A 72089-nucleotide genomic window follows, 5' to 3' on the forward strand; every position below is an offset into this window, starting at 1 on the left:
AATATCTTTATTAATGATCTGGAGGATGGTGTGGACTGCACTCTCAGCAAGTTTGCAGATGACACGAAACTAGGAGGCGTGGTAGATACACTAGAGGGTAGGGATCGGATACAGAGGGACCTAGACAAATTAGAGGATTGGGCAGAAAAAAACCTGATGAGGTTCAACAAGGACAAGTGCAGAGTCCTGCACTTAGGACGGAAGAATCCCATGCACTGCTACAGACTAGGGACCGAATGGCTAGGTAGCAGTTCTGCTGAAAAGGACCTAGGGGTCACAGTGGACGAGAAGCTGGATATGAGTCAACAGTGTGCTCTTGTTGCCAAGAAGGCTAACGGCATTTTGGGCTGTATAAGTAGGGGCATTGCCAGCAGATCGAGGAACGTGATCGTTCCCCTTTATTCGACATTGGTGAGGCCTCATCTGGAATACTGTGTCCAGTTTTGGTCCCCACACTACAAGAAGGATGTAGAAAAATTGGAAAGAGTCCAGCGGAGGGCAACAAAAATGATTAGGGGTCTGGAGCACATGACTTATGAGGAGAGGCTGAGAGAACTGGGATTGTTTAGTCTCCAGAAGAGAAGAATGAGGGGGGATTTGATAGCAGCCTTCAACTACCTGAAGGGGGGTTCCAAAGAGGATGGAGCTCGGCTGTTCTCAGTGGTGGCAGATGACAGAACAAGGAGCAATGGTCTCAAGTTGCAGTGGGGGAGGTCCAGGTTGGATATCAGGAAAAACTATTTCACTAGGAGGGTGGTGAAACACTGGAATGGGTTACCTAGGGAGGTGGTGGAGTCTCCTTCCTTGGAGGTTTTTAAGGCCCGGCTTGACAAAGCCCTGGCTGGGATGATTTAGCTGGGAATTGGTCCTGCTTTGAGCAGGGGGTTGGACTAGATGACCTCTTGAGGTCCCTTCCAACTCTGATATTCTATGATTCTATGATTCAATGAACAGCTCACACCCTTTTTTTATAGCTTTGCATCTACTGAAAATAGTTCTAATATATGTCAAAGATGCTTCCAACAGGATTCACACTGAACCAAACTTGAAAAGAAAGGAGACTCTGAAGCAAGGGTACACAGTATTTGTGATCCAGAGGGCCACATTGGCAACTTGCCAGGACCACAAAGGCTCCTCTTAATATCTATAGATATTTTTATACCAAAAGTAAATTCACATAGCCACACTATTTGCTCACACTTGTATCCTCCTTCACAGAATCCATCTAGTTACTTGTATGTCACTCATGTCCATAGTCTCATGTCCCCCCCACCCCATAGTAGTGTTAGCAAAGATGTAAAGGAATGAAAAGGCATGGCCAAATGAACTAATCTCCCCCCACTCTTTAGAAGGTCATTGTTGATGCACATCAGCTGGGCAGTGGAGGAAGCTTGCATTGCCACTACCTGTGCTATTGATAGAGGGAAGATCTTGGTCTACAGAACTATCAAGACAACATATCTACATTTCTTGTTGGATGTTTTGACCAGCATTAAACAGCTTCATCAACACACCTCAATTACAGGAAATGTGTAGCCACAGGCCTTATTTTAGGGGATTTGAGGACTCTGGAATTCCCTTACTACCAGCCCTTTGTATCTGAGGAACTTGAAGGCATGCTCCAAAGTCTATCATTTTGGACTAGCATTTGAGGAGGTTGAGGTGCATGGTTGGAGTGGTTATTGGGGTACTGAGTGTTGGATGGGGTTTTTGTTACAACCTCTGTGGAACAGTTCGGTTTTGTGGAGTTGCTGATATCTTATTATATCTTAATGTTACAGGCCCAGGGCTACATCTTAGCTGGGGTAGCTGCATAGCTCCACTGATGTCAATAGAGATACTTACAGAAGCTGTCAGGGGAAAGCAGGAGGGTTTGGCAGCAGGGGAAGGGATAGCTAGTGGTTTTGGGGAGGTGGGTTATTAGCTGAGGCTTTTGGTGTTAGGAAAGGGCTGTCTATATCTTTTCCACACTTTTCTGGGAAGGAGGAGGAGTAGAGGACAGTTTAAATCTGTAGAGAGGAAAGTTAAATTCCTCACTTCCCATCCCAGGAAGTCCCCCAACCTGGCAGTAATAGCATCTGCCCTAAGTCCCCGGGGGTGTCCCATTAATAAGACTTTTCACATAGTGGACATGAGAAATTGTGTCAAGGCTGGCATTCAGTATTAACAGCGGAAGCAGTACCAAAAGTCAGAGGAAGGGCACTGGGTTTGCCTCAACATTCACCTCTAGTACTTAAAGATTAAGGACTAATCAAAATCCAAAACGCTCTTGCCCTGCCCCTATTCAGAAACTTCCCTCAGCATCCCACTACCACAATCTCTCTTCATTCAAACCCCTTTCTCTTTCACAAGTCCTATGAGGAAGGAGTTTACATAAACATTGATGAAAATTTCCAAACCACATTCTCCCTGTTATCCAGATTTCCCAGTGCATCTACTCAAACTTTTAGACTATAAGCTCTGTAGGGTAGGACATTTCTAGTTATTTTTGTGTTGTACAGTACCCAGCATATTGACTGTACTTAAACACTAAGAATTGTCCATTAAATAGGGGAGATCAAGTTGGCTGTGGAATGATCTCCCCATGGGAACATCTGGAAGCCCCCTACCTGGGGACATTGAAATCTAGGATTCAGCAAAATGTATGGTAATAGACTGTGCTGCCCTAGACACCTCTGTGTGTGTGTGGGGGGGGAGGAGGATATGCACAATATGTGATAATGGGAGAAATAGAAATAGCTGTACAACACCAACAAGGTTGGTAGGTTTTACAGATTGCAGAATCCTAGGAAGTAGAAGTGAGGAAACACAACTACACCTTATCTAATTCATCCCCCTCACTTGGGCTAGTTAAGTGTCTTACAAAGCTAGCCTGCCTTAATTTTATAACAGTAAATTGATACTAAATTCAAAATGGCCACCTGGGCTTTAAATTCCATAACATAAAACAATAGCCCTTTGCTAGTTTAACTAAAAATGCATAGGTAGAGTTGGGCACCAGACCAAGCATTTGTGATCAAGAGAAAGAAAACCCATCCACCCTCTTCTCTCCCAGCTTTGCCCAGAATTAGCCCCTGAAAGTAACAACCAGCCCTTTTTATATTGCCTGCTGGACCCTGATTGGCTTCTGCCTTTCTAGTTACTGGAGGACCAATTCTCATTAGTTCTGCCAGCAGCTGATCCTGATTAGTCTCTGTAGGTAGCTCTGGGAGGTCTGAACTCAGGCCCAGATCCAAGAAGGTATTTAGGATCCTAAATTTCAATGGAAGTTAGCCTAAATACTTTCGTGGATCTGTGCCTCACTGTTTCCCCTCCAAATGATATCCTCTTTGGATGGGTTGCACCAAGGTGGCAGGGCCTTTTCCAAGAGGCATCAAATGCCTGGTACACCCCATAATACCCTCACACTTTGTGGGGCCAATGCACTATTGTTGAAATGCTGCAGATGAGATCACAATGCAGGCATTCCTATCTCCCCAGGTGAAATTGCAGAGCCAGACCTTCGCTGCTATTCAGGCCTTGAAGTGCCCACAGGGTAGGACCTTAAAGGAAGTCACTTCACAGAAACGCGTAAGCACAAGGCAAGCTGCTGGAGGATAGCTTGCCTCCTGGGATGCTGGAATGTATGTTCCAGAGAGAAATGGATACATCTATAGAATCTAGATCTCAAATATCACTCCCAGCTGTAACCAATCAAACACCCTCCTCTGCAAGATCAGGGAGTGTGGAACCAATGTCACCTGCTACCCAATCTATCTCTTCTAACCACTTGACCACACCCCCTTTCCAATGTCAGATATAAACACCTGGAACCACCTCTTGACTAAGATTAGCTTGAGAAACAGAGAAGTGGTATAGAGCAGAGCATGATACTGCAAGAGAAAAAGGTATATAAAGCTATGCTCTAAAGCCAACTAGAAGATTTAGTCTTATGACTTTCATTGATATTAATAGTTTGCAGGGATTTCAAGCTGGTACTTCAAAGGGGGAAGAGATGCCCAAGCTTCTTGAAATTCAGCATACTTGAGTTGCAGTGTTCTTGTTTCCTGGGATTGCTATTGTATACCCATATTCCTCTCCCTGGGTTTTGGACAGGAGACTCTGACTTTCAGGTATGCGCTCTCTCTCTCTCTCTCTCCAGCTTTTCCTAGTGATAGAGGACAGATGGGAGTAGGAGGAGAAAGTAGTCCCCAATCCAGTAGCACAAGGAGCTCAGCCTAAGCTGAGTGGGAGGGACTGGAGAAGGAAGAAGACTGAAGGGCTTGGAGGCATAGAGCAGAAGGGTTATGGAGGAGGTCTGTGCACTATGAGAAGGCAAGATAACCTTTTGTCTGCTTTCCCTGCAGGAGGAGGAATGCCATGTAACCCAATATCCCCAGAAACCGTAGATGAGGACAGTACATGAGTCTGGCCATAGAGATGCAATTTTCCTGTCCAGCAATCAGGGCCGGCTCCAGCATTTCTGCTGCCCCAACCAAAAAAAAAACAACCTGCAATCGCGACTGGCGGCAATTTGAGAGGGGAAAAAAAGCCACGATCGGCAGCAGCAGTTCGGCGGCAAGTCCTTCGCTCCTAGAGGGAGTGAGGGACCTGCTGCCCCTGAATTGCCGCACGTGCCGCCCTCTCCCTTGGCATCCCCAAGCACCTGCTTGTTAAGCTGGTGCCTGGAGCCGGCCCTGCCAGCAATGGTGCACAGATGAAGGCTATGTCTGAGCACCAGGAGTTCTTCCCCCCCCCCCCCCCCCGCCCGCCAGCAAACCCTTCAAGAGCCTCAGTCCCGGTCTCCAAACTCTGCCCCCTTCACATCCACTCTCTGTTATGCTCTCACATTAAGGAGAGGGGCTCAGGGGAAATGCACTGAAGTTTTTTCCCCAGAACCATCCCCTCATGTGAGGGAGACTGACCTGTATGTCCCCTTGTAAGGTGCATATCTGTTCCCTTGTGAGGTGGATATCTATTCCCTCCCCTGTCACTCCCCTACTCTAGCCATCCCACCAAACCAGAGCACCATCCCTTGACACCTCCACTCAAGATGAGACTGTGTGCCCCCAAATCAATTCTCTGCTAAGATGCAGCCCTTCCGGGGAACAGACTATGTCCCCTGTCCTTCTGAGGACCCCCTTCTTAGGACCTCAGTTTGCCCCCTCATGATATTCTTAGACAAAATGAATGTCATTGGAGGGCAGCCTCTTGGTGAAGGACCTTCCTCCATCCCCATATTCATCTTCTGTTTTCTGGTTTCTGGCTGCTTCCCAGTGCATAGGGGTGCCACCCAGCAGCATGTCCCTGAGCAAAAAGGACAGCATTTTCCCAGCCAATCAGTGCTCAGCTCCATATAGAGAAGGGGGAAAGGCCTGTAGGTGGAGGATGTGAGCATTACCTCATCACTATTTCCTGAAGTAGGAGATGATGGAAGGACCAGACTCCCTATCTTCTGGTGTAGGCAGGGGTTCTGGTAACTCACTAGAGGGCACCCCTTAACAATACTAGGAGACTTTGTTCTGTAGAGAGTGGGGTAGGTAACTCAGGACAGGGTGCTCTTGCCTATGCTTTCTGATCCTAGTATGCCAGTGTAATGGTAGGGGCTGCTACACTGATGAAGGTGACTCCTTTAGGAAGGCAGAAATCCAAGATCTTGACCCCCCCACCCAGGGGTGAAAGCATTCTTGTGCAGCATTGCTGTGTCCCACCCCACAGGAGCTGCGTTCCAGCAACAGGCAAGTGCTCCTTACTGCAGAACATAGCATCACGGATCACGTGCAATCATCCTTTTCGGTGAGGAGAAAGAACTTTGCCTGTTCCTACTGGAGAATCAGTTCCCAGGGACAGGAAACCTGGGTCTGTCTTTATTTTCTCTCTGAGGTTATAGAAAGGTTTGGGGTTGGTTCTTAGCATGTAGAATGAGTCCAGTGATCTATATTTAGGCCATTAGAGGCTATCTTCCTGCCAAACCCATCAGTCAGATCTCCTGTTCAGTAGGGTCAGGCCAGGTCAGTTCTTGGGTGGCAGATCTCCAAGGAACACCCAGCTGTTACAGGGAGTATTATGGTTGGCTCGGTCAGGGTTACTCCCACTTCACAACTTAGACCAATGTGTTGGTGGTATGGTCCAAGAGAGAGCTGTGCTGCTGCTGGAAGTGCTGTCCTTCATAAGAAACACCATCATTTATTCACTAACTCCTGTGTGCTAGTGCACAACACTTTACAACATTTTTGTAAACCTGGTGGCTTATTGAATACAGTAAATTCCTTTAAGTCTTTCCCCTCAGTGACAAGGCCTCAGGAAGAATCACTTGGACTAGAACTGAAAGATAAGCAAAGCGATGATGCCATTATTATTAGACATCTATTATTTGTATTAATGTTGCACCTGGAAATCCTACCTGAGAGGAGGAGCCACTTAGCCCTGGTCTATACTGGGACTAGAACTGAAAGTCGACGTACTTAGATGGACTTACTGTGGAGTCTTCACTGTGGTGAGTCGACTGCTACTGCTCCCCCGTTGACTCTGCCTGCACCTCTTGCGGCGCTGGAGTACAGGAGTTGATGGGAGAGGGCTCGGGGTTCAATTTATCGTGTCTAGACTAGATGCGATAAATCGATCCCTGCTGGATCGATTGCTGCCTGCCAGTCCGGTGGGTAGTGTAGACATACCTTTAGCCCCATGCTCCAAGCAGCTTACAACCCCAGTAAAGAAGACAAAGGGGAGGATAAATAGTTGGGGACAGTGGTCAGGAGAAGTGGGAAGCTTTTGCTAACAGTTCAAGTATTTGAATTCTAGTCTTACTAGTGGGTCAGGCATTCCCAGTGAGTGGCCCTCTACGCTGAAATTCATTTCCCCTGTTGGTCCAGCAAGCCCTGCATTGTTGACCTTCAGAGCAATATTCCAAGACTGATTATTCACTTAAGCTTCTCCTAAGTAAGCTGTTTGAGGGACTAAGCATTTTGTTGTTCCTTAAGTTAAATTTTGTGGTTTTAATGTACAGAAAGGAGCCCAGGCAGCATGACCCTTTGTGTACTCTGTCAATCCATTTAAACAGGCCTCAGAGCGCTTTTCCATGAGACTTCTTGCCCTGTGGTCCTGGCTGAATTCCTAAGTAGCCACATTCACCAGCCTGTCTAAATCCACTCTGCAGTTTCAATGGGATACGCCAACTCACGTCCTGCACGGACAATGAGTAACTGCCTTGTACAATCATCAAGGTGTGTGTGTTGGGGGCTGGGGGGGACAGCTGAAATGGGGACTGCCAGAGCTTTTGGGGAGGTGGTTTTGGCTTCAGGCATTCAAGCAGTTTCTGAGGTGTTTGGTATTAGGGTGGGGGGAGGGGTTTCTCTTTCCCTTCCAGTCAGGGGTTTAGGGGACTTTGTCTGTGGGAAAGAGAGTTGAATTCCTCAAACCACCCTCCCTGGAAGTTTCCTCCACCTGATTGTCCTATCCTCTTCCCATAACCCCTGCTCCTTATGTTGCACAGAGATGGGAGCTGTTCAAATTGAACCTTGCTGTGCTGCTGAGGAACCCCCCATTGCATGCCCAATAAGGCCTGCAGCACAAGGCTCAGCTGTTCCTTGTTCAAAGTCAGTGTGGATGGAGGAGCTGTGTATGCTCAGAACAGTCAGTCCCATTCTCTCCGCCCCCCTAACCCCACACCCCATTCCTCCCAATCCTGGGATCCTTGCAAGTAACAGGCTGTACAGCCAGCTAGAACTGGCCCTGAATTCAAGCATAAGTTTGCAGGGAGACATTTTTAGTCTCCACCTGCACCATTGCTAAGGCTCCTGCTGTCTGTAGGTCATTCTATGTTTCTCTGTTGGAGAAGTGTCCTCACATACCATTTAAAGCTTCTCAATTCAGACTTTACAGAAGATAATTCTCCTCTTAAAAAAACAATTCTAAACCCTGATCATATTAGCAGCCCAGCCAGACAGTGTAGTTCACTGTGCCTGTAAGTGTCCCTCCTCTGAAACACATTTAACATGTTTTCAATTCTATCTTAAATATTTATTTATAGGTACAAACGCAAGTGTCTTAGTGCTGCAGGCCATGACTTAGAATTTCATAGTCAATTCCTATTTTGCTCCCCAGCAGTAATTTGAGTAGTGCTTTTGGACTCTGCCAGACATTTGTGTAAGGTTCCTATTTGTCTTTACCTGACATTAATTCAACTTTAAAAAATTAATCAGAATAAATTGATAAAATATAGATCAGGGTGCTTGCTCTTCTTCTCCCCCCCCCGCCCCCCCCCCCCGTGATTCTTTTTCAGACTTCTCTGAACTACAAGGAAGGACATCATTTGTACTAGCTCAACAGTGTGGCTAAAAGGATAGAAAACAGTGGTGACATCTTGTGGCATTTATTCCTGATTCTATTATCAGGCCTGACTGTCTTTCCAGTGCAACCTGTCTCTTCTAGATCACCCTTTCTCTATAACAAAGACCTCATGTTCCAAATGTCCTGCAACAATTTACTACTCAGCAATTGCTTTGACTGTAAATTGACTGAGCACAGACTGGTAGGAACAATACTTCAATCATCAAGAACAGGACATCTAATTTACCTTTATTCCTGGCTTTTGCGATGTGAATCCCATTCCACTGCTAATTTTGCAGTGGATCTTGTAAAACTGTAGGTAAGTAGAATCTCAAAAATATAGCACTGGTAGAGAAAAGTAGTGATCCTTTCCCACTATCCAAGTCTCATTTCTGATAACAGCAGGTAGGGAAAAAGGTACATTAACAAAACTGATGTGGAAACAGGAGCGTCGCCAGCTTTTCTGCCGCCCTAGGCGGCGGAAGGTCCCGCCCCGAAATGCCGCCCCCCACAGAGGCAGCACAAGGTCCCACCGCCGAAATACCACCGCGGTCGCCACCCCCGAATTGTAGTGCCCTGGACGACCGTCTAAGTCGCCTAATGGGTTGCGCCGGCTCTCTGTGGAGAGAGATCCAGCCATGGGGCATCTATAACTAATTGGATTAGATCCACACTTTAAGAAACTTAAATCTACTTAAATGTCTGCAAACACACATTAAGATTTAAAATGGAATAAACCTGATAGAGAGAATGCTAATTCCTTTCACCTTTCCTCCTAGTCATTAGTTTTTTACTAATGGAAGATAGGTTCATCAATGGCTATTAACCAAGATGGTCAGAGATGCAACCCCATGCTCACGATGCCACTAAACCTCTGACTTTCAGAAACCAGGAGGGGAAGATAGGGATGGATCACTCCAACTGCCCTGTTTTGTACGCTCTCCCAGAAGCTCTGAGACAGGATACTGGGCTAGATAGACCATAGGCCTGACCCACTACGGCAGTTCTTATGTACTTCTTTAAAAACTACCCTAATGCAAAAGATTACCAAGCCAGGCCCGTGGGTACTGCTACGATTCTGTTACTAAACAGTGAACTGACAGAACTTTCTTCTTTTCCCCCTTGACACTTGGGATGATAAACACATATGGCATTTGCAAGAATATAGGAGATGCTATGCTTTTTAATGAAAGATAATGAATTCTATCAAATTCTTCCAGATGTCCACAAAATCACTAATTCAACAAAATGTTCCCCCAAATATTAGTGTATCCAGTTCTAACAGGTGCCTGTATTCCATAATTTAAAGACATGATCCAAGATTTTGAAGTGATTTTGGATTCTGCAATGACTGAGTATCCCACCTTAAGAAGACAACTTAAAGAAGTCTGTTTTTTCAGAGGGTGGGCACTCTTACATGTTCTAATTTTCATCAGGCAATCACCCTTTTATAATAGCATTGAGATAATTACACTCAGGACAAAATTTTCAAAAACACTTAAGTGACATCACTTAAGACCTTAAGTCCCATTTTCAAAAGTGACTGAGGACCAGATTATCAAAGGTGTTTAGGACTTAAAGATGCATAAAGGCACCTAGTGGAATTTTTAAAAGCTACATACAGAGATAGGTGCCCAGGCCCTTTTGAAAATTCTGCTAGGCACCTATCTTCACCTTTGGCACCATGTGACTTTAAAAATTTGGCCCTTTGTTTACTGGTAAATTGGCACTGCTGCAATCAATGCAGCGTATGTCAATTTGCCGGTCTGGTGAAGACACGCTAAATCAATGGGAGAGCACTCTCCCATCAATTTGTGTACTCCACCTCCCCAAGAAGCATTAGGGAAGTCGACGGGAGATGCTTTCCCATTGATAGTGCAGTGTAGCCACCACGGTAAGTGGCCCTAACTAAGTTGACTTCAGTTACGTTATTCACGTAACTGAAGTTGCATAAGTTAGATCGATTTACTGCAGTAGTGTACACTAGCCCTTAGAGTAAAATTCTGGCCCCACTGAAGTCAATGGGAGTTTTGCCACGGACTTAAATGGATCCAGGATTCCTTCTTAGGAGTCTAAGTCTCATTGAAATTCATCGATGATGTAACCTCCTAAATGCTGAAGTTCTTCCTTTCTGTGTAATCTACTAGGTAAAATGCACACCCCCTCCCCATTTTGTTTATCTTGTCTTTGCTGCGTTTGTTTCCCTTGGCATTGTGCACTCACAATTTACCTAACTGCAGGTGCAGCCTGAGACTTGCCATGAATGTACGCTGGAGCACTGTTATGAGATGATGCTTCCAGTACAAAATAGTTACCATATTGCATCAGTTATAACCCCGATAATCTCCTAGTTTTGCAACTATAGTTTGCAGTGCAATGAGTATGTACCCTAATGCCTGGGAGGAGAGATGACACAGGTGCCAATTCCACTTATATGGTAAACAAGCTAAAATTTACAAACACTGACACTTCCAAAAGTTTTACAAACTGATGATACGCAATATGGAGTCAGGCAAAAGAAGTATCTTCATTTATTAGGGGTCTTAACTTGACTAAAATACTTAACCTATTGATAACTGTTTTACACTAACTCCTAAATTAAGAGAAATTCTAGCCTTTTGAAATATTTTCTGTAGTGTAACCCAATTGTGTATTCCCTGTATATGCATTAGTACAGGGGTCGGCAACCTTTCAGAAACAGTGTGCCGAGTCTTCATTTATTCACTTTAATTTAAGGTTTCACGTGCTGGTAATACATTTTAATGTTTTTTAGAAGGTCTTTCTCTATAAGTCTATATATTATATAACTAAACTATTGTTGTATTGTCAAATAACATTTTCAAAATGTTTAAGAAGCTTCATTTAAAATTAAATTAAAATGTTGATCTTATGCCGTGGGCCCGCTCAGCCCGCTGCTGATCTGGGGTTCTGTTTACCTAGGCCGGCAGCGGGCTGAGCGGGGCCTGCAGCCAGGACCCCGGCTGGCAAGGGTCCAGCAGCCAGAACCCCAGATTGGCAGTGGTCTGTGCAGGGCCGGCAGCCGGGACCCCAGACCAGCAGTGGGCTGAGCGGCTCAGCCCGCTGTCACTCAAGGGTTCCATCCGCCAGCTCCTGCCAGCCGGGATCCCAGCTGCCGGACCCGCTCAGCCCGCTGACTGTCTGGGGTCCCGGCACTGCCCACATTCAGTGGGTACTCACCTTCTCCCTGGTTCTGGCCCATTCTCTTCCCCCTCTCTCTCTCTCTCTCTGCACTGAGCACAGGGCTGGGGGTGAAGGAGCAGGCTGGGGGTTGGGGTCTGGGGTCTGGCCAGGAGCTAGAATGAGAGGGGGGGCTCAGGGTTGGGGCAGGAGGTTTGGGTGTGGAGTGCTTACCTGGGCAGCTCCCATTTAGTGCGAGGGGTGCAGGTGGGAATGTCAGGGCCGGGGGATGCAGGAGCTCCCATTTGGTGCTCAGGGTCGGGGTGGGGATGTGGGGGGTGCAAGAGTCAGGGCAGAGGGCTGGGGGCATGTGAGGGGGGGTGCAGGTGTCAGGGCATGGAGTGGGGGGGGCCTGGGTATGTGTGCGGGGTACCAGAGTAAGGGCTGGGGGTGTGAAGGAGTCAAGCAGAGGGCTGGGTGTGTGTGAGGGGTGTGTGCAGGACTCAGGGCAGGGGCCTGGGGTGTGTGCAGGGCTCAGGGCAGAGGGTTGGAGGTGTGTGTGGGGGGGTCAGGGCAGAGGGCTGGGTGTGTGAGAGGGGGATACAGGGTTCAGGGCAGGGACCTGGGGGGTGTGCAGGGTTCAGGGCAGAGGGTTGGGTGTGTGTGTGTGTGCGGGGGGTCAGGGCAGAGGGCTGGGTGTGTGTGAGGGGGGTGCAGGACTCAGGTCAGGAGCCTGGGGGGTGTGCAGGGCGCAGGGCTCAGGGCAGAGGGCTGGGTGTGTGGGCTGGGGTCATGGGGTGCTCATGGCAGGGGGCTGGAGGGGACATGCCCCTATTCCACCACCACCCTTCCCCAAGGCCCTGCCCCCGCTTCTTCTCTGCCTCCACCAGGAGCAGCGAGCACGCTGACTCCACTCGTCCCCCAGCCCCTCCATCGCAAGGGCCATCAGCTGATCAGCCAGCAGGAAGGGAGTGACAGAGAGGAGGAGGAGGGGCAGGAACTCGGCACACTACAGGAAGAGGCAGGGGAGCCAGCAGGACCAAGCTTCTGCCCCTTGACCCTTTCCCCCACGGGGTGGGGGGGAGGGCTGGGCTGGGCAGGATTTTTAATGGCTGCCGGGACTCCAGCAGACAGCAGCAGCGTGCCATTAAAAATCGGCACGCGTGCCATAGGTTGCCAACCCCTGCATTAGTATCTTTGTATATGGTACCACCATCAAGAATGTATGGGGACTCCAATCCTTGCACTAATTTAACCATAAAAAAATCCCACTACACTAGGACAAGGTTCTTCGGAGGAGCAAATATTAGAAGAAAACTGGTTCAATGATTTTAAAGTTATGAACATTTGAAGTCATCAGGTTGAATGTTCAAAAAAAAATCTCTTCAAAGTTAGAACTGTGGACTCTCTCAATTTGGGATGATCTCAAAACATGAGCAGTCTCAAGCAAGGGATTGTTTCACACTTGACATCATCTAAGCCTCTGAACACCTTCAAACTCTGGGCCATTCAACTTAAAAATGATCATTGAACTTTGCTTGTTTTGTAGCACTCGTTGAGACAAAGATCAAGTCTGAAGGCTGTATGTGACATATGTTACTCTAACTTTCAGTAAGGCAAATTGTATAAGAAATTCTATTTTTATTCTACTGTATTTTGGATTAATTGACAGCAATATCACATAAAAAGATATATTTTAAGGCAATGTTGGACCAACTGAGGATCTGTTAATATATATTCAATCAAAGCACCTAGAGAGTGGAATATATGCCTTTTTGTACAGTTTACTTTGAAATAAATAAAGGGTATAGAAGGCCATAGCAATGTCACAGAAAGCTGGTTAGTGTGCTATTTAGAAACAATTGTACTTGTATTTAGATACTGTATATTTTTTGTATTTCTTTCCCATCTCTTCTTATGATCCTTCATAAGATGGCTGTTAGCTACTGTTCCTACAACTAGTACTAGAAGTAGGCCTGAAACAAAGCCCCAAATCAGAATTTATGCCAGCTTTGTAAAGTATGCATCCAGACACCGGTCCAGTTGTGACATTCAGATCTATCTATCTATCCAAACCAACATCTCAGGTCTGACCGTGTGAACTATGGGAAAGTTTCCTTGTACTCCACCATCCATATCTCTTTGGGGCGGAGACTTTTTTGTCCTGTGTTTGTACAGTGCATTGCACAATGAGGGCCTGATCCGTGCCTAGTGCTCCGAGGCATTATGACAATACAAATAATAAACAATGTTTCCATCTGGACCTAGCTTAGCCCCTTTTCCACTTAAGAGACATTTGCCCAATAACAGAATTGGTGTTGTGTAAGGGGTCACTTACTCATGATGCTTATTAAGTCCTCATCCTCTTCTGTGATATCACCACTGGTTTGGCAGTGACTAAGATGTTCTAAACATCAAGTGAACAATAATAAGCAGCAGCCCACTAGTGCCTATTGCTGGTATCAGATCCCTGTCACACCTGCCTAAAGCTGTCAGATGACCTCATGCTTCTGAGCTGAGGTGACAAGGTAAACCCAAGGGTAGTCTCTATTTTGATATCAGTGTAGAGAGTTAAACTCTTTTTACTGCAAAGCTCATCTTCTTGTACTGTAACCATCAGAGTAAGGTAAGTGTGCAATAAACCACACACAATTTCATTATAAAAGTTACATCTGCCCTGGGGGGTGGGGTGGTAAATTTTTATGGATTCCCTCATCCCCACACAACTTTTTGTTTGGTTAAGTGAATAAAGAGCTACTGCTTAAATGCTGCTTATGTCCCATTTGAATCTGCGACACCCTTGTCTTGCATAAAGGGGGGAGGGGTAATCTTTCTAGTGAATCTGCTTTCTGCAAACTAATGGCTTTTTTCAGATGAAAGAGACACTTGTTATAAAACCTCCAGTGCTAGGTGCAGAGACCTGGGTGGATTTTATGCCCATGAAAGTGAGAGAGAGATGGCATCAGTTAGATCCAGCACAGTGAGGATAGACATTACACTAGCTCTGTCAATGCACTTTAATACACAACAGCCCTGACCTCCCTCAATATTTCTTGATCACCTGTTTAGCAGATAGGAACAATCATGCCTAGCTGTGTTGTTTGAGCCACATTGGTTCTAGGATATTAGAAAGACAAGATGGGAGAGGTAATATCTTTTATTGGACCAACTTCTGTTGGTGAGAAAGCTGGTTTCTCTCACCAAAAGAAGTTGGTCCAGTAAAATATATTCCCTCACCCACCTTGTCTCTCTGGATCCTATGGGACTGATAGTGCCTCCCAGCCCCAAAAGGGGACCCTATGGATATGTATTTCCTGAAGGGGGCATGGGGTCAGCCACTTCCAAGGCAGTAGTGAGTCACCATCTTAGGATCCCATGAAAGTTCCCTTGCAGGGTCCAGGATCCACACATGGGGCATTAATGGATGCACTATATGCATTCTTCCCCTGCCTCCACCCCCACCCCCATAGTCTGCCTTTGCTCCTCCTGACAGCCCATGGGGAACAGAAACCTAGGTACTACAGTCCCATGCTGCAGTAACATGGCTCCACTGGAGCTAGAGGGGAGTGCGGGGATCCCTAGAATTAGCTATGATGTCTTTAGCCTCCAGCAGATCTTAGGGATCTTCAAGGAGAAAATCCCAACTTCTCCCACTCTTGTGACCAAAGAATTCAGAGGAAACTCCATCATACACATCTTCCACCAAGCCCACATGGGGGTTTTTCACAGGGGAGGGGGCAGTCAACACCATTAAGATTATAGGCCTTCTGGAGGCACTGATGGCTAGAGCCCAAAGGGACTTAGATGCCTAACTACACCATAGGTGCCTAAATCCAACATTCAGGCCCTACCAATATCCTCAAACTCCCCCCTAACCCTGGAGGGGCCTAGATCTCCTAGGCACTTATGTTTCTTTCAGCAAAGTCCCCCAAGCACCTAAATATTTGTCAGTACACATGTGCCAAGTCACCTAAGTCCCATGCTTCTGAGCTGCTTAGCACCTAGCTCACTCCTGTGAAAAAGCCTCCCAAACTAAGCATTCCCCCACTTAGCTAACCTGCATGGACCAATCTGGTAGGCATCAGGCTGAGCAGGGATTCAAACCTAGGTCTCTTACATCCCAGGGGGTCCCCTAACTATTGGGGATACAGGGGAGCATCATCATCTCCTTTCCTTTTTCCCTCATGTTTTGTGTGGGTTAGGCACACTCTGAAAACCACCATCATCCTTTTTTTGTGGGAAAGGATTAATCTGGTTTATTTGAATGGAGTTCAAGTCCTGCCCTCTCCTTTTTATTTCCTACTGGCTAGCTTAGGTGGTCCCCTGCTCAGCTTGCTGGCTTCTATGAATCCCTTTCCTGGGTGTCTAACTCTTCCCCTGCATTGTAGTGGGAGGCTGGATGCCAAACTCAGGGCAGTCCACTAATTGGCAGGGTGCTTAAAAAAGTAAGCTGTTGCATCACCTAAGTCTCTGTGGATCTAGCCCTCAGCACCTTGCAAGACCCAGTCTCATGTGATGAGAGCTAGGACTTGTACTGTTGTTATAATGTTTAACACAATGGGACTGTGATGTTGGTTGAGGCCACTAGGTGCTATGGTAATATAACAATGTTTCTCAATAATAACTGAACTGGGGACAACAATAGCTCATATGGCACATCCTCCCACCCACTTTTTTCCAAACAGACAGAAGTGGAAAGCGTGTGTATGGCAACCCATTTCCCCCATGCCTCATCAACACACCATGTCAAACATTGAAGAGGACAAAAGAATTCACTGAGCTTGGGTGAGAGCTCAGCAGATCTTTTTTACTTTAAAGAAAGTTTGAACCCAAGTCTGTGGGTGGATAGGATCTGAGTTCAATTAAAAAGAAAATGCATTTCGGGACTAATCCAAAGCCCACTGAAGTCAGTGTAAAGACTCCCATTGACATCAAGCCCCTAAAGTATGTGAACAGAACAATTTACATTGAGCCTGTTTTTATTTTCCCATGATGTGGATTTTTAATAATAAATCATTGTTAATGAGGCAACGAGGGCAATTTCAATATTAATTAAAAGTTGACTGTTTTTCTAGTGAATAAAACCAATATGTATCTAGGAATAAATGTCTGATCTCCAGAACAAAAATAACATTTGTTTGCTAATTTAAAGTAAGTACTCACCGTGAGTCATGGACTACATCCAGCCAGTGAAATCCTATTTGTCTTACTGATCATCCTGGCACAAAAGATACTGGATGATCAAACTAAGAAGACCCCTGCCTCTCTCAAGTTATGTTCCTCAAAATTTTGAGACAGTCTCAGCAGATAAATGATATAACGTTTCCCATTATGATATTAATGTAAAGCCAGACAACCTTACTTTTGCCTTAGTTGATGCAAATAATTCAGCAGCAAGCAAATCAGAAAAAAAAAATCCCATCATCACTTTAAGTCAGTCACCTGTCAAACATTTAGCTGTTCATAACTTTTAAGGCACTTTATCTTTGCCGAGTGGTCCTGGCACTTAATTGTGTTAACACAAACCCTCCACCCCGACAGAAAAGAAAAGATAATTATTGCAGTCAATGTTGTTGCTTTGACTTGAAAGTCCATTCTAAAGAAAGCATTAGAGAAGACTTTCTTGTGGCTGAAAGATCAGATTACCACAATTAAAGTAAAAAGGTGTGGTGCTATTTACCCTGCATGTTAGGACACACAAAAGAAAATGATTCAGGCAAGAAAAATAATTACACATTCATTTGTGTTTGGCAACTTTGTTTCATACATTTGGGCCACAAACCAAACATAAATTTTTTTTTTCCCAATGTATTCTCTGCTTTTAATAGGTCAAGATGTAGGTTGTGTTAAGTGGAGTATTTTTTGCTTGCCATACAGTGTTTTATCAGAAGTTGGCTTTTTAAACCGCCATATCCATACAATTCTGTAGTAAAGTTTGGTTCAACTTTCATCACAAAACCCCAAACCACCCCATGCATTTCTCCCAATTTCAAAATTTCACTACAAACCAGAAGCCAAGCCTGGCTTTTACAAAACTGAGTTGAATTTCAAGAAAATCTGAGACAATTTCGGGTTTGAGTGGTATTTACCTGAAAGGACTATATGGGCTGAGTTTCAGTTTGAGCTTTTGAGCTCATTTAAAGCTGAAACGCCAGGGTCCCAAAGCTATGCAAAGCAAATCCCTGACAACCCAAATCAGCAAGATTTACATAGGCTTCTATAAGCTGGAGAGTGATTGCAAATGGAGGGGTTACTGTCTCATCACACTTCAAGGGGACTTTTAGTTTTGCAACTGCAATATGTGTTAATGAGTTACATGGTCTCAACTGGAGTACTGTCTCCAGCTCTGGGCACCACACTTCAGGAAAGAGATGGACAAATTGGAGAAAGTCCTGAGGAGAGCAACAAAAATGATTGAAGGCTTAGAAAAAGATGACCTACGAGAAAAGATTGAAAAAATTGGGTTTGTTTAGTCTGCAGAAGAGAAGACAGAAGGGGGGATGTGATAACAGTCTTCAAGTACATAAAAGGAGGATAAATTCTTCTTCTTATCCACTAAAGACCAGACAAGAAGTAATGCGGTTAAAGAGATTTTGATTAGACATTAGAAAAAACTTCCTAACTTGAAGGTAGTTAAGCACTGGAACAAATTATCTAAGGAGGTTGTGGAGTCCCCATCACTGGAGGCTTTTAAGAGCAGGTTAGACAAACACCTGTCAGGGATGGTCTGATAATACTTAGCCCTGCCTCAAGTGCAGGGTACTAGACTAGATGACTTATCAAGGTCCCTTCCAGTCCTACACTTCTGTGATTCCAAGTGTGTAGCTCCTTGTGCCTTGAGAAGAGAAAATATGCCTTAGATTACATTGGTAATAATAAATATTGAGATGAGCTTTAAAACCTGCATGGGCTTTCCAAGATGGTGTCACAACATTTTACCCAATGTCTTCGAAATACACCATGACATTAGGGCTGTGAACAGTATTAAATCCAAATATGATGAGCTGACTTTAGCACAGCTCCCTTACTATAACTATTTTAGAAATAAATATTGGTTCAAGTTCTTATTTAGTCTCAACTTCAATGCTAGGCAGGTGATAACTAGCAGAAATTCCACCTACACTACCATTCTACCAGTATGTCAGCAAATGGTGGTATCTTGTAGTATCAAAATCACTTATGATTCAGAAAAAACAGCAAAGAGAGAAAGAAATGAAAATAAGATGGAAAATATACATGCTTCAGAGAGAATCTATATGCACAGGTCCAGATTCTCAGCTGGCGTAAATCTAAATAACTCCACTGATTTTAGTACAGAGCTATTATAATGTAGCTAGGTCAATTTATACCAACTGAGGATCTTGCCTTTTAAAAGATTTACTTATATGTATGTGATAAGAATTTAGTTCAGCGAAATAGTACTTGTCTCCATAATATGTGAACAGCAAACATGATGCAATGTAGCCCTGTACAGTTTCACTTTCCCATGAAATCATTTTTAACATAAATCAGGATTAATTATTACAAGGAGGCAATTTTAATATTAATTAAAAGTTTACTGTTCCGGTATCAATGTGTATTTTGGAGTGATCACCTGAGCACAGGGACAGAAAGCATCTGCATGTGCAAATAAAATAAAGCTTTCAAAAATGTGGGAAAAATCTAGACAGTGGAATCACTTTTGTTTTGTTAGAAATATTTGTATTTTAATAGAATAATGTAGAATAAATATGATATAAATTACACTGATACAATTTGGCAACTAATGCCTCCTTCATATGTGCCAGCCTATATTTAATTTCAAAGACATGAGACACTGGACTTCTCTGCAGTAAGATAAAGAGTATTAATTTTAATACTGTGTGTGTCTAGAGAATGCGTCAGGGTTGGGTACAATGTTTTTATTGGCATGCATCTGGGATGGGGCCACATTACTCACAACTGGCATAGACATATGTGTGTTATACAGATCATCCCAATAGAGTTTTGTGTAATCCCTATACTAGTAGAGTTCCATTATTTTGCATGAGCATTTCTGAAAAGAATTAATTACAAAGCTTTATTTTAAAGAAAAATAGTGAAACTTCCAAGTCCATTTTAATGCTCTTCATCTACCAGCAGGTGTCACTGATGATTGATACAAGTCTCCAGGGAGAGCCACTGAATAGTCCTAACCTCCTACCGGCTTGGGGAATCAAGGGACATCACATTTGGAATTTTTGCCTGCTAGGTAGCTGTGATACTTATTCTACACCTCTCCCAAGGTACCAAGAAGCTGGCCAGACCCATCCGTAGGTCATAAAAAGAATGAGCACTTTCTAAAGAGCATGAACAATTGCAAACAAGAAAGTAAATTTAGTCTTTCCATTGCAGTCCAGAAAAGCAAACCCTTCAGGAGAAAAAAAATGGAAACACATGAAACACAAATTGAATACACTCAGAATGTAATGAAAGGAAAGTCTTTTTTTCCATCTTAGTTCATGCTTTAAATTAGAATGTTGATATACAAGCTGCAAAACAGATGGGGACAGTACTTTTTAATAATTTGTTACTGAATGTAAGGCTCATGAATGGGAGGAACTAATAATAACATTGGCTAGAACTAGACTTACTGTAGACAGGCGCTATGTTAGTTTCCCCAGCATAGTTCTGCCAAAACATCTCGGTCCCAACATGCAGTGCCCCCTGCTATTCCAGTTCAGGCGTTTTCCCATTCCACCTCAGTTCTTTCTATGCCCTCCAGTCTTGACCCGCAATACACCCTAATTTGTTCCTCAGCCCCCTTATCGCTCATGTGCACCTCATGTCTACTTCCTATTATGGAGATCCTCCACACAGCTTTGCCAAATGGACCTCATCAGGAACCTATTCAGTCCTGATCCTCTGGCTTTTCCAGATGTGACCGTCTCCCCTTCAGCAGTGACCAACAACTGTGGCAAAGTGTAAGATCATTTGAAGTATGCATTCAAATAGGCAAGGATGCTGCATATTTGTGGGATAAAGGATTCTGAAGGCCACCTTGAGTTTTGGAGGCTGTGGCTGATAATAGCTTCTGATTCAGATAAATTACCATATCCATATCTAATATTCCCTTGAGAGAATGTTCTGATGGCATCATGATGCTACACAGAAACGCTACAGTGACGGGAACTACAGAAAAAAATCATGGATTAAATAGACCCACCCACCTACTTGCATTTTTAATGCTATGCCATGCCAAATCCCTTTGTTTTTTATATGACTGCATCTAACTAGAAAAATGTCTAATGGCCCCACAGTCACCACCACAAAAGCTTATCAGACCATGTGTGTGCAAACTTGTACTAACAAACAAAAAAATAAAACCCTTCCCCAGCCTTGAAATCGTCCATCAATTCCTTCTACTGTTCCAGTGCTTGACATGCATTCTGTTCCCCGGTTTTATCTTTCATCTCGCTTGCATAGCTGCTTTCTGAGAGATTTGTCATGACTGGCTCACAGCACACTGTGCTGATTTACAGCAGCAATTCATTCCATATCAGTTGGGAGGGGATGGGTTCATATTTTAAAAATAAAAGTAACACATTATATCCACAAGTCTGAAAATGCCACTCCTAGGTTTTCATAGTTAAAATTTAAACTACTGGGTTCACGTACAGGCGACAAATACAAAGGGATGGGAAGGAGGAGAATACAGAACCAGTAGGCTTGGTATCAGACAGCCTGTCTCAAGTAAAAATGAGATTGCTGGTCACATCCTATCTTCCCTGCACAGACACATGCAAGCTAGATCCTTAACTCCTGTAAACCAGCATTGCTCCATTGAACCCAATAGAGTAATGCTGATCTACACTAGTTGAGGATGAGGGCTAGAACTGGCAACTCCACTCACAGCTGGAATCATGAAGGATGTTGCAGGTCATGGCTGAGGTTGCACAGTGAAACTTGCAGTGCGTCTGCCCACGCTACGTTTTGCTCTAGACAGCCCTATCAGACTGAGTTTTATTGACAGATACTATTAATTATTGGGGAGGAGGGAATAAATGAGATCAGTATTCAAACTAAAATCATTCAGAGCTAGAATTCCTTTTGTGTTTGGTCCCTTACATACCTCAGATGAAAGCACACAAATGCAGATTTGAATCATATACAGCTGATATGCCTATGTGCAGATGCAAACCAGCAGCTATGTCTACATTTGAGTTTGCAAGTGCGCAACTTAGCAGGATATACTTCTTAAGATCAGGCTCTTTACTGTGTTTCTAACTGAACTTTTCTTTAGCCTGGAGACATCATCGACTGGCTAAAACATTAATAAGGGTTTCAAAAATCTACAAGTGCAAAAGAAACATTCATCCTTCATTCATACAATATTGTAACATTTTGCATATACCAGAGAAACAGCTTCAATCACAAATACTCCACAGCTATTTAGATCTGAGGATTATCCACTAACAATATAGTTGGAGTTCCTAAGTATTACAAATAGATCTTCAGTTCAGGATGATTCTGATTTTAAATGCCTTCGCACTCAAGCACATTTTTCCACACTCCCCTGTAGGCACAGACTGCTTTCCTAACCCAGTATGCTCAATTCTTTCAAGTCCTCCTTAAAAAGACACTTCTTAAATCAAGTTTTTTAAAAACAACAACAGCAAGAACAATAAGCTATGCCCATTACTAGATTTCCAAGTTCAACCCATCTTCTGCTTGTCTATCTCTTGGCTTAAAAATTTTTTAGGGCAGGGGCAGTCTTTACCTGGTATACTGTCCACTACTGAGCACACTAAATAATAAATAAATAGTAACCAGTACTAACCTGAAATGCTTTACACCTGCAATGGTATTTTCCCAAGTACTGAAATCAGAGTCAGAAGCTGCTGGAGAAGGAAAGTCTGGGGGATTTTGTTGAATTGACCTTGGGCAGAATGCACCTTGGAAAAGACCTGAAATATTTGTTTTAAATATATTATATATATATATATATATATATATCCCTATTTAACCTGGATGTTCACAATTGCTTTCAACCTGGAGAATTATATAACACTTTACATGATTTTGCAAGGAGTACACCAGGAGTATTTTCGAGAATATGAGCCAAGAAGCTGTACAGACAGCAAGGCGTCTGTGTTGCCACTACAAAGTGGATGTTAATTACCTAAAACAATACATATAATAGGCAAAGGAAAATGCTCTCCATTGCTGTGCCATACCCACTCATCTAGTGCATCTCTAACTGCACAATTATTTAGCCTCAAGGGATCATAATTAGTTGTTTTTCAAATGATTAAGGATAGGAGAAAAAAGAAAGTTACCAGAGTAAGAATGGTGGGAAACTTTATATGTGGTGTTTCTCGAGGAATCTGGTTAGCATACATAATTACTTCATTACATTACACACACACACACCAGGCCTCTACTTCACTCAAGAAAAGGGTTGTTTAATATCAATTCGGTGATCTCTAGTTTATGAGATAATCATGCAATGGAAGCGTTGGGCAAACAACGAGCTATGCCCAGTGTGTCTAACTGCTTCATAAAAGATGGTACGAAGCCAAGCATGACTCATTTATAATTATAAATGGAGCCCTGTGTGGATACAAACATGTGGATCCGCATCCACCAGGATCAACCCGTGATCCAGCCTATGATCTGCTAGCCATCTTTTATTTGTATCCGCAATCACAACCACACCCGCAGCAGCGAACCATCTCACAAGAGCTAGCAAAGGGGGAAGGGAGCAAGTGGGGGGGCAGGGTCTTGCAGAGAAGAGGCACTGCAAGGGTGGAGACTGGGGGTAAGGGGCAGCATGGGGACATAGTCTTGAGGGGAAGGGGCGTCACATTGCGTGCTGCTCCTGGGGGCTCACGAGCGACTGGGCCCAAGCTGCTGGACAGGAAGCAATGCAGCGAGCAGCTGCTGGACAGCCCTGACTCTGACCTGCCACCCAGCCCCAGCCACTGGCTGCTGGCCCCGAGCGCATTGCGCCCCCCAGATTGCCCGAGCCAGATGCCGTGGGCCAGCAGTCCACTATCTGCAAAAATGGTCCGCGGATATCTGCAGAGATGAAGTGGATATCCGTGGATTTGCAGGGCTTTAATTATAAATGCTTTGCCCATCTCAAGCACATTTCATCTGAGGAGCTCAATCTTTTTATAAACACTAATTAGTTAAGCCTCACACAGCTCAGCTGGTAAGGTAAGGAAAAGATCATTTTCCAGATGGGAGAAACTGAGGCACAGAGAGGTGATGCAATTTGCTGAAGGTCACCCAGCATGTTGGTGGAAGTGCTGGGAAGAGAACCCAGTAATCACTGCCAACCTCATAATGTTGTAATTAGCATGTTTAAATCCTATTTACATTATTTAGTAATGAGCTGGGCATAACAGATGGCTTGTCCTTTTTTCCCCTCTTTTGGTAATGGAAAGTGTTTCCCCCTCACTCCTTACCGTCCAAGGAATTTACAAGGTGGGAGAAGCGTCTACCCAGCTAGTGGCCAAACATAGCTTATTAGCAGATTCAAGCTGACGACAGGCCCTCTGCGTGCATTTATCTTGCACATTACCACAGCCCAGATTCGAATCAGGACCTCTCATGGTGCACGGGAGAGGAGCATTCCTACCAGAGGAGCTGAAGAGGTCTCTGTCTCTAGCTTATCCAATAGAAGCTGCACTGAATTCCTCTCAGCTGGAAGCCATCTTACAGCATAAACTTCCACTCGCTTTAATTTGTTAACCCACAAAACTCAGCTCGGATCCAGAGTTTGCTTTTCAGTGTGGTTCCTGCATTTTCCCCCCTCAAAACTCAGGTTTCCTGAGGCACAAGGCGGTGGGAGACGTGACTTGTCTGAAGTCCAACAGCGAGTCTCAGCAGTTCCAAGTCAGCAGTGGAATTCAGAATCCTCTCAGCTCCCTGGTTAAATGGAAAACTGGGCCAAAGGGAAATTCCATCCATTTTGCCCAGGCCAGCAGTCTGAATGTTAGGAAGGTAGGAAGTACAGTAGAACCTCAGAGTTACGAATACTGGCGTTACGAACTAACCCATCAACCACACACCTCATTTGGAACCGGAAGTTCAAAATCAGGCAGCAGCAGAGACTGAAAAAAGCAAATACAGTACCGTACTGTGTTAAATGTAAACTACTAAAAAAATAAAGGGAAAGCTGCATTTTTCTTCTACACAGTAAAGTTTCAAAGCGGTATTACATCAATGTTCAATTGTAAACTTTTGAAAGAACAACCATAATGTTTTGTTCAGAGTTATGAACATTTCAGAGTTATGAACTCCTTTCCCTCCCATGCCCCCCCCCACCCCAAACAAACTAGGTAATGTGTTTTTTAAATTGCTCCTGGCATTTATTGGTAGCAACCAGCTTTCTAGGAAAACATATGGGAGCTCAGCATAAAAGAGTGTGAATCATTTTCCATCTGACTTTAGAGGGTTCCTGCCTTGTCCTCCCCCTCATGCAGCTTTGTCCTCTTCCTTGCTAAATGCCTCTACTTTGCCTCCCTGGTTTTCTTGTGTACCTTCAGAGCCTGATTCTGATCTCACTTTTTCAACTCCATTGACTTTCATTGGGTTTATAGTAATTTAGAGTTGGATAAGCAGGATCGAAGTCAGGCCCCTCTTTACAGAAGGTCTGGGCAGCTTGGTTCTAATAAACCCAAATGTTTTTCTATTTGTATTTGTGACCGTGAGCCATTTGGGGGATCAAGCTAAAGCAACATCTGGTCTTCTCGTGGAATTTCCACCACGCAGGAAGAGAGCTAACGTAAGATCAAATCTCATGTTAGTTCACTCCTCTAAAGGGTTCATGGAGGTAAATGAAAAAATCTCACACACAAATACAAGAAAATACACTAAAATTCACACTGGTCAGCTCAGAAGAAATTATCCCTGTGGTGTCCGTCCTACAATCAAACATTCATCTAAGCTCCATCCTCCCTTCACTCTGGTGGCTACACAGATAGAAGTTAAAGACCCCAAGGTACTTTCCAAAAGGAATAAGGGGTAAATGCTGTTGTCCTTACTGACATTCCTTGCTCAGTAAAACCCTGGGGTAAGCTCTCTGGGGCTATGAACTACTGCACAAAGATGGGTGTTGCAACATTTCTGTCCAGATTTTGATAAGGAAACCCATCATCCTCCCTCAAAATGTGTGTATCAACTAGGGGAATTTAAACTTCAACTTGAGAGTATCCAGATCTGGGGGTGGGGGGGGGGTGGCTTGCATCACAGCACACTCTACTCAGATACAGTCTGTAAGACTGTTGCTCTAACCTGCCTAATCATTTTGCTTCCAGTATCTAGCTCTCTGATCTTGCAATGTGCTGCACACAGCAGCCAGCCTCAATAGATAACCAACTCTACCTATTCAAAAGCTGGCTGGAGTGGGAAGACTTAGTCAAATTTAACTTGTAAGTAAACTTCAGAAAATGCTAACTCCAAACAAATGGGTAGGTTCTTCAAAACCCAGGTGTCCCACTTAAAAAGGTGCAACTTTCATTAACACTAAAAAGTTAAAGGGTCATGAGGGCTTGTGAGCAGAGTTGCTTGGGTCCAGCCACTCTTCCTGTGGTTGCTGAAAATAAACACTGAATGTCGCCATTTGAGATTGGCAGTGATCTTGGTTGACTGGGCTTTTATTAGCTTTTGAATAGCAGCAAGGGGGCTATTTGTTTTTTTCCCACTGATCTGCTGGGGCTTCCATCTATCAGTGTGAAAAAAAAACAACTACCCTCCACTGTTCTCTGGGAAGAGCCCTGGTAAGGTGCTAGATGGAACAAACTACTGCAGATTCATAGAGGCACAGTGCTAGATAACTCATCCCCAACAATCTGCTTGAGGGCATATAAGAACTTACATTTCTATCGCCTCTTTCACCTGGTCCCTGCACAGGTAGATAAAGTGGGAAAGGCATAGAAAAGGCTGTGAACTCAGGGCTTCTTGCAGTCAGGGGAATTTTATTAATTGGCCCTTTTTGCACCACCTAGGCTGTAGGGTCCCGCCCCCAGAATATCCCTTGGGCAGGGAATCCCTACACAAGGCCTTTCAGCCATGCAGGGAGCAGGGGCTGTTCCAGGGAGGGGGCAGGCACTCTCCGAGTCCAACAGTGCCATGGTGAGTCTGCACACCTGCAAAGCCACATAAAGACTCTTGAAGAGGGTCACAATTTAAAGGAGCCCTAACAGGGTCCAAGGCCTACACTAGCTCTCGAATAAGAGAGATGCGAGCTGCCTCCCCTCTGTCCTTGGCTGGCCTTTGCGCCACTGCAGGGATGATTCTTCCCATGGAGGGGAAGATGCTGCAGGACTAGCAGTAGCCTCTGCAGAAGGGGGCTGCGGAGGGGAGGTTGGGGCCATAGTCTCAGTGTCCTCCCCTCAGCATACTGAATGGGCACAGAGGGGAGTGAACACCAAGACAAACCCCTACTCTTATGAAAAATGTCATGGGACCTGGCTGCTTTAATATCCCAGAACAATCAATAATTATGCACTTCCCCTTCTGCCATGAAAACATAAACATTTTGTTTTGTGTTTCCTCAGTCCCGTCTGTCCTGGGATTTCAAAACACTTTACAACATTGCTAAATTCAGTCTCACAGCACCCGTGAGGTGCCTATTGCTATTGTCCAGCTTGGTAAACTGAGGCACAGAGAAGGAACGTGACTTACCTTAGGTCACACAGTGAGTCAGTGATGGGGCTGTGATAACAATCCAAGACACCTGGAGAGGGAGTCTCCTCTCCCTTACGGCTTAAATGGGCTATAACAGCCTCTTAGCCAGCCAGGAAACAGATACTATCCACTCAGGCACTGCACTGGACAACCATAGTCAACCTTACACAGGGCCCCTGGCATCTAGGAGGACTGGTCTGGATTGTGAGGGGGATTCCCAAAGCACAGAGTGCCCTGGTGATCTAAGGGCAGCTCTGGGGCTGATTACAGGCAGGGCTGCCATAACTTAGAGCGACAAGGCGGGTTCATACTCTGATACCAGCCTTTGACATTTAGCAGCAACACCCTTGGCTCTGAGGTAAAAATGCATTTTCTTTCAGAAGCAGCCAGTTAGGCCATTAGCTGAAACTGTCCATTTCTTCTGTTTCCGAGAGACTGCTGAGTCAGATCATGGAGAGATGGGATTGCAACAATGTTAGTCACCAGCTATTTCCTGTTTGCCAGAGAATCTCACAGGCTGAGGTTTCTTGGCCAACAGCACAACCAGGTGGATCGCCTGGTAATGAGATACCTGAACACTGCCAACAGCTGGGCAAGAATAAAGCCTGCACTTGGCTGACTGTTGATCCTCACAGGCTTTTTACAGATGAAGTGAGTTGTTTAACAGTTATACACACCCCTTTATATGAAATTTCCTGTTGGTTCTCCTACCCCAGTGTACCACATGTCTTCACTCATTGTGTTACATATATAAATTAGATTGTAAGCTTCTAAAGGCAAGGACCATGTTTTATTTTATACCTGAAAAGTGCCAAGCACAACTGTGGGCCTATACCAGGGATCGGCAACCTTTGGCACACGGCCCATCAGGGAAAGCCCCTGGAGAGCCAGGCCGGTTTGTTTACCTGCAGCGTCCACAGGTTTGGCCGATCACAGCTCCCACTGGCCGCGGTTCATCGTCCCAGGCCAATGGGGGCTGTGGGAAGCGGCAGCCAGCACATCCCTCGGCCTGCACCGCTTCCAGCAGCCCCCATTGGCCTGGAGCGGTGAACTGCGGCCAGTGGGAGCTGTGATCAGTCGAACCTGCGGATGCTGTGTAAACAAACCGGCCCAGCTCACCAGGGTCTTACCCTGACGGGCCGTGTGCCAAAGGTTGCCGATCCCTGGCCTATACAATTAGATAACAATTAATAAATAATTAGTTGCAGTAAGAGCACCAGATTCTCCTATATTTTACCATTTCTTAGGGTCATGATATCATAAGGAGCAGATTCATCTCTACCCTAGTGGAGAGGCCAGCAAAGGGACAGTGGGTAGTGAACATGTGCCCCCTTTATAAAGAACTTGTGAGGTCCAGTGAGGCCCCTGGCATGGGTGTAGCCAGCTGTCAGGGTTGCCCAAAGTTGTATCCCCAACTTTCATGACCTCTATGGAGCTTTGCAAGAAAGTACAATTACCGGAGAGCTCACATCTGCCCTGGTATTACCCCTCTCTCCCTAATATGCTCCCTACCTCTCCTGATCTGCCTACACCCTCTATCCCTGGTACACCAGGAAGCTATAGAGCGGGCATTGTCTCCAAACAGTTAGGCTTCTGGGACATATTATGCTCCAGATTTACTGCTATTAATGGCAAGATCATGGGTTTATATTATATAGCACCTTCTTTTCCAAATGTATTCTACAGAGTCTGTAGAATACAGAGGAATTATTTCACCCACTGCTGATAGACAGCCAGCCCTGAGTAGAACATGGCAGCTGACTACAGTAGCACCTAGGATAAGAAGTGAAGAATCCAAGCGAAACTGCAGAATATCGACGCAGACTGTAATTATCCAAATTAGAATGGGAATAGAATTACGAAGGCGGAAATCATTTACTGTTGCAAACAGTGCCACTGGATTTTCAACTCTCACTAGTGTTTAGGGGCACGCCGTTTTATATTTTACCTGACAGACACCACCATCAACAGCACAGTGCCCCTAGTGCCACCTGGGGGCACGATTCAGTACTGACTCAGATACCACTTAATAACAAGTTTCAGAGTAACAGCCGTGTTAGTCTGTATCCGCAAAAAGAAGAACAGGAGTACTTGTGGCACCTTAGAGACTAACAAATTTGTTAGTCTCTAAGGTGCCACAAGTACTCCTGTTCTTCTTTTCACTTAATAACACAGCATCATGTCCTGGCTGTAGCATTCTGGAATGTCTTTGGTCTTCTATACAGTTAATAACCTGGCCCCCGACTTGATTTAGCTTGTAAGAGCTGAGAAGATCCCACTGTGACAATAAAGGAAACGCTGGATTAGTGCATATGAAGTGAATTTCTGCACTAAAACAAGCAGGAAGGGAAAACGGAGTGCATTGTTGATTAAACAAAGGCGTACGTTGCTAGAGTGACATGGACTCATTTCAGATTCACTGAGATTTCTCACACTCTTACCTGTACAGTTTACAGGGAACTGCAATGCCTTAATTGATTCCACTGGAAATAATGCCTCATGCTCCTTGATGCTTGACATGGTGTACACTACCCATATCTGGAGCCATACACCTGCCGGAGGAAAGTGAACCTGTGTGTCATGCTGTGTATGTCTCATTCATGCTGTAAACAGAAAGCTGCTTACTTAGGGACTGAACTATGCTGGTGAACTGGCCTTCCCAAATAATTATTGAGATTTAAAGAAAAAGAGAAATGCACTAAAGCCGTGGTTCCCAAACTTGTTCCGCCGCTTGTGCAGGGAAAGCCCCTGGCAGGCCGGGCCAGTACATCCCTTGGCCCGCGCCGCTTCCAGCAGCTCCCATTGGCCTGGAGCAGCGAACCGCAGCCACTGGGAGCCGCGATCGGCTGAACCTGTGGACGCGGCAGGTAAACAAACCGTCCCTGCCCGCCAGGGGCTTTCCCTGCACAAGCGGTGGAACAAGTTTGGGAACCACTGCACTAAAGAGCTGCTATTTATATTTTCTTGGTAAACCAGAAATATACCCAACAACGCTGCTGCTTTGCAAACAGAAAGAATATATAGGGATTCCTTGAGTTTAGAACGATGGTCTGTTACATGCTGTAGGTAATAATTATCCTCATACATGGTCAAAATTAGTCAGACCTCACTGGCAAGTTAAAACCACGTTATTCATAAATTTTCATTGGCTGAACTGTTTTTGCTACTGTGTGTATAGCTCTTCAGAAGGAAGTGGCAGGAAGCAGAACAGAACTCCCAGGGTGTTTATAGTTGGATCCAGATTAGTGCCTGGTGAACTTCAAAAGATTCAGCAATTTGGACTTTCATGATGTTCTAAGCCTCTTTGGTGCAGCAATCAGGCTGGAAATCACAGAATAAGAGATATTCAGCGTCTTCTCCTTTCATTTGAGTTGGAAATGGCACAAGAATTGCTTTTGTCCTGGACTGCTAGCATTTCTGCTTCTGGGTGCATAAATTGGGGTGCACCAAAATGGGTGGGAGGGTAAAAATTAACTGCACTTCTCCAAACTTCAAAGAGTGTTCCTATTGAGAGTCATGGGCAAAGATTAAAGAAGGCTCTATAGCTATCCAAACTGGCCACCTAGCACTATTACTGACTTCATGATCTGTGTCTTATGCTTTTATATTACCTTAACATGGATTATGGAGCTCATTCCTATGCTACAAGATGCAAAAGATAGGGTCTTGTGGGTAAATCATGGCATTGGGAGCCAGTCCTGGGTTTTATCCAAGCTCTCTCACTAATTCTCTCTGGGACTTCAGTTAAATTACTTAGACTTATATTTTTAAAAGTTCCAGCATATTTTTGCACTCACGTGAGTTCCGAATTCAATTCAGCATTCCACATGTGCTAAGGTATGTTTATTCCCAAGTCAGTCCCCTGATGTATTTGCGTACATTCTACGTTGCATGTGCACACTTTGCAAAACATAATCCTTAACCATGCTCTATGTCAGATTCCCCATCTGTAACATGTGGACAATAATACTTCTTTCCCACACACGGGGAGTTGCAAGGCAATGTTTTTAAAGACATCCTTGGAACCTTGGATGTTTCTGAACTTCGGATGGAAGACACTATGGAAGCCCATAGTATTATTATAACAAAGTGAATTGTAGTCTAGAGAGACTTAGCACAAGCTGTAACAGGCTTGATCAGACGTAGGCTCCCATCTCGCTCACCTATCAGCTTCATCCCATGAAGATTCCTGAGAGTCAGATGCGGTAATGTACAGGCCACACCCACAAGGAATGAGTCCAGCCACCAGAGGAAATTGGTGGAGGCTTTGCTAATTATGTCCATTCTAACATTTGGACACGTTGACTGATGTAAAACTTTCCATTACAATATGATGCCCCAAATCTCCATCTGCCATGAAGTTTTAGCTTAAATGTAGAAGTTTGAATAATCTCTTTTAAAGAACATTGTCCTCTCTTTTTATGCAATTTATCCAGATGTGTTTTCTAGTGAAGAGTGAATCATGAGAAGCTAAAGATGGAAATGTCTATTAGGTCATCAAGTATATCTTGCTGCTGGTGCAAAATTATTCCCTAATGAAAAGTATTTTGTGCAGTCTCCATCAACTTCAACTGAGTTACACCAGAGTGAAATGGGAGTAATGCCGTTTAAACATGGAGCTAAACCCAGTGTAATTGTGGATTACTGGAGTGGTGAACCAGAATCTTATATTCAAATATCCCAATTAACAGGTCTTCCCTCACTTCCGTTGGGAGACCAATTCACATCTGAGAATACTCCTGCTGCTCCCCACAGATCTCAACAGATGCAAGCCAGTAAACTATCACTGTTGCAAAGGGATTTTACTTCAACAGAAAACACTGTGAACCTGCTACAAGCACAGAAAGAATTCAAAAGCCAGTGAAAAAACGCTCAGCATGATGAGAAATTTCAGAGTAGTTGTGCAGCTACTGGTTTTGAAGCTAGTAATTTGGAGTTGTAAATTGTAATTATACAAGTGAGAAAAAATGTTATTCTCTATTGCCAAAAATATTCATTTGATATGGGAGGCTAGGCTGCTTGCTGTAATCTACATCCTTCTGAATGTAGTTGCAATTCCTGTTTAATAAAATTCCAGATGTGATTTCTTTTTATCAGGCTATTATCTGTAATTAAGGCATTAATATTCAGTCTCTTTGATGTCACATCATCTTTGAAACATGAAGTTTGAAGTTTGTCTCCTTCTTGGAAATGAAGATGAATGAGTTGGAAGGGCAGGTCCCCAACGATACTTTTAAAAGCAATTTGGTGTTTAAAAAAAACAACGCCTTGGCAGAAAGCTTGCAGCAGACTCTTGTAGGAAGTGAGTAACATGACTCACACCTTCCACAGAGAAACCTGGATAGGGTTTGAAACTTACCTACTCTTTTGTTCCACGCTACTTGCTTGTAATGAACACCCAAAGCACTGTAATTCAGAATCCCCCTTATTGGTAACTCTCTCTTCTTATTATTCCTATTTTACAGATGAGAAACTGCAGGCACAGCAGCCATCCAGTAGGGCTTCTGCCCTGTGTACTGCCAGCTCTGCATTGGGAGTCGGAACCCAAAAGATGCATGACTGGGCAGATCCAAGGGCCCTGTCACCCAAGCAAGCAATCACTATTCAATCCTCATGGAGATCTGCTGCAGCCTCATGTCCTAGCACTGGATTCGGGGGTGAATTTTGCCCCTCTAAACCACTACACTTTACCCACCTATTGTGGAGGAGTGAATTTCACCAAGGCAAACAATAAATTAGTGGCAGATCTGGGACTTGAACCCATGTCTTCTGACTCCTAATCCTATGCCTTGGCCACACAATCAAACCCAGTCAATTACTGTCCTCTCCAAAGTATTGTCGGATGTGCAGTCTTTCTTGCCATCTCTTTTCCCCCTTAATTTGTCAAAAAAATATCTTTTTTCTGGCATGGGGCCACTTCTACTCTCATTATCCCTTTCTTGATACTGGATGCAAGCCAAACTAGATGTAAGCTGTTCTCCTGTCTGCTTATAATTAGAATTCACACATGGTGAAGTTTGTTTTATTTCTAAAGTTTTATTAGTGGGGTGGGGGGAGCAGCATGTGGGAGGGGAATCACACAAATCCTGTTATTTGTACATGTTCAAAGTGGTGCATGGAAGGAAGAAACAAAAATCCCATTAGTCATTAATAAGATTTGGGAGCAGATTTCTTAGGCAAGACTTAGAAAATTTACTTAGAAAGCAGTATAGTAGGATGTCATATGTTCTTCCTTGACATCTCCCCTCCTCCCGCCATCATTCCATCCAGTCTGGGCTGCATTTTCATACATTCACCTCAGTAAGTGCAAAACCTCAACACTGCAGATCCTGCCTTACTCACTTCTCCCCTCCCACCCACCATCTGCTTCTCAAGGACTCCCCATTCTTGCAGTTTGACTAATGCAAGATTTCTTGGGTCTGTGTTAAGTGGCAACATGTTGTATATTTGATAGACTTTATCAAAGATGAACTGATGACAGTCAGATTCAGACCTGGATTTTGAGCACCCCAAAGTGGGGTTGGAGGTGCACAGATTCAGCAGTTGGTTCAGTTGCATCTATAGTTTCTTACCAAAACTCCACATCTTTAAGGATAAGTAAACCGATTCAAAGTTGAGAAGAAGAAGTAGCCCATGTCCAGAACACCTACATGGCTCTGCACTTCTCTATTCTAGACAGGAGCAGAAGTGATTGACCAATACTAATAATTAACTTTATTAATCACTCAAGAGCTGATCCTGATCTCACTGAAGTCAATGAGATTTGAATAGTACATGAATGTGAAGAGATCTGTAGAAGAACAAAGCAAGTCATGAGAGAACAAATACAGGGTTGGCAGTGGGTATTGGGGCTTGAATGTTTCTTGAAATACGTGGGGCCTCCATAGTTGCTAAAGAAGGGGATGGGAGCTTAGCTTATGTTACCAAGTGATTATGGCAGACATATGGGATGGGGCTGTAGAAATCTTAGAGATGTCAGTGAAGGGGTTAGCGAACTAAGGCTTGGGAAAGATCATTTATAAAATGGCAAAACTAGCATATGTTCCATTTCGCTCGAATCTTGTCTTGACACCTGTTTCCGCTTGGATTTTGTTAAGCACAGCCTGTTAATAGACAGAATTAAAGTTATCCACAATCTATTTTAATACTGTAGTTTCACTTGCTGCTTCTCCCCACTCGCCGTACCTGAGTAGTCCCCAAAAGTTCTGTGAGGTTGTACTTGATTTGACTATTTTGTATCTTGATTTATATTTTGTTCCTGGCTCAGTTGGTACCATCCTTGCCTTTCTTACTTGTAAGTCCTGGTTCCTAGCCCCTGACCATGCAAGAGTGGGGGAGATTGCTCCACTGTTGCAGGTGGCATCCATTAGATGAGGTGCTGGAGCAATTTCCCTTCTGTCTCTGGTGATTCTTGAAAGTGCATGTTCCAGAAGCCTATGGGTTAATCCCAATATCCTGGCCAACTCAATAACACATGCTATAATGTACAAAGCAATATGTGGGTTACTGTTGAGCTTACGGGGCTTGTTTATATGTACATTTAGTCTGCAGCAAGCTGGGCTGTAAGTCTATGTGGACCCTGCTGCTGTGCACTAACAGTTCCTTAGCACATTTTTGATCTACCCCAGTTTGAAACAAGACTAGCTCAAAGCACACTAAGGAACTGTTGGTGTGTGGCAGCAGGGTCCACATAGATGGTTAGGGCACTGTAGGCTAGTGTGGGGTAAATTCACATCCCAGCTTTCTGCAAACCAAATGTTCACGTAGACAAGCCCATAACATCTGCGCCATTTGCTTAAACAGTTGCTGCACTGCCAGTATCTAACTCATTACATTGTAATATGCTTTGAGATATCCTGAGTATAAATGATTGTCTATAAAACCAAGTTCTAGTCCATTCTCTATTGTCTCCTGCCCTAAGCCACCCATATCCACAGATCACCTAATGAAAAGTTCATACGTGAGAAATTATTTCAAACATTGTTTTCCTCGTTATTGCTTCGTCTCTCAGTGAGGTGAAGAGCCAGTCAGAAATGGAGTCTTTCAGACTATGTTTCAAATGCTTGAACCTTTGCTTCTCAGCCTTAAAGCGCGTAAGAAAAAAAACAGATGTCTTGGGGGGGGGGAGTAACAAAAAAAACCCTTAGCTTTATATGCACTTGGATCTTTCATTTTATAAAAACAGTCAAGCCACAACCACAAGATTTCACAGATAAGAGAAAAAATGTGGATTGTACTTAATTCAATATTTTAAAGAAATGCTCTTACAGGGAGACGGCAAACTGAGCCAAAGCCAGACCAAGACTGCTGACTGATCTGAAAAATGTGAATATTATTCACACTGGGACACCACATCTCATAATGCTCCATGTGTGCTATAGTATATAATTATGAAATGTTTGCATTAAGTAACTTGGGTGCCTAAATACAGATGTTCCTTATTGACATTAATTGGACTTGACATATCTTTGGCCTGCTTTATACCAGTCACCAAAGCATGCATTTCCACTTTACCATACATATTCTAAAGGAGCTCTGTTCCATATCGAGCTTATTAACAGAGAAAAACATTAGTGCCTTAGCTATCTGTCATATATTTCAGTTAAAAATGCAATTGGTTTACTTTGAAGAGTGTATTTGTTAGGGTACTTACCACAAACATTAATTATTGTTCTTTTTATTTTTATTTACAGTGATATCTGTCCCCAAGACTCAGCCAGGTAGTTTTTCTTTCCAAAAATGTCATTGTGTTTTGGTGCCATTCGTTCTTCTGACCACAGCTGAAATGTCAAATTTTCCTGAGACAGAAAGAAAGAACAAACGAATGAAAGAACGAAAGAACGAAAGAATTGTCCCCTTGCCTCAATACACACGCAAATAAAATTCCTGTTGAAGTTATTGTTAAACTTAACTGTGCTGTGCTATTCTCCATTGAGGCTGTTTCTACTATTCCAGGGAGAAAACCCACTTAACTCTTGAACAGACACAGTGTTATTCAAGCTATTATAGATGGGTTTTCCAACCATGAAGTTGAGATTTGGATCTGAACTTCCCCAAAGTTTGGAGGTCCTTGGAGAGTTTGGATCATGCCTGTCTCAATAAACTTTCAAAAAAAAATTAAAACCAAACCTACACTTGCATATGTTTTTGAAATACTCAGAGGAGTTGGGGAAGGGAAGCATGGAAGCATGGAAGCTACAATATTAAGCTGGCCTGTGGGTGAGTGGATAGCTTTTAACTTTATCTACATACTCCTGTGGTCCACACAAAGATAGAAATTCATCTGAATCTTGTTTGGACTATCATTCAGATTTGAAATAATTTTTAAAAGTTTTCCAGTGAGATGTCTTGCACATACTGCTTTTGCATGGCTCAGAGATACCACAAGGATCACTTTTCCTGAGACTGGCCTGTGTGTAAGATCCTGCTTAATATTAGTAAGAGTGGAGGCACCCACAAATTATTTTTAATTTTTTAAACAATGTATACATTCCTTTTTTTGAACCACTTTGATGTGATATGGATTCTGTCTTTTCCAAAGCTGGTACATCTCACCACCTTCACACCAAATAAAATGAGCTTCATGAAAACGTGTAAGCTTTTAGGGTCAAATTCAACCCTGGCATAAGTGAGAGCATCTTCACTGAAGAAAAAATTATTCTCTGTCCCTTAATACTGTAGGAGCACTTGCTTTCCTTCTAGAATCCAAGGCCACTTGGCATAGTTAACATATGACATCCTGTTATCTCTAGATAAAGGATTATGTGTTGGCTCCGATACCTTGTCTCATGGAAGTAGAGTGTTGGGTAAGGTGTTTTGTACAAAAAGGCTATGTCTCATGTTAAGACTAGTTGGGAATGAACTTAAAGAGCAAGCAAAGTATTGGATCCAACAGTATCTATAGCCAAATACTTCAGAGAAGCTACTACCTGGTATAGTTCTTTCAGTTTCCCCTAAAGGTATTGGCAGGGCTAGCAAGATATCAAGAGAGAGCTTCCCAAGAACTACTATGAATCACAAAGGGAGGTATCCTGTGGTGAAGTGTTTATTTTTGTAAGCCACTGTTACAAAAAGTTTTTCAAGGCTGAACATATTAGAACAAATCACAGAATAGGAAGCTTGTTCTGTCCAATGTCACTGTGTATATACTGACTTTGGAAGAATACAGTCTTCAAATAGTATCTTAAAGGGATGATGTAACCACCAGCAATACAGTCCCAGCAAGGATTGGTAAATTCCTTTCTGAAGTGAAAGAAAGATGAAGATGACAGATTACTAAAGGCAAATATCAAAAGGACCACACCCACTTGAAAATGGCAGAAAAACATTTGGATAAAGAGTTGAGCTTGTTTGGGGCTTTAAATCAAATCTAACACAGAAGAGTGTTGTTTTGGCTTTTTCAGTTGTATTCAGCTGCATGGGAGGATGGTCCTTGCTGAATTTGACATGAGCAATCATGTGTGTTTTTGTGTGTGTGTGTGTGGGGGGGGGGGGGGTTATGTACCATGCTACAAGGACAATAAATACCTGACAAAGGAATCTGAAGTTCATTAGAAGTAATTCAAGGGAGTTTCGTCCAGACGTGAGGTATAATGGACTCAGGACCCATTAGGGTCTATCTTGTGTGAAATGAAAAGCTGCAGTGTATTTTTAGTAGCCAGTATGCTTTTAGACACTATGGTCAGAGTTCACACGTAGAAATAGGCCAAACCTCAAAAACATTCATCTGTGTGACACCGGCAAATCTGTTGCCAGCTCTTGCCAAGGCTTTAGGCCTCAGCCAAGCACTGATAAATTCATTACTGGTCTGTTTCACCTGTGTGTTCGTATGGTTAAGATGGGTATTGCGCTTATAACAATGTGTTTAGACTTTATTAAATGCTTGTAAATGACTGCATGCATTCATCTCACTTATCTTTATCACATGCTATAAGATAATATTTAAGTTTTGTTTTAAATTTACTTTTGTAAAAAATTAATTTTGTAAAAAATGTTTGCTCTGAAACTATCAGCCTGTCAGAAGGGATCATCTCCTGCTCATTAAGAAGGCTATCAAAACTAAATGGGTCATTGTGGGACCTCACAATGTTACTTCACACCAATGAAGAACCTATGGGCAAAAGGACTCATCCCATCAGCTTGGATTCTGGAAGAAGGAAATCAAACTAGCTGACAAGAAAATTTTTCATCTCTCCTTTGCTGTTTGGACTCTGACAGGACCAGAGCTACAACACAAAAGCAGAGATCCCCAGGGTCAACCTGGGTTAGCCCTAAAAGACATTCAAAACTGATAGATTACTACAACTCTGTCACCTTTTAAAGCCATCAACTGTAACTCATTTGTGTATATAAATCTGCTTGCTTTAACCTTGTAATAACGCTCTTGTTTCTTTTCTTAGTTAATAAATCTTTAGTTAGTTTATTACAGAATTGGCTAAAAGCATTGTCTTTGGTGATAGATCTAAGGTACAAATTAACCTGTAGTGAGTGACTGGTCTCTTGGGACTGGGAGCAACCTGAAAATTTTGTAATCGTGTGGAGTACAGCAATCAACTATCACTAAGTTCAGCTTGCCTGCAACTTTAAGGATGCTAAAGTGATGTAGCAAGGGCAAGGATAGATAGTCATTATGAATGATGATAACAGAATCATAGAAATTGGAGATAGTATAAATTTGTAAAGTATCAGGGGGTAGCCGTGTTAGTCTGTATCTACAAAAACAACAAAGAGTTTGGTGGCACCTTAAAGACTAACAGATTTATTTGGGCATAAGTTTTCGTGAGTAAAAACCTCACTTCTTCGGATGCATAGAGTGTGCTTTCACTCTATGCATCCGAAGAAGTGAGGTTTTTACTCACGAAAGCTTATGCCCAAATAAATCTGTTAGTCTTTAAGGTGCCACCAGACTCTTTGTTGTTTTTATAAATTTGTAGTCAACCCTCTAATGCAGGATTATTCCCGGAAGATTGCGCACTCATAGGCCCAGTTATGTTCACAATGGGAGCTTCGCAACTGACTTCAATGGGACCAGGATTTGGCCCATAGATTTTAAGGCCAATAGGAACCATTATACCCATCTAGTCCAACCTCATGCCTAACACAGGGCACTGAATTCCACCCAATAATTCTTGCTTTCAGCCATCCAAGTGAGGGTGATACAGTATGGCCAAAATAAGAGGCAGAGCATGTTTACTCTTATACACTTGGCCTGGGTAAACCTGAATCCACCTCAAAAATTCCCATGCCTGCTGTGGCAAAAGCAGACAGTGGATTTAGGAAGCAAAGTGTGATGATCGCATAATTTACATCTGATTTCCCAGCACATACTCCCAGCCTAAGCTTCCTCTAAGCTGTGCGGTCGCGCAGCTGCCCAGCAGTCTATCAAGTGCCATGGACTTCAGGTGCCCTTCCCCACACTGTCGTGCTGCTCCTGCCCTCACCCTTGGAGCCCCTGGTCATCAGCTCCTGGGAGCCTCCTGCTTGCTATGCAGAGCTGGGGGGGCTGGGGGAGATGCTGATATCCCCCACCCCTCTGCCCCTGTCCACCATCTCCGCAGAGCAGTGGGGGGGGGGACATGACAGGGCTCATGAGTGGGACATGGGACAGAGCTTGCTGGCGGCCACTGCTGTGTCTGAACAAGCAGGCTTCAGACTGGTGAGTGCTGATCTATTTAAAGGGGCAGTGCATCTCTCTCTCTCTCTCTCTCTCTCTCTCTCACACACACACTCTGTCTTTCACACTCACCTCCCAACACATACTTGCATTATTGTTGTTGTTACTTCTTACTTCCTGCAATGCACATATATTCACTGTAATTTTATTCTTTCAAAGTGCTGTTATTTTAGGTTTTTGACTGGTCTATGCATTTCATAATTTTTATTTCTCTCTTACGCTTAAATTTAATTCTTTGAGTAGTGAGTTCTAAAATGCCTAACCTGTCCTGACTGGAGTAATTATCCCTATGGTAACTTTTAAAAATATATATATATTGTATCTAGGATGTTTGTTTCTACTGGTTGCACACATCCGCACATGACCTCGATATTACTGTACATAACAAAATTCATTCCGCACAGGGATGGAAAAAATTAGAGGGAACATTGCTCCCAGCCCTCATGTGTAGTAGAACATGCATTCTGGGAAAACACCAAAGGACTTGAGTAAGAGATGGGGACTGCACAGAATTCCTTACAAGTTTGCAAAATGGAAACCTTATCTGTGACCACAAAGTCCTAAACCAGTGAATAGACTAAAATTCTCCAAAATGGCACACACACCTTATTTTTATAAGTCAAAACGCACAGTTCATCTTGTTTATACATTATCCTAAAGGAAGGGCACAGAGGTGTACATTGCAGGCTCCAAGGATCAGAGAAACAATATGTGAGAATTGCAGGTGAGATAAACTGAACCTACTGCTTTGAGAATGAATAAATATTGTAATTAAAACATCAAAGGCAATCCAAATAAATCAAATGTCTGCTTAGAGAGCTAATGTCAGGAATGTATTTCCCATTTCTATGGTGTGTGCGGTTTGCTTTGTACATGACCAGCCCAAGCTGTCAGTGCCTTGCGACACACCATGATTATACTTCCATACCATCCATATATCAGATGTATAGCAGGAATCAGAAGAAAATATATTTCCTTCTTGCAACCTAGATCTGTATCTCGGTGATGATAAGTTGGTGATACCCAAATTTTTTTCCACTCAAATCCCTCATTGAGCCCCTGAGGGGACACAGTGTAGAGATAAACAAAGGGAGGGGAAAGATGGGCACATGGGGATTTATCAGAATGTAACAACACACATATTGCAAATTTTGAACGTTTAAGTCATTGAAATCAAGTTACAGCTGCTTTGCCATGAATACTTCCAGCAGTAGGTGTCCTGCTCCCCTAGCCCACTGTATTCACTCATGCATATGTTTTAATACATAAAAACATGCAGTGACTCATTAATACTCCGAGTGTATTTACAGAAGTTAAAACAGCATTCATGTATCTACCATCTCCTGCATCAAAGGACAATTCCCAATTTATAAATGCTACTGCACATGAATTTCTCTAAATAGTCACAAGTCCTGGAATGAATGGCCAGTGGGGGATACAAGCAAGAAACAACGGTGCTGCACCTTTACGAGGACATACATGATAGATTCCTTAATGGCTGGGGTGGTTGGAGAGGAGGATGTTCAAGAGATCTAGGTACAAATCCTTGCAGTTCACAAGGGGAACTGAGTTTACTGGTCAGTCCTATTCCTTAGGAAGCATTTGCCCACAACACATATATACCATAACTTTTATTATAGTCTAGTTTAATTAGCAATTCCTGTTCAAGAGGGGCAGCTCTATGTTTTTTGCCACCCCAAGCATGGCAGGCAGGCGGCTTTCGGTGGCGCGCCTGCAGGAGGTCTGCTGGTCACGCGGATTCGGCGGCGCGCCTGCGGGAGGTCCACTGGTCACGCGGATTCAGCGGCGCGCCTGCGGGAGGTACTCTGGTCACGTGGATTCGGCGGTGCGCCTGCGGGAGGTCCACTGGTCACGCGGATTCAGCGGCGCGCCTGCGGGAGGTACTCTGGTCACGCGGATTCGGCGGCGTGCCTGCAGGAGGTCCGTCGGTACCACGCCATTGGCAGCCCTGCTGCCGAATTGCCGCGGAACCGGCGGACCTCCTGCAGGCACGCCGCCGAAAGCCGCCTGCCTGCTGCCCTCACAGCGACCGGCAGGCCGACCCCCGCAGCTTGCCGCCCCAGGCATGCGCTTGCTGAACTGGTGCCTGGAGCCGCCCCTGCTGTTCAAGAAAGATTCAGAACTGTGGGGAGAGAGAAATGGGGGTTGCAGATTAGGATGGGGGTGTGGTGGCAGGGTGGTGGCTGTGGAAAGCTTATCCCGCATCTGCCTGTTCTATGCTCAACTCAAGCCAGATGATATTAGTCCTTCGCATTCAAGACTGCCCGAATGACACAGTCTTTATTTTTATTAAATCGTGACGATTAATAAGCACATTGTGCATCTTGCCATTTTACAAACAGTCTAAGGCATGTGAGAAACAGCACTGAGAGCGAACACCTACCTGGAGTTTTTTCATATTGCAGAGCCTGGGCCCCATCCAGCTTATCCATAGATTGCTGGATGAACCTAGCGGGACTATATTTCCTGAAGAGATGAATCAATGTACCCCTGTGACATTATAAATGAGGTCATGGCAGTCACCCAGAAGCTGCAATAAGCTTGGAATCTGAAATAAGGGCTTCTCATGCTCAGGAAACAGAAGAGGCAGCCCACAAAGGTGTCTGTAGACAAACTCTCTACAGGACACCAGCTGGTGCATGACTTGACCAAATTATTCTTTCTTTTTTTTTTTGGCTGCTGTGAATGATTTACTGTAAGCTAACAGGTTCCTGGGGTTCACAGTCACAACAAAAGATGGGAGCACAGAGCACACTGCCCCAGGCAGCAGCTGCTGCAAACTCCCTAGCAAAATAGGGGCTGCCATGAAGAAATGTAATAAGGGGGTGATATTGACCCCAGTGCTTACTGTTACAGGAGATGTCTGCAGTGTCTCAAATTGCCAGTTGATCACCCACTGCCCTAAATCTCAGCTAAAAAGACTATTAAAATCACACAGACATCTGACTTCACGGCTTTGTTCCTAGAAGAGATAATTCCGTTGAATCCCAGAGTCATTCCCTAGCATTCTAGATACTGCATTTTTTTCTGGCCAAGAAGCAATGACAAGCTGCTGTGGCTAGAGCCCCTTCTAATTGCATGATGATGTCATTCACCAATGGTTTTGGGGAAGGAAATAATAATTTCCCTGAAAGTTATTTGTAATGGTTCAGACTCAATGCATATAGAACATTAGTTTAATCTATTCCTGTTTGTATAGGCACCAGCACAGTCACATGCAATGCCCAAATATAACGTATTCTCCCCCACCTTTTCCTCTCACCTTCAATCTGAAACTGGACTTGAACCTGGGCCTCAGAGAGGAATGGTGAATGCTTTATCCACCTTACTTTCCAATGGCAATATCTAGCACAAAACAACTCCTTCATAGCATCAGTTTAGTTTCCACCAGCTATTTCCAATGGGATAATAGTAACAACAAGATAAAACTATTTGAAATGCGAAACACAACTCAGCCTTATCTATGGAGCCATGACTAGCACCTCCATAATACTAGACAGCTGGAGTGAACTCATTTGACAACAGGCAAGCTATTGGATTGGTTTCTACATTTTACTGAGATAGCACAGAGTCAAAGAATGTCAAATGGAGTTTGAAAGGGGCAATAAGTTGCTTCGCTAAACAAAGAAAATTATTTTTTCCTTTTCAAAATTAAGTAAAGTTGTGAGAGCAGAAGAAAGTCTAAGCTGAGCAAACAGTGAAGAGTTACAAAGGTCTCTCACAAAAGTGGGCAACCGGGCAACAAAATGGCAGATGAAATTCAATGTTGATAAATGCAAAGTAATCCACATTGGAAAACATTACCCCAACTATATATATAAAATGTGGGTCTAAATTAGCTATTACCACTCAAGAAAGACCTTGGAGTCATTGTGGATAGTTCTCTGAAAACATCCACTCAATGTGCAGCGGCAGTCAAAAAAGCTAACAGAATGTTGGAAATCATTAGGAAATGGGTAGATAATAAGACAGAAAATATCATATTGCCTCTATATAATTCCCTGGTCTACCCACATCTTGAATACTGAGTACAGATCTGGTCGCCCCATCTCAAAAAAGATATATTAGAATTGGAAAAGTTTCAGAAAAGGACAACAAAAATGATTAGGGGTATGGAACAGCTTCCATATGAGGAGAGATTAATAAGACTGGGACTTTTCAGCTTGGAAAAGAGACAGCGAAGGGGGGGATATTACAGAGGTCTATAAAATAATGACTGGTGTGGAGAAAGTAAATAAGGAAGTGTTGTTTACTCCTTATCATAACACAAGAATTAGGGGTCACCAAATGAAATTAATAAGCAGTAGGTTTAAAAGAAAAGGAATTATTTCTTCACACAATGCACAGTCAACTCATGGAACTCATTGCTAGGGGATGTTGTGAAGCCAAGAATATAAAAGGGTTAAAAAAAAACCTAGGTAAGTTCATGAAGGATAGGTCCATCTAGGGTAACCAGATAGCAAATGTGAAAAATCGGGACAGGGGGTGGGGAGCTAATAGGAGCCTATATAAGAAAAAGACCCAAAAATCGGGACTGTCCCTATAAAATCGGGACATCTGGTCACCCTAGGTCCATCAATAGCTATTAGCCAGGATGAGCAGGGATGCAAAACCATGCTCTGAAGTGTCCCTAGCCTCTGTTTGCCAGAAGCTGAGAATGGGTGACAGGGGATGGATCACTTGATGCTTACCTCTTCTGTGCATTCCCTCTGGGGCACCTGGCATTGGCCACTGTCGGAAGACAGGATACTGGGCTAGATGGACCTTTGGTCTGACCCAGTATGGCCATTCTGATGTCCTTATGTTCTTTTGGAAAATGGGGCTCAGACTGTTATCTGGAAGGAAAAGTCTCTTTGGACTGCAATTTTCAAAGGACCTGAAAGGAGGTAGTGGCCCAACTCCCTCTGTATTTCAAAGAGGAATCCCAGACAGTTAACTTCAGAAAAAGAAGTAGGGGCCAAATTCTGTTCTCAGTTACACCAGTATAAAAGAGCACAACATTTGGCTCAATGTTTGAAAGCTCTTTCCCTGCTTTATCCAGTAGCCTTGGGGAGGAATCACGGAGGGGGTGGTGGTATTTTTTTTTTAATTTTGTCCCAGTTAGAGATTCCAGTGCTGGTCAAGAGCAGCCCTTTATCTGCACCATGAGGGAGGAATCTGATCTGTTTTCTTTGATCTATACTGTAGTGATGAGTCTGATAATGTTTCCATCTGAAAGCACTAGAGAGATTCAATAAATGACAAAGCAAAACATTTTCTTCTCCATGATAAATTAGAGGGGGAGAAAGGGAGGGAATCTTTAGGTCCCTCCCCCTCCTTTCTTTTCTTGGGAATCACCAATGGGGGCATTTTAAATATGATTTCCACTTAAAACCTCCATACACAAACGTTCAGAGAGCTTTGTCTTCTAAGCATAGTTGTACTTGATCAGCCAGCCATCAAAGAAGGATCATTCATCAAAGGAACTTTTCAAATCTGTTTACTCAAAAGCTCTCCCTAGGGTTTTCTGCTATGGCTGAAGTTTTAAAATTCTCAAGCTGGGATTTGAGTTTTAAACTATACAGTGACAAATGATATCAAAGACAGAAGATCTTATAAAGGCTGTGATCCTGATTCTGATCTCCGTTAAACCATCATAAACCAGAAGCAACTCCACTTAAAACAATGGAATTATACTGGTATAAAGAGACCTTAGGCTATGTCCTCACTACGGGGGGGAGGGGGAAAGCGGGTCGATTTAAGATACGCAAATTCAGCTACGTGAATAGCGTAGCTGAATTCGACGTATCAGAGCCGACTTACCCCACTGTGAGGACGGCGGCAAATCAACCTCCGCGGCTCCCCCGTTGACGATGCTTACTCCTATCTCTGCTGGTGGAGTAGAAGCGTCGATTTGGGGATCAATTGTGGCATCCCAACGAGACGTGATAATTCGATCCCCGAGAGATTGATTTCTACCCGCCGATTCAGGCGGGTAGTGTAGACCTGCCCTTAGCCTCAAGCCCTGGGGAAAGGGATGTACATAGTTTCACCACCCCAGGAGCAGGATAGGGACCAAATTGTGACTCTCAGAGAGACACAAGCTGGTCTCTGGTTGTCTCCTATTTCAGGAGGAAATTAATGTTGACCGGCTCTTCACCTAGCACAGATTATGTCTCCTGCTGCACTGGCTCAGTTTGGCTGGCCAGTGTGTTGGCAGGGATGAGTCAAGACACCACTCCCTTCCCCTTCCCCACCACTACCAATGTTAGGGATGGCCCAGGCACCAGGGGTGGAAGTAACTTATAGGATTTACCGGTACTGCCGGAGTCCTGAGTGGGAGCGTGGCCTCATCCGGAAGAGGCGTGGCCTCAACCAGAAGAGGAGGGGCCTCTCAAGATTTAAAGGCCCTGGGGCACCAGCTGTGGCTGGGAGCCCCAGGGCTTTTAAATCAACCCAGGGCTCCCAACTGCAGAGGTGGCTGGGAGCCCCCGGGGCTCAGGGGCAAACTAAAGGGTCCGGGGCTGCGGCTGCCATGGAGCTCTGGGCCCTTTAAATCTGCGGGGGGGATTTAAAGGGCTCGGGGCTCCCCGCAGCGGTGGGCGCTCTGGGCCCTTTAAATCCCGGCCCCAGCCCAGCCGCTGGAGCTGCGGGCGGGATTTAAAGAGCTCTGGGCTCCCCGCCATGGAGGGGAGCTCCGAGCCCTTTAAATCCCGGCCCTAGTCCGGCTACTGGAGCTGTGGGTGGGATTTAAAGGGCTCTGGGCTCCCCCTTTAAATACCCACCACAGAAGCCGGTGCAGTCCGGCATGGTGTACTGGCTTTTTCCAGTATGCCGTACCAGACCAGCTTACTTTCACCTCTGCCAGGCACAAAAGTAAGGGGACTTCCTAAACCTTCCTACTACCCAGTGCGAACATGTAGCCAGGATCATGGTTGTGCTCTAAATGAGATGAGACTCATACCCTCTAAAATGCCAAGATAGTAAAAAACATACTTTAAAAATATGTTATCAGTGTTTCCAGGGCTGGCCCTAGACCAAATGGCACCCCAGACAAGGAGCATCTTAAACGCCCCCCTTCCATTTGTTGAACTTTTGAATACCTTATTTTTTTATTGCATTTGTAGCCCATTTCACAACTTTGATGCACAATTTGCATGCATGATTTATCCCTCTCATATACGATGAAGAAAGCTCTCGGATTCAGCGCAAGGATCTTTGCCTGGATGCAACTGTTTCTTCCCTTCAAGTTTGCACCACTGTCATAACCTTGGCCACAGCAGTCTTGAAGCTGTTTTTTTTATTCTCATTCAAAAGGTTCACAAACAATTCTACTGGCCTTTTCCAGTAGAGTCATCCTCAGACCAGAAACAGCTAAAGCGTTCCTTTATTTGGACACAGCCATCTTTGTTGTCAACAAATCTTACTGTAAATGACATCTTTTCACTGTGACTAATGTTGGGAGTGCAGTCCATTATGACGGCATGGTACTTACTTTGCTAAGCCACATCAGTATGTTATCAAGCACCTTCCTTGCCATAAGGTCAATCAATTCATTTTGAATCATTTTGCTGTAGTAATGGTCCGCAGCTTCTTCACGAACTGCTCGACGTAGGTGCTCATGCATGACTTCGTTGTATTTCACAAGGAGCTCTACCAAACAGAGGAACTTACCATTATGTTCAGTGAACAACTTATCCTACAAGCCCTCTGTGACGTTATCTGATTAAAATATGACCATGTAGATCATTGTTGCTACCACTGTTATATAATTGCAACAAATCTTATACCAAGTGTGTCAAGTAAGGTGTCAATAGAAAAGTTATGATTTGCTGAATATGATTATGTATCATTTTATAGTTGAAGTTATAAGCATTGGCTCTGTAACTGAATTTCAAATATGTTTGCTCCTGTGGCAATGCCCACAAGGTATTTAGCCTGCACCTCTTGAAGGGACTATTCAAGTTAAGTGGCCCATTAAAGAACGCTTAACTCACAATGGAAGATGCCTATTGACACTTAATGGACTTTTCTGCTGTGACTAAGTGAAATCAAGCATGGACATGTGATCTGCCCATGTGACCCCAAACACCGTCTTGCTACCTGTAATTTTCCACTAGCTGAGCTGAGGGCTTTGTTTGAAACAATGGATTTCCCCACCACATGGCAGAAACTATAAAAGGCCCAGGAAACATGCCTCTTTCCTGCTCAAACCTTTGGACTATGGACTTATACAAATGGGAGCATTCTAACCAAAGGACTGAGGACCTTCCAGTGATTTGGAATCAACCAGAGACTTAACAAGTCAGCAGCTTATTCCATCACTGCTACAAGAACTTTCCAATTGTTGTATGTATTTGATTCCATTAGCCAATTTTAACTCTCACCTCGCTTTCTTTCTTTTTATAAATAAACCTTTAGATTTTAGATACTAAAGGATTGGCAACAGCGTGAATACTGGGTAAGATCTGATTTATATATTGACCTGGGTATGTGGTTGGTCCTTTGAGATCAGAAGAACCCTTTTGTTGGATGAAATTGGTTTTAAAGAACCACTTATCTTTAAGTCTAATGTTTTTGGTGGTGATACAAGGTCTGGAATACCTAAGGAAACTGTTTTTCTGACTTCTTGTTAGCCAGTGTTGTGAAACAGAAGTTCTGTTGCCGGTTTGGTATATCTTATGAGAGAATAATTACCAGTTTTGGGTGTGTCTGCCCTATTTCTCAGCAGTTTGTCCTGAATTTGGTATTCTCAGTTGTGACCTATGGAGACACATCGGTGACACCCCAGAAAGCCAAAATATTCTTTGAAAGGAAGAGGGTAATTGAGATCAGATGCTCAAACATGTTCCTCCAAGGCTGAGTTTCTATGTTAATAATGCACTGGTTTTCTGTGTCTATGCATTTATTCACGTTGAGCCTGGACTTGACCTCCATCCATTTGGAGTAGGCCATAAAATAGCTGGGTGACTTTTCATGTTGCTTCAGAGCATCAGCTAAGGTATGTCAGTAATCGTACCTGGAAAGTGCAAGCAATGATTTGGCATTCTTGTCAAATATTTCACAACAAAAACAGGACACTGTCAGTTGATTTTGAGTAAACTAGCCAAGGCCGATTCAGTTTCTCACCATTCTCGAGCACTCTTTCGCAGTGTGACTTTGAGAAGTGTCGCGTCTGCTCATTTACTGGAAATGTCATAGCCTCTATTTTGCCCTGCCCGTTCAAAATTGTACGATCAAATATTGGCAGAGTTTAGGATTGCCGGCCATAATTCAGGCTCTGACCTACTGATTTGTGGTGTGCAGTTTTTCTCAGTGCTATTTCTGTCATCATATGAGGCTAATTCTTCTTTACTGTTTCTCTCCTTTTCATGTAAACCAGATTTTTCTTTGTCATTACTCTCCTTTTCATGTGAGCCATGTTCTTCTTTATCATCACTCTCCTTCATGCCACCAGGAAAAGTGGACAATTCTCCATCACTTTCCACACATTTCCATTCCTTATCTTCAGGTAAATCTGCTAATTCCTTAGTAATGGGACTTCCATCATTTCCGCTTTGCTCCTCGGTTTTTTCTGCACTGGGACAATCGCTACTGCCTTGTTGTTCTGTTCAGATATTTTCCCATCAGATTTTCCCCTTGCTGCAAACTACATTGCAATTGAGCTTTTTGCTTCCTACACTAAGCTCCTGAAGGCTTCTTCAGGGGCATCTTTTATTTTCTATGGGGGGGAAACAAGCAGTACTAGGGAGAGCAAAAGTCTACATTCCACAGGCTTAGAAAGTCATCAAAGATTACATGTTAAGCATGGCAAAAGAAGGAACAGTATTTCTTTTATATTGTTGCATAGACAGGGGTTCAAGAAATATCTCATGTATCTCATTAAATATGTCCTTTATTGGTCGCTACTTACACTCTTCAAGTCTTAAAACACATGTACACTTTCACAAGTACACAATAAAACAAGGTTCACAGTTTTGCAGCTGAGGTCTCATTTCACTTCATTCTTATATCTCACGGATGGACTAGCGACACCCCACCCCTTCTACACCCGCAAGGACATGGCTGAAACATTCTAAGAGGTTCAAGGAAAATGTAGTTCTCAAAATCTTGAAGGTTCCACGAGATTCTATAGAGATCCAGAACATTCTAGGAGGTTAGTGAAAAATGAATACAGATATAGATTAACTGAAACATTTTACTTCAAACATTCTATTTTCCCTTTTGTTGTTAACAACAAAAACAGCACCCTGAGTCCGACACCCCCTGAGCCCAGCACACCAGGTGGTCGCCTGGGTTGCCTGCCCCTAAATCCAGCCCTGTATGTTACCAATAACCACAATCAAAGGAAATAGTCTCTGCAAAAGTTCTTTTTCCTATTAACAACATTTTCCTGTTTCCAAGTGTGCAAAATTATTTCATTAATCAGAGTAATGTATAATGAATCATTTTCTACTCTCTGGATGTTTGCAGGAATTTAGCTGTCTCTCTGAACAGTCTGAACTTCTCAACTCCAAAATCGGAATGAAAAGTCAAAATATCAAATATTTTTGCAAAATGGAAAATTCTGAAAAATTTCAATTTGAAATGAAGCATTTCAACATTTCTGATAAAAACAAATCATTGTCATTCTCAAATCAAAAATATTTTGTTTCAATTTTTTGACTCTTATGAAAATATTTTTTGTTTTGGCCGGTGTTTACATTAATATGCATCACCCAGAGCTGTCATGGTGCCTCATGGGAGCGCTAGTTCACGTGCCCATTCTCACGTATGGGTCAGGCTCCCAAGCTGGACTACATCTCTCCCGGTATACCATGATCACATGACATCTGTATCACACTGTATCACATATCACATTGTATGTATCACATTGTATCACATATGTATCACATTGGTAAAACCAGAGGGGAGACCATGGTGCATCATGGGAGATGTAGACTGGCTGGGGAACTTGTCCAACTGCATAGAACGGGGTATGAGGCACCCAAACTATAACTCCTATGAGGCACTGTGACAGCTCAAGCAAAAACATATGATTGTCAAACTGATCCAAAATGAAACATTTTGATTCAGTTTGACAAACCAAAATGTTTTGATTTGGGTTAGTGCAACCATCCCTCTCCTCTCCCCACAAAAAAATATTTAATTTTGATTTTCCAAATGTAAAAAGTCAAAAAAATTCAGTAAAATTGAAATTTGCCCTCAGAAATGTTTGGTTTTGTAAAAATTGTATTTTCCATCAAAAAAAATTTCAATTGATAATTCTCACCCAGCTCCACTTGTGATATAGGCTCCTCTTATGGAGTTTTCTGGTCATAGTTAGTACCTTTTCAGTGTTCTGCACTTCTGTTTCTGATGCCAGTCAAAACCAGGAATCGTAGAGGCAGAGGTTGGAATTAAAGTTAACTAAACTTTTTCAAAACTCAAAAAGTGCTCAGTTGTGGGCGATGATTCAGAGTGGGTTTTGCTTTCTCAGAACCTAATTCCCCATTCGTGATGATAACATTATATTTCTGACAGCACAACCATACCTATGCCAACAGACTGCTATAAGTATGACTTTCATGAGGAATGAAGCAGAAAAGGAAGCTGAGCTGTGAAGCGGAAGTCCGCGCTAAGAGAGGACTGGCCTAAGCTGCAACATTTGAATCTCGATCTATATATCCTCAGAGAATGAGGGTATTTTGATCCAAAGCATTGGTGCAGGTTCCTAATGTCTTCAATAATAGCAATGGAAATATAAATAAATACTGACTCAGTATAGCTTGGTAAAATGTCCTCTTGTTTTGATGTATGAATCAGTGGGAACTGTCCCCTTCACAGAGTTCCCCTTTTCAGAAGGCTCCCCTGTTCCAAACATTTGGTGTCCATTCATAAACAGGTAGCTGAAGCCAATTGAGAAATAAATCAAGAATCATGATAAAACCTAAAGGTAGGGATGGATCCTCAACCACTGTGCTAACAATCTACTCTAGTTCTATCACATTTGTTTGTCTAGGCCACCTTTAAAATGTCTGGGTAGACCTCATGGAAGAGCGAAGCCATAATATAAACCCAAAATGGGATCTCTGTTTTCCAAAACACTGTCATTTAAAAGATATTTGATTTGGTTGGATTCAGACTTTGCCACTTCAAAATCTGACCTTGGCACTTATTTATACTACTTTGTGGTACACAAATTCATGTCAATATCCAGTGGCCTCCAAAAAGCAGAGCAGACCAAGAAGACAATAGATTGTACACAACTACAACACTAATACTGCAGCAAGAGCAAAGACATCTTGGTTTCATCTGGTAACAGTTTGTTGTTATTAGCTTTCTCCTTTATATAAAATTGAATTTACTGTCCATGAAAGTGAGGTGCTGATAACCACAAAAGCAGGCCCAAGCATAGTTCAGGCAGGTGCTGTGCACACTTCCTCCAATGTAGCTGTGCAAATCCACATTCATGGGCTGCATTCTCAGGGGAGAAAATGTTAATATTAACATCAAAGTGAAGCAAACAGAACTACAGGAAATTACACTACACTGTCACCTTAATGGTATAATATTAATTTTCTGTTATACAATTTATTTTCTACAAAAAACTCCTCCCCCCCCCATCCCATTCTTTGGTATCAGCAAATACCACATCTCCTGTAATTTTGGAGGGAAAGTCTGGAAGAGGAAGTCTGGTGATTATTACTGTGTGCATTTCCCTGGTGACTTAAACTTACAAGCCTCCTCTGATCACATGTAAGCAGAATAATGTATTTGGCTGTTTGTTTATGTGACATTGAAATTCACTCTTTAACATAAACTAGTTTTAGTGACTTTTTTCCCCTCTTTGCTGAAAAAGCTGGGAAGAAAATGTGACTAGAGGGGGGAAGGCTTCCCTGCCATATCAGATAACGTTAATAGTAGAAGCCTTGCCATTGGCTGAATTGTTCTGCCCCAGGGAGACCTTGCATTCAGATCATGATCTTGGTCCTGAGGCAACAGGGGCTTGCAGAGGGAGCACATTCAGACCCCAGTATAAAGAGTCCTGTGGCACCTATAGACTAACAGATGTATCGGAGCATAAGCTTTCGTGGGTGAATACCCACTTCGTCAGACGCAGTACAAAGAGCGTACTTTGGAATGTTCTCCAGCAACCCCTTTGGTGTAGAGAAATGGAACAGCCCCCATTGCTCCTCCCCTAGGTGGACAGTCACGATAACTAGCTATCTGACACTTCACTGATACCACATATACCTGAACTGAGCAACGTAAGATTTGCCGTAATACACGAGAATCCAGGATCCCCTCTGGCAGGTTGTCCACGCTAGACTTATTTTTCTAAACTTTCCCACCATTGCAGCTCCAGTAATGTTAGCAAAGGTGTAAGTTCTAATGGGGGAAAAGGCACCAGTGTTTTAACAACCTTGTCATCTCAGAGCATCTTAGGCACTTTTGAAAAAACTAATTAGGCACTTATCTGCATATTAGGCACCAAAATACCTTTGAAAATCTGCCCTAGGTACACAGCTCCCATTGAATTTCAGTGGAATTTGGGTGCCCAGTTCCTTTAGTTTCCTGTCTGATTCAAGGTCACAGAGCACACCAGTAGCAGAACAAGCAGCAGAACCATTTCTCCCTCCCATATTGATAAATTAACAACTAGACGATGTTAACTGACTATAGAAGCATTCCCTATTACTACTATTGCACCCTCGGTGTGCATGGCAGGTTGGCAAGTCTGGATACAGAGCTCCTCAGTATTGATACATTACCAGTTAAGAGTGCCTCTTGGGCATGAATGCAAACCTTATCCTTTTCTTGGATTAAAAAAAGCAGTAAAGCATGATTTTTTTTCACCCGCAGACTATTTCTGATTTTAACCATGCTGTACAATCAGCTCCACTTCATGTGCCATATCTTTTCTTTTCCTTTCTTAAAGGGTCAAGTGTAGCAAAGCTGATTCCAAGGGCAAAATGGGAAGGATTCTAGGAGTCTGAGTGTTTGCAGTTCTCTGATAAACAGCCTCAGCCTTTCACTTGGCAGTTAAGAAGAGTTCTCCTTACACTACTGGCTGACAGAATCCAGATCTCTTGAACTTGCCACTCTAAGCTGAAGACATAGGCTTAAGGAGGGGGAGGTGGTTTGTTAATCAGGATTCAATACTGCTCCTGTATTAGGCAGGACACAGGTGGGATGCCTCCTTTTGGAGATGGCGTAAGGTTGGAAATTCATTAGCAGTTCTATGCTTCAAATGGTAGGGGTTTAAAATGGTCAACCCATACCCTGGAAGTCACTGAGTGGATTGATCCTCATGTATTTGAAAACATTTAACCTTTCACGAATAATACTAATTTTAGAAATGGGCCAAAACTAGATCTCCAGATCTAAATTTGGATGTTCTGGGAGTGCAGGATATTAGGATTTGGGCCCATTACACAGATGGCTGTTGCTAAGAACTCAGATGCAAACCCCAATCTGGGCTCCAGAACTGGGGTCTGGTATTGGCCCAATCTCTCCTCATTTTAATTAGATTTGTATCATATCTGCATTCATTTGTTTTTCAGTTGATCATTGTTCCCAGAGTCATTTTCAGGACATTACATATGAACAACGCTATGTCTTTCAGTGTAGTCTTAACTGTCTTGTTCATCCGTCTCAGTGGCTGTGCTCTGTACTCCGTAGTCTGTTGACGTAACATTGAAATCCGTGGAACATTAATTGACATAGCCAAAGCAACAGTTGAGATAAATTCTTATGGCACACTACTATAGTAATTCAGCTATCAATAGAATAGCCTTCCCTTCTTGCCATGCATTCATCTCCAATTCTTTGAAAGCTAGGGCTAGTGGTAGAGAGAAAAAATGTAGAGGTGAGCTTTTATTCTCACTGTGAATTTGGCTGTTGTGCTTCTAAGAGAAAAGGCAAAGGAATGTGCCCTGATATTTTAATTTGTTGGGTATGTTATTGAGCATATGATGGCTATTAATTTTGTTTGTTGATATGCACTTTCCTGCATGTGCTTCTGTAAACATAGTCTGAGCTCATAAAATGTAAATTAGGAATGAAATAAAATAAATAAGGCAATAATCCAAATCTTCTGGTCTCTTTTGGCCCAGAGCACTTGGTTCCTGTTAACTATTTCCAGGCCATTTACAAACAAGGGACAATTTACCAGAACAAGCATCTTGATTCAAACCTTTTTATGATGCAATCAAAAAGCAGCCCTGTAAATCCAACAACTAACACGAGCTTGCTGTTTGAAATTAAATCAGAGATACAAAAAAAAAGTCAAAACTTCCATTGCAGTCAGTGGGAGTTTTGAATATGTAAGCACATCGAGGAACCATCCTGCATTAGGATCCAGCAGAATGGGGCAGGGCTGATCATTTATCATAGCTCAGTGGGGCCCAACCGTGTTAAAAGCGTGCCACCACAATATACAGATTAACATATAATAATAAGCAGCTCCCTAATGAAGGACTTTCAACAACAGATGTTTTCTATACATGGAGTAAAATAAAAGTTAAATGGATCTAAGATACGGTATATTGATCAGGTGTGAAAATTAGCTTACAAATAGGTGAAGGGCTCCGTTCCAGCACATGTCATCTCAAGGGCCTTAATGTGCATCTTTCATGCATTATTTTCTGCTATGAGAAGTATTATTATTAGTGTAACACCAACCAAGATAGGTCCCGTTGAGTTAGGTGCTGTACAAAAATACAGTAAGCGACAGGTCCTGCTGAAAGGAGCTCACAGTCCAAATAGACAAGACAGACAAAGTGTGGGAGGGGAAGCAGAGTCAGAGAGGTGAAGGTCCAAGGTCACACAGCAAGTCAGAGGCAGAGCCTAGGAAGCCTGAGTTCTAGACTGAGTCCCAGGCTAGTCCCCTGTCTAAATGGACCACATTGCTCCTTCTGAAGCTTGCAAGACTCAAAAGAAACACCGATGATGGACACACACACACACACACACACACACACACACACACACACACACACACACACTAAGGGTGTAGAAAGCTTCAAACTTGTGGGGTTTCATTTCTTTAGAACAAATTATTTATTCCATAACTCCAAAAAGTATGTGCTTTTTCATATAGCCAATAAATATGCCAGTTTTGTAGTCTTCAGATTCAATAACCATATTAAAAATCAAATGGCAGACCTGATAATATAAAGCACCTTTTACCCTCAAAACGCGACATAGGTCCTGATCCTGCAATGGGATCTGCACAGGCCAACTTCAGTGAGATACTGTGCAAGTGTCCACCCACATGGATCCTATGGCATAATCAGAAACACAGACTGATCTACACAGGTGGATTCACTCCTGCATTCTATGTGAATCCTGAAACTTTTACAAAACTAGTTTCCTACATAGTTTATATTCTAACCCAACTATACTGTATTATATGGTTTTCAATTTTTATTTTAATCCATTTATACAGGATATTTTCCACTGAAGTTGCACATGTCAATATGCAACTCCAGTTGAGGCCTAATCAACGTGGAGTAGTGCGGAAGAATTACTTCTCATGTCTTGCTTACAACACTCCTGCTAATACATCCCAGAATGCTGTTCATTTTTTTTTGCAACAGCGTTACACTGTTGACTCATATTTAGCTGGTGGTCCACTATGACCCCCAGATCCCTTTCCTCAGTACTCCTTCCTAGGTAGTCATTTCCCATTTTGCATGTGTGCATTGATTGTTCCTTCCTAAATGGAGTACTTTCCATTTGTCCTTATTGAATTTCATCCTATTTACTTCAGACCATTTTTCCAGTTTGTCCAGATCATTTTGAATTTTAATCCTATCCTCCAAAGTACTTGCAACCCCTCTCAGCTTGGTATTGTCCGCAAACTGTATAAGTGTACTCTCTATGCCATTATCTAAATCATTAATGAAGATATTGAACAGAACCAGACCCAGAACTGATCCCTGTGGGACCCCACTCTTTATGTTCTTCCAGCATGACTGTGAACCACTCCTAACTACTCTCTGGGAACAGTTTTCCAACCAGTTTTGCATACAGATATGACTGTATCACACAGCAAAATAGAAATGCAGTGGCCAGAGGAAATATCTCAAACAGCCATATCAGCCAATGCAAAAAACAAACAAAAACAAAAAAACAGAATCTATATATATTAGAGCAATGATGCATTATTGGCTGCATATTGTCATTAAATGCATTAGATGATATACTTGAAATATTTCTTATGGGCAATGACATCACTGCTTGCTCTTGCACAGACTATAAAACAAATCCAAATCCCATCTCCGAGACTGATGCAATAAATACAAACACCTGGACAGCTCAAGAAACTGATATTTGGTTTACAGATTTGCAACTGGTTCTAATAGAGACTATATTGGTAATCATCAATGTTGACAATGGCTGCCACACTTCCTCCTCCCCCCCCGCCCCAACCCCCAGTCCATTTTCTGGAGTGAACCAAAGAACTGTAGAAGACTATTCAGGCGTTTTTGGTCATCAACACAATTATTTGTTCTCTAGTTCAGCTTCTTACACAAAGGGGTTCATTTTTTAAAGGACTGAGGGCATGTGTGAAAGGGAAAGTGAACTGCAGGCAAAATCAGTATACTTGCCCGACTAATTGCTCTGCATCCTCAATCAGGTAGTCAGAAGTGCATTTAATCCGACTTGCTCCTGCAGTTCAATTATGGATGCGAAAATGCAGACACCTATTTTGAGGCAAAAATTGTACCCATGAAACTAAGAGTGCCCTATTGAAAAACAGTTTCTCTGTGTTTCTGTTTGGATCAATGTCGTCCTCTGTATCTGCAGTCTCTTCTTTCACATCTGCAATGCGTTTTTGTTGGGTTTTTTTTTTAAAGCAGCCTGCTAACAGCTTATCTTCAACAGCCTTCTAAAAACAGACCAAAGGGGAAGTCACAAACACGAGACAGCAGTCATCACTTCAGACTTAACTGCCTGCTCAACCTGAGCCATCTTAATGAATGTACTGTTTGTGGCCAGAAGCCTGGATGCATTCTAGGAAATATATCATGCGGAATGTAAAAATAAAAAGATTCTCAGAGGACAGGAAGGTGTCTGCAAAATTAGAAGTGCCCTCCATTCAGATTCTGCACAGCTTCTCCAAAGCACCTACTTTCAGCTGAGGGCAGCAGGTAAATGTCAAGTGTCAGTAGCTATGAGGTGCTTTTTTGCTTTTTGTCTAAAACTGTGTAAATGACAATAGTTGAGGCGTTCTGACAGAACTGGCTAAAGTCAGGCACAATTTAATGAGGACCCATGAAAGCTTTCTCCGTTATGCACATCACTGTCAAAGTACCTGAGCCCTGACCAGTAACCTCTTATTCCATTCCTGGGTCCCACACACAACTCTTTCTGATCCATCTAAATCCTGTCAGACAGCATTCTTTGATGTTCCTGTCTTGGTGCTGCCTCACAGATTTCCTTAGCTAGCTAACTGATAGGCTGCAGCCCCTGTTATTCTGGGTTTTGGCCTCCCTCAAGTATGGCTTGCCAATGGTGCCAAAATGTGTGGTGGCTTTGTAGAGACAAGGTGGGTGAGGTAATATCTTTTCTTGGACCAACTTCTGTTTGTGGGAGACAAATTTTCAAGCTTACACAGAGCTCTTCTTCAGGACTGGGCCTGTCTCTGACTTGAAGAAGAGCTCTTGAGTAAGATTGAAAACTTGTCTCTCTCACCACAGAAGCTGCTCCAATAAAAGATGTTACCTCATCCACCTTCTCTCTCTAATATCCTAGGACCAATGTGACTACAATACCACAGCCTACAACAGGTGGCTTTGTGATTCTTCTGGTACAAATAAGATCAGATCCCCTCAGTTCCTTTTTACCACGTGATGTAAACCAGAACTGACATGATCACAGTATTGCCAACTCTCCCAGTATTTGTTTTTGTTTAATGCCCCAGCTCCTGGAATCCTGTGAGAATCAAAACTTGTATTTAAAAAAAAAAGTTTCTAGTCCTTATGGCTGTGCAGAAAGCTTGAAAACATGAACCCTAAAGGCTCAAAATCTAGAAAGCAAATAAAAATAATCCACATTTATTATTTTTAACATCTCTTGTTTTCTAAGACAATCTAGAGATTCTGGTGGACATGACTCACGATTATTGATCACCTGGGGTTGGTGATTTATACAGTGCTTATTTAACTGTATCTTTCAGTTTACTTCTCATACAAAGTTTGGTGCCTTACCCACTGAAAAGGATATGTGGTTGAAGGAGATATATAGTTCTAGACCATTTCCTGGATTTTATCTTTAAAAACGAAACCAACTGTGGGTAATCTATGATATTGTATCTTTTAGAAGCGCAGTCTACACATTCTAATAAATTAGGGACCAGGAGAAAGCATGAGACACTCGCTTCCCATCTGAACAGCTCCCATCCTATCTATGAACCACCTACACTGGGTATTGCTTGTATTTATCTTGAGTATAGGAGAACTACATTGTTTAAGCCCCACATCAAGACATCTTCCTTTACACTGGGTGGGTTTTGGCAGCTGGAGCATATGAAGGGCAGAGGCAGTTGGGTTAAGGCAGTGCCCATTTGTCTTCTGCTCTCCACCCTACCATGCATCATGATTGATGTCTTCCAGCTTCCTGTCCCCAGGATATGAGCTCACAAAGGGTCATATCTGCTAAATTGACTTCAACAAAACCCTACTTCCCATGCTGACCAAAATCAGCATAAAAGAGCTGCTGATGTGCCATACCGCCAGCACCTAGAACAATGAGGTCCTGGTCAATGATTGGGTCTCCAATTGCTACCACCATAATAAATAAATAAATAAATAAATACCTGGCCAATATGAGCCCTGAAGAGGAGACATACGGTTGGAGAATATGTTCTTTCTCAAGAAGATCTCACCTTTTTTTGTTTGCTGCTCTCCTAATCCAAAATAAGCTCAGACTAAAAGAATCAGTCTCCTCCTCTTTGTCTAAAGAGAAACAAAACATGGGCTAGCAAACTGCTTCAGCAAGTTTGTGTTATGATATTTAACTTGCCATTATGCAGCTCAGCCACTAGATGTCTCTGTGCTGTATTAAAAGACCCCGCAAAAGGTGAGGTCTTTCATGGTTTCATTGGTGGCATGTTGCTGTTCTCCCCAAGAGATGCCTGTTGCTTTAGATGCACCACATATTATGGCACCTGCTTAGGTAGGGTAAGATAACCAGCTCTGTGCATCAATCCTGCTTCACACCCCACCAGATCAGAAAACCACCCATACTCATAACTGGCTGGCTGAATTGTTGAAGGACCAAATGTCAACGTACACATGACTGAGTTACTTAAAAGAAAACAAGTGAACATTATAGTCTCTTTAAAAAGACATCCCAAAGCCCTCCGGCAAAAGCGCTCACTGGGATTTAAACTAAACTGAAATAAAGTCTCATTGTCTGATGCTACAAAGCAAACATGGCAGCCCCTGAGAAGACTAGCACATTGGGCTTTTTTTGCAGAGAGGAAATGCTCACATTTGAATACCTCCATAATATACTTCTTTATAAGCAGCTACATTTCCAGGCTGATTACATTTTAACCACTGCAAGTTCACTTGACTCCCGTTCTCTGTGGAGTTAAGTACATCCTTAGGCTATAGTTTAACATAGCATTTTGGGAATGTAAAGACTTAAGGTGACGTTGGCCTTTCTACCAGCTCCGTAATCTGTTTACAAGATCTTCCTGCACTTTGACCCTTGGGGAAAACATTTGCTTCAGTTAAATGGTAAGACTCTTACTCTATTCTGCGGGACATGGTGGAATTACAAGCCGCCCGAGTATATAACAGGCAAGCAAATATAGAACAGGATAAAAAGAGGGAGGAGATCTGGCATCATCACTGAAGTTGACAGTTACAACTATATCCAAGACAGATAATAAATAATAATAGTAATTTATACCTGAGTGCAGCAAACATGGAAGGATGGTTCAGTGGTTAGGGCACCAGCATGGGACATGAGAGATCCAAGCTCAGTTCCTTGCTAGTCCCTCAGTTTCTCTGTGCCTCGTTTCTCCATCTATAAAATAGGGATAATTGAACTGTCCTACCTCACAGGGTGTTGTGAAGATAAAGGCATTAAAGTTTGTGAGGCGCTCAGATACGATGGTAATGGGAGCCACGTAAGTACCTTAGATACCTAAAATATAGACGCTCAAGTCTCTAAAGTGTATTTTTACTTACACACCATCCCTCCCCCCTTAAATAAAATGAATGAGTGAATCTGGGGCCCTTTAACTTAATTATTCATTGTTTTGTTAAAAGTGTCGGCAGTATGCTCCGCAGGAGACACAGATGGCCAGATCCTCAGCCACACCGAGTGAGTTACACTGGCTGCAGGAATTGCATAGGGACCACTGGAATCACATGGGTTCCACCTCCCTTCCGCTCCCCCAGGCATACTTCCAACACCCCTACACAGTTAGAGACTCATAACATGAGTGTGGCCAAGTGCTTTGCAAGCTCTTTAAAGCAGAGACTGTCTCTTCCTGTGTGTTTGGAAAGGACCTACCTCATTCGGGGTGTGCTACCACAATCCAAATAAATAATAATAAACTCAGGTAATGCCTCTGAATCCTGACTTTAGAGATCCTGCTCTTTTAGTTATGTGCCCAAAACTCTCAGCTCTGCCAGAGTGTGTCAGTTTTTACCCATGCCAGAGCTGTCAATGCACCTCTGCCTAGTTCTGGAACACCCTGTTTGAGAAGAGATTGTCCAAATGGCAGGGCAGTCATGATAAGATACATACCCGGGGAGACCAACAAAGTTGTTTTAGTTATGGACTGAAAAAATAACATGGACTCTTCCATGGTGTTTGGGAGCAATGATTTTACCCTCCTGTAGCTGTTTAGTAGCCAATATGAAATAAGTTGGTGGTCCCCATTCAGTTCCTAGTGGACGATTGTTCATATTAAAAGAAGTCACCACACCCTCATAATTGGCATTCTCCGTTGACTTTTTGACAGGAGAAGCAAATGTGATATACTTTCGAAGGTGCTCTGGGACACGTGTATATGATCTCCCCATTCCCCCTATACTCAAAGAAAATAACCACCTGTGCAGCCAAGAAGGTGATTATTCAGATATTAAAGCCGGAATGGACCTGTGCGCTCACTTGTCTAACCTTCTGCACAACACCTATGTGTTTCTTCCCACATTTTTGGTCTTCTGTGAAAAGTCAGAGGGGGCCAAGGTTGGGAGGGGATATTGGAAGGTCTGATAAGTCTGGATCACAATTTAAAAGGCAGTTGTGGCTACGAATCTCCATGATGGGGTTACATGTCAAACTGGGAGGGCGTATGTAGTGGGTTCCCAGAGGGGTTAGTCCTGGATCCAGTACTGTTTGATATTTTCATTCATGTCTTAGATAATGGAGTGTAGCGTATGCTTATAAAATCTGCAGATGACAGCAATCTGGGAGAGGTTACAAGCACTTTAGAAGACAGGATTCAAATTCCAAATGACCTTGACAAATTGGAGAATTGGTCTGAATTCAACAAGATGAAATTGAATAAAGACAATTACAAGGTATTTCACTTAGGAAAGAACTATCAAATGCAGAACTACAAAATGGGGAATAACTGGCTAGGCGGTAGTACTGCTGAAAAAAGAATCTGAGGTTTATAGTGGATCACCAATTGACAATGAGTCAACAATGTGATGCAGCTGCGAAAATAGCGAATATCATTCTGGGGCATATTAACAGGAGTGTCATATGTAAGACACAGGAGGTAATTGTCCCACTCTACTCTGCAGGGGTGAGGCCTCAGCTGAAGTCCTGTGTCCAATTCTGGGCACTATGCTTTAGGAAAGATGTGCACAAACTGGAGAGAGACCAGAGGAGACAGACAAAAATGTTAAAAGCTTCCGAAAACTTGACCTATGAAACTGGGCACCTTGAGTCTTGAGAAAAGAAGACTGACTGGGGAGCTGATGACAGTCTTTAAATATGTTAAGGGCTGCTATAAAGAGGACTGTGATCAATTGTTCTCTATGTCCACTGAAGGCAGGACAAGTAGTAATAGGCTTCATCTGCAGCAAGGGAGATTTAGGTTAGGAATTAGGAAAATTGGGAAACTATAAGGGTAGCTGAGCTCTGGAATAGGCTTCTAAGGGAGATTATGGAATCCCCATGATTGGAGGTTTTTAAAAACAGGTTGGACAAAAACAGGAGGGTCCAGGTTTACTTGGGCCTGCCACAGTGTAGGGGGCTGGACTTGATGACTTCTCAAGGTCCATTACAGCCCTATATTTGTATGAATCTATGATTCTGTGGATATACTTGCAATAGCATCAATATCAAATTGATACTGCACCTTTCTTTATTTCACACATGTACTCACTGTTGGCCTTCCAATCATATTCTTTCACATTCCTGATATAACTAACTATATTTTAACTTGGTAGCAGAGCCAGAGCAGCTATGGGAAACTGGATTCTAATCTGCCCACCCATGAGTATTTATCATGTGCCTATCATTGTTGTATCTGAGAATTGTAAAACCAAATGATTATTCCAGAGATGATTCCCTGAGCCTGACCTTGTGCTGAGAAAGTGCATGTGGTCATGTGTGCTGTCTTCATTTGTTTTGGGAATAGTGAAGTAGGAGGGGGACTTGGTTCTGTTTGATTGTTGCTTGGCACATCATCAACCTGACTTGCACACCACGAAACAGACTTACTGGGGATGCTGTAAAAGACATATTATTTATACTGAGATAGCACCTGGAACTCGCAGTCATGGGCCAGGACCACACTATGCTAGTCTCTGTACAAACACAGAACAAAAGGACGACCCCATAGAGTTAGCACGCTGGATTTTCCCATTCCAGAGTTGGCTGATAGAAAATATCTTTTGACTTCTATGATGAACAAATTTGATATAGATGTTATTGGGAGATTATAGCATGGAACCCCCCCAATGTCATTTTTACAGTCATTTATCTTCCTACAATCGTACTTTAAATCCATTTTGTTTTCACAAGGATTTGATTTTCTTCCTGCCTTTCTTTATTTTACTGCTGTAGCAGAGCTCAAATGGGGAAAACACAGACAATGTTGTAAATAAGTTACAAAGCAATGAGCAAGTCGCTCAGAAACACACCCTGGAGAAAGCCCAGGGCAGTGATGTTATAAGTAAATCAAACCAGTGTTTATGAGGAAGTCTTGCCCAATTATTTCTAAGGAATATTTAATGGAGACTAATTTTTACCCCTTTTTAAAAAAAATACAAGCAAACTCCCTTCCAGGCTGCATGGTCTTTTGTGCATGAAGGCATAAAGTGCGGCTGGGAAATGATGTAGTTTCTAGGTTTGACCCTGCCTGTTGCACATATGAAATTCATCGGGGGCACCTGGCAGGATTATGCTCCTAGTTTTAACTGTTAATCATGATGATTCTGGGTAGCCAGACAAATTTACTGTTAGCGATTTGGAATCTGTACAAATTTGAGGTGGGTTGGCATCAAAATCCAGCCCCTCACCAACCTCTAACTTTGGGGCAAGGACCATGATCTTGATCTGAATTTCATGGCAGGGTGCTGTTTGTATCATGGGCCATGCTGACAACTCAGATCCAAATGCCACCAAATTTTGGAGTTTAAGGGAAGGCTGAAATCAGAATTTTGTGGCTTGGGCCCACATCAAGTACAAACCTGTCCAGGAGACACAAAATTAGAGTTTAGAACCCAGACAAAACCATTTCCAGATGGAGAAAAATCCGTATTCCTTCAATAAATTGGTTGTCAGTTCCACCAAAAGTCCTGCATCCATCTCTGTTAAGTGTATGTGACAATATAGTATATAAACTAGATTTCAAGGATTCCAGAATGTGCCTGCACCTCTTCATTTCACAGGAAATAGCCTCCAGGTGTTTGGTGGGTCTGGGGGAAAAAAAGAGGGAAAATGTTTTCTTTGTTACTCTAAAGACCTTTTCTAAAAATGTGAGAGGGAAGGTGTTTTCCCTGGATGGCTGACAATACATACCAATATCATATTATTATTATTTATTTGTATTACAATAGTGCCTAGAGACCCCTGCTGAGATCAGGGCCCTGTTGTGCACGGTGCTATACAAACATATTGTAAGACAGAGTCCCTGCCCCAAAGAACGTGCAGAATTAATAGAGAAAGTACATCTCTGGAGATGTTTAGAGTCACATCTAGGGTCATACTCAGACATCCAGTTCAGCTTCTCTGAAAACTGGGCTCCACATCCTTTAAAGTGTCATAAAAACTGAACAGTTTTGTTACATGTGAAGTATATTTTAAGGTATGGCCATATGGATATTCAATATAGTGTATTTGTATAGTGTGTGTGATATCTTTTTAAATAGGCTCTTGGAATTAAAATGTTGCTTTTTGTACATTCTCTGTCATCCAGAAACATTTTTCTTCTGTTATCTTATAGCTAGCTGAAGGTGTCAGCCCTAGGACTGAATTTTCTCTTGCAGGACACAAGTAACTCCAACTAACATCCAATAAAGGAAGCATAGGTCTTTGCTGTGTAGAATGAAGTCCTTTCTTTATGCCTTCAAAAGGTACAGCATGGACTGCAAGCCTGCAAGCTTCCCTCACCAATATACTCAAATGTGGCTAGCAGGGACAACCTGTAGGTATGACCATTCAGTCCACGGCCAGATTCTCAACTGAGATTACAACAATAGATTCCACTTGCAGAGATGGCTTTGTGAGGTGTGGATAAACATCTCCATTGAGTCCCACAAGAGATAAACATCTTTTTCTGAAAGCCACCAACTCATTTCACAAAAGCCACAATGGGAACAATTTTTAATCACTACTGACCTGAGCTAGTGATGGACGAAACTCATAAATGTCAGAGGTTTGGTTTGAAACAAGGTGGGTGAGGTAATATCTTTTATTAGACCAATTTCTGTTGGTTAGAGAGAGAGAAGCTTTTGAGTTTACATGGAGCTCTTCTTCAGAGTTTAAGATGCTTATCCAAACCTCTTGGGTCTGTAAAATTGGGCTAGAAGTTTCCCCCGGAGAGACTCCTGCACAAGTAGAAATGACAGAACTATTTTAAAAAGAATTCACTATTATCAATTCAAATAAAACTCACATTTTCTTCTTTTATATTCATAGTCCATCTTACTCATTTTCTGCACTGTATGAGTTATTTTATGTGTGCAATATATCTGTGAAAGCCAAAATCTTGAGAATACTCCTATGAATATGTTTTTGTGAAATGTGTAACCATCTTGAAATTTCTTTGATTTCCTTCTTCCTGTTTAGCAGTTTCAGTTTTCCAATCAGCCAGAAGAAACAATACCATGTGTGTTAGGTGCCCTGTCATTCACGATGAAAAACAAAACACCAAACAATTTAAGACAAAGTTGAATGAGCAATTCTTAAACTACCCATGGGCCACAGTATATTTGCCCAAAATATTCAAACAATTTTAAGTACTGCACACATTTATAAAACTCAAGATCTATTCACTGATAGATCTTGATCAGAAAAAAAAAAGACAACATTTGTTGAGGAGTAGTTAATCTCAGCTCTCCTTGTACTTTTTCTGATACTTCACAACAAGGGATGCAGATTCTTTCAAACCTCCAGAAATGTTTCAAATTTTGAGTGAATATTCTGTGTGTTTCAGAGGGGGGATTTCATTTTACCCAAGCTGGTTTGCCCATATCATATTATATGCTATAATCAGCACCATATAGCTGAACATTTTGTCCACCCCCTCTGCCCCCCAGAATTTCCAACCATCAAGAAAAAATGCACTCCAAACAGTCACATTCATATAGCACCACATTAATCTGCTTTGGCACCATCTAGCTACCTCCAGAGGTAACACACATCATCATACCTCATTCAAACCATTCACTAGGAAGGAATAGACTATGGTTACATTCCCAAAGTTGCCTAAAGGATTTTGATGCCTAATTCATATTAATGGGAATTAGACATCCAAATCCCTTTGATCGCTTTGAAAATCTCAATGTATCTATTGATCTTCTGAGACTGTCAAGCCTCCTAATGGTACACAATATTCAGTGTGGAATTTGTTAAAGCAATGGGAAACATCACATGTGTTTTACTTAGAGTCAGAAAACAGTGCATATGAATAACAAAACATGAAATATCAAAGGTTCCTCTACAGTTAGCAGCTTTAGAGTTTTCTCATAAAACTGTCTTGTGACCCTCCAGACAAAATGCTGATGTTTCAATCATGTCATAACCCAAGGCAGATTACAGTTTTCTAATTATTCTTTGCACTGCTTTCAAAAGACTTTTTTAAAGGGGTGGGGGAGGGGAGAAGGGGCTGAACAGTGGAAAAGGCATGTGCAGCTTTCAAAGTACATTTCAGTAGATATAATCATGCCCCAAACCTTTACACATGTTGCAAGATCAGAGACATCAGTGCTGTGATGGAAAGCATAAAATACCCAACAATACTGCAGTAAATCCGGTTCAGGACAGGGAAGAAGGAAACACAGACTAGTAGTTCAATCAAGGTTTAGAAGGCAGGAGGCCTCTGTTCTTGTTTTGTCGCTACACTGACGTGCTATGTGACCTTGGGCAAACTAAGTTAATTGTACTCAGTTTCCCCATCAGTAAAAATGGGCTAATATTTACCCCCCAACCGCTGCAAAGTGCTTGAGATATTTGAATTAAATATGTGCTGTAAATGCAAATAATTATTCTAAATTTAGTATCTGTTTTAGTTCTTTTACATGGCATTTGTCTCTATGGGGACACTTAAAAAGCTCAAATGAACTAAAGGTGTGAATGTAAAGTAGATTAGTTAAACTGCAGTAAGCCCTCATGTGGACATTCTTAGTCAGAATTCAAGTGGCCTTAATTCATTTATCTTAATTCGCTTCCAAAGTGAATAAAACTAAAGCAAATGAAGGCACTTGCATTCTGAATGAGAGCATCTGTACAGGAATTTAACAAATCCATTTGAAATGTACACCTTTAGTTAATTCAGACTAACTTTTCTGAGTTCCCCGTGTAGACAAGCCCATAAGGATTGTTGAACTGATTCAGATACAATAAAAGCTGACCATTTTTTTCATCCAAAACCCAGAAGAGCAGTGTCCAGAGCCGTACATGATTTAATCCTTTACAAAATCCCTCACATGTCCCAATGCAGTATCAATGTTTGCCAGCAGTCCCAGCATAAGATTGCCAGAAGATTAGTGTAGGTTTCTCCTTTAGATTTCTTCCAGTTCTTGTTTTAATAATGATGTGCTTATAATGTGTTTCAATGGCAGGACACTGTTTTTTTGAAAAAGTGAGGCTTAATTCTTGTCAATATGGTAACGGTTTAGATTTTTATCATCATGGATGATCCCACTGTTATATCATAGATGCACCACCCTGCCACTATAAATACCAGTGTATCCTTAGTACATACAACTACCATAATAGTATCTACCTACACCCGTGAGGTAGACCAGTGCTATTATCCCCACTTTACAGATGGGGAGCTGAGGCACAGAGAGACTAAGGCCAGGTCTACACTCAAAAGTTAAGTTGACCCAGCTATATCACTCAGGGATATGGAAAATCCATATTCCTGAGTGACACAGGTAAGCCAACCTAACTCCCAGTGTAGAGCTAGGTCAATGGAAGAATTCTTCTGTCAACCTAGCTACTGGCTCTTGGGGAGGTGGATTAACTACACCAATGGGAGCTCCCCACCTGTCACTGTAGTGAGTATCTACACTGAAGCACTACAACAGTGTAGAGTATTTCACATGTAGACAAGCCCTCAGTGACTTTACCAAAGTCAAAGAGGAGGAGCATGGAATTAAAACCAGCTCCCCCAGGTCTGAGGTGAGTGTTCTAACCACTGAACCATCCTTCCTCTCTGTAGAGCCTTTTCGCTTGGTTACTATTTTGCCATGTTTTGTTAGGGATATTCAACCTATAAGCCACCCTTTCAGAAGAAAGATTTTAATTGCTACCCAGCCTGCAGAGGACCTTGAAGGTAATTTCAATATTAAAAATACATTTCAAGATCACACCTAAAAACTGCATTTCGTTTGGGGCATCACACTGCAGAAAGATGTAGACAAATTGGAGGAAGAACAACAAAAATTACTAAGGAGCTGGAGGGGCTGATTTATGAGGAAAGATTAAAAGAACTCAATGTGTTTAACTTGGCCAAGCAATGATTAAGGGAGAACATGAGAACTGAGTATAAGGATATGTAGGTATCAGCACCAAGGAAGGAGAAGAATTATTTAGGGTGGTACAAAGGGTTATAAATAGAAGTATATAATATATTGTTGTTTATACAAGGAAAAACTGGACTGAAAAAAAAACCTGTTTGATTAGAGATTCATTAAATCATAGGGTTCCCTTGGTAGTTCATTCTATCTGCTTGTAACTTTTAAAACAACATAAGGCTACTGGTAAACAGACTGCTGGGGACAACCTTATACTAACCAGGGGACGGTCCAGCTGGGATGTCTTTTCCATCTCTGCCTTCTGGAAGCCTCTGAATATTCATTCTTTGTGCCATATAGATCACAGCAAACCTCTTCCCAGAGGGGGTTGTGTTTGAAGTTCTTTTTTTTCCCTTTTTTTATCTTTGCCGTGTGACTTTGTCATGTAGAACTAAGAGGTCTAATGAATGAAAAACTGAAATCGGCAGATTGTCATTCTTTAAGGAAATTAACCTCATTTAAAGGAAATGAGTGTTCAGAGGCAGAAAGGAAAGTCATAATTTAAATGATATCAGAAGCTGGTTTTCCTTATGTAACATATTATTAAACAGTGGGGAAAAGCTTTTGCTAGGCAGCCTCAGGGAGCACTCAGCAACTATAAAGAGTGTTCACATGCATGGCTCTAATATGTTAATAAATTATGCTAATTACAAGGAAGGGATTAGAGAAGGGGAAATCAAATAATGGTGCAGTAACTGGGCCTCTTTCAACTTAATTTGCAACGCAGCCTGGCTAGGCTCCTCTTGAGCTAGTAACTTTGTTTTCTTCTTTCAAAGACGCCAAGTTTCTCTTTTGTCTCTGGGAAGATGGTGGTGTCATGGTCAGGAGATAGTGGGTGAAAAAAAATGAAGTGCCAGGGGAGGGAGAGAGAGAAAGCGCCATTACCAATGCGCTCCTGATTACTGAATCCCAGGGAAAATTCAACAGAGGTAGCAACCCCACAGATTTCCTCCTGTTCTAGCCTTAAAACTACATTGAAATTTTTGACAGACAACATGTAAGGTAACATTTCCCCCCTTCCCCCTTTTTTCTTTTAAACCTTCATAAATAAGCAAACAACAAGGGAAGGACAGCAACAGAATTCAAATGGGATGTCCTGTGCTCATCTGCCACTAATGTTTACTGCCCTGATAATTTACTGCCCCCTTTTCTCTTAAAATAATTTAGACGTGATTCCCACATTTCATTCAAATCTACGTTAGTCTCCCAACCAAATATTACTTTTTCATGAGATACAACATTCCTTCGTGGGAACTCATCCAAAGTCTATAATGTCAATGGGAATCTTTCCATTGACTTCAATGGGCCTTGGATCAGGCCAGTGTTCTTGGAATGTTTTCAGTCTTCTCTTCTCTCCTTTGTATGAATGTCTACAGTGGTTTATCAAATCCTTTTGTGTGTGGATTTGGCTGGGATTTATGTCAGGAAAGACTGGAGTCAACCAGGAGAAAGAGAGGGAAAGCAACACTTTTAAAAAACGAATCCAGGTTACAGAATTTTTCTGTCCATTGCATTTCAGGGAGCAGCAACGTCCTTCAGCAATGGGTGCAGTACAGTGGAGAAAAAAAGGACGGGGTTTGGTAGAGGAAGGATGAAATCGTTGGGGAGGTGGGAAAAGTTTAATCTCTTGTAGGAAATACTTCAAGTGTGAAAAATCCTTCCCAATAGTTCAGAAGTCTTGCAGGGAAGGGCTAATGGAAATAGACATATAAGTGAGCATTCATGAGCCCCAATTTTCTCATTTAAAAAAAAGTTTGATGTGTAAATAAACCCAACCCACATAGGTTTAATATCTCTAATAACTGCCCGCCTTTTAGCCTCAGGAAGGGGACAGGTATTCATTTTCTTAAATTACTTTTTAAACCATTTTTTCTTTTTTACTTTTTTTCCTCCTCCCCCCCATCTTTTTTTTCCCCAGCAAGGGGGGTGGTGAAAGAAAACAGAGACAAGCCAGATGCCTTTCAGTGCTTTGATCAGTTTCTCTGCAGACAGCCAGGCTGCCTCCTAGCACCTCTTTAACTACAGCTTGCCAGTAAGAAAATGAGCTGTTTTAACTCTGCAATTACAGTGCCTGCTGAATGCCTGTCATCACAGCAATAGGAACCTGATCTGAACTGTATATCCACTGGAGAGAGAATTACAGCAACCAGGGCAGAAAGTTAAATACCCCCTGGGGCGGTGAGACTCATAAATGAAAGAGAGCCCACAACCTAGGCCCCCTCTGTTGGTGAAAATATATAAAACACTGACAATATGACACAGCTTCACAAGCCAGCAAGAGGAATAAACACTCAGGAGCCACCTCCTTTTGATGGAGATATTCTCAGGAGCTAAGACCATGAGTGTCCATGAAAAGTGGGTAGGGCTCATGAAATCAGAAATCTGTATCATAAGCAGATCCGGTTGTGTGCTCTGTATAGATCTGTATATGGTGCATATATAAGTATATATGGGAGAGAGTCAGATGGTAATTCACCATTCAGTAGAGCTTTCCATCTCCCTCTAGTCTGAAAGCTCTTTACAAATATGGATGAATGATGTCTCACAATGCACCTGTGAGGTTGGGTATGTATTCTTATCTCCATTTCAAAGACAGTGAAGGAGCGAGGAGGGTTAAGTGACTTGCATAAATTTGTGGCAAATTTAGATTTCCTTCCTCCCAAGATTACTTTAACCACTAGACCAAGCCTCTTGCAAATACTGACAGCAACTTAGTCTAACCTCTTAGAATGTTGTATAATCATATTTTGCTAACCCATTTTTTGAATCATGTTAAATTATGCAAATTAAAATATCACTGTTTAAGATGGATTCACTGACTTCAATATTTTTTAAATACACACTAGCATCGGTTCACGAACTGAGAAAACAATGCATTTTGGGTCTAATGCAAAGCCGGGGTGGGGGGGGGGGACGACCACGTAAAACTCAACCAGAGCAAGACACTCCACTGTGCACACACCTTTCCCCTGGTGGGGACATTGCTATTACAACCACCTGACAGATGTGTAGTCATGTTACTTGGTGCACTATGGTAAGGTGCTTAAATACTACAGTGTTGAGCATCGTACAAGAACCTAGATGGAATAAAATAGAATAGA

This window comes from Malaclemys terrapin, chromosome 8 (genome assembly GCF_027887155.1).
Source record: "Malaclemys terrapin pileata isolate rMalTer1 chromosome 8, rMalTer1.hap1, whole genome shotgun sequence".
Classification (NCBI taxonomy): Eukaryota; Metazoa; Chordata; order Testudines; family Emydidae; genus Malaclemys; species Malaclemys terrapin.